Here is a 61,498-nt window from a genome sequence, read left to right on the forward strand (position 1 = left end):
ATTGATTTTGCAGCTGCGAATTTGTGTCAGTGTTTACAGTGTGACGAGCTTAACACTGTGTGTGTGCGTGTGCGTGTGTGTGTGTGTGTGTGTGTGTGTGTGTGCGCTTCCTGCAGCCACAGCGAGCGTGAGGAGTTTGAGACTGAGTCCAAGCAGAAGTACGAGAGGGAGAGAGTCCTGCTCACTGAGGAGAATAAGAAGCTGTCCAGTGAACTGGATAAGGTCAGATATCAGTACATGCATGCAAAATACACCCACGAGCGTATTAGTATCTGTTTATCTCTACCACACACACACACACACACACACACACAACCCTGCAGGCCCAAACCCTTTCAGCATCCCGCCCTCTCCCCGCTATGCCAAAGAAATCACTGCTCGATACCCCCATGAATGCCCCATGCAGGCCCATGCAAGCCCCCTGCAGCCCCTTGAAAGCCCCCTGCAGGCCCATGCAAGCCCCCTGCAGCCCCTTGCAGCCCCTTGCAGCCCCATGAAAGCCCCCTGCAGCCCCTTGCAGCCCCATGAAAGCCCCTTGCAGCCCCATGAAAGCCCCCTGCAGGCCCATGAAAGCCCCCTGCAGGCCCATGCAGGCCCCCTGCAGCCCTCTGCACGTTCAGATGGAATCACTCTATTGACTTTGGAAGTTCAGGAATGGCTCCCTATTGAAACAATGTCTCGGAGCGGAAGGCATTCTGACATTTGCAATAAAATGTTGTTTTTAAAGTCTGCGACTGATAAAGTGTCTGGAGGAAATTGATAAAATATGAATGTGGCGTTAAATATGTCCCTCAACACATTTAACGCTTTATTCGGTTTCACAATCTGAAAAATAATATTTCTCCAAGCTGAAGTTGTGCACAGATTAAATCTGTTTGTATGATGTGATCCCCTGATGTGACTGTACAAAACAGTCCTTGAGTACAGAGTTTGAGAATATTATTATTTTATTATTATCTTTTGTTTGCTGAGTATAAAAATCAGGTATTAATTCAGTCTTAATTGTGTTTTCAGAGCAGACAAACCAGCGGTTTAACTTTCACTGTTAGATCCAGATTGAGGGTGAACAGCTGGCTTGTTGTACAGCACACCGCTAAATGCTTTAACCTTTTTATCTGAGCTGCCGTTACATATTTACCCGGTGAATTAAGGACATAGTTTTTTATTAAGTGCCATCGTGCTAACAGAGCTAGCCGAGGAGGCCACGCTAACCGCTGCCGCTCACTTCCAAACCTCAGCACATCCGTGTGAGCATGACAGCCTCCCTGTGAACAACTACCCACGTTCTGATAAAAGTCCAACTCCAAAACCAACAGACCAAATACGTCGGATCTGCTTGGATGGTGTTCGTATGTCAGGCGATATGAATCCAATGCAAGTCGCCCCCCCAACGTTGGGATTGATGGACGGCTCAAGAGCTGCCCCATGAAATCAATAATGAAACCTTTAGGATGAAACTATCTGCACGTGACGTGTGGTCACAACTCTGATACCAAGGAGGTGATGATAGGAAGAACCCGGCCCGCTGTGTGTCTGATTGGGTTTTAGTATAATCTTTATAACATTATATATATAATAACAACTGTCATAACCTTCAACAATACCGCGATTCGTCCTCCGTATTGAAGCAGTCTTTACCTGTAGGCAGCTATGACACCTGCTGCCCTCATTACACAGGAGCACGGGTCTGTGCTGTAGGGTTAGCGGGTACATTTAGCCGTTGAAGTTTACCAACGTGCCTCTCAGTCTGATGTTTAATGGATGACTTTCACTGCGTTTTCCCCTCAGCTGACCAGCATGTTTGAGAAGGTGAACGGCTCCAACAGGCAGCTGGAGGACGAGATGAGGGAGCTGGCGGACAAAAAAGAAAGTGTGGCTCACTGGGAGGCCCAGATCACGGAAATAATCCAATGGTGAGACGCACACACAAACACACACACATGCAGGGACTCACTCCAACATCCACAACACTCGCCGAGGCGCATACCTCCATGAACGCGTTCACACAAGCCGAAGGACACATAGTCACTGTGCTGTTGAGTGGTGTGTTGGGTGCCTCTATTCAGAATAGCTGCAGCATTTCTCACATGCCTCTAAATATCTTTGTGCTATTTGACCCTCCCTTCATGTGACTCCTCAGCAGCTGCTCGGCTTCGCTCTGTTGGACGAGCCCTGCAGTCCTCACACACACACACACACACACACACACACACACACACACACACACACACACACACACACACACACACACACACGGTGCATCCATTCAAAGGCCGATAGACACATACAACACATTCCAAACGTGCACATACAAATGCTCAGTCTGGAATGCATTTAGAAGAATCTAGTGATTCATGTTGCCCTCTAGTGGAAAAGCTGTGGTACTTCAGACAAACCACGAAACAACATCGTTTAGTGGGTGGAATATTATACGTTGACAAAGCTTGTCATTGAAGTTCTTTGGCTGCAGATTAAAGCAAATATGAACGTTTGTTTCCTGCAGGGTGAGTGACGAGAAGGATGCCCGGGGATACCTGCAGGCTCTGGCCACTAAGATGACCGAGGAGCTGGAGGGACTGAGAAACACCAGCCTGGGAGCGAGATCCACAGTGAGACACACACACACACACAGTCTTAAACTACGATAGATGCTGTTAAGTCCAATAAACAATCCTCGTATTATTCAAATGCAGGCTGGAGATGCGATAAGGATGATGAATGAGTCGGATTGTGTTGTGTTTGGCCTTGTTTCACTTTAACGATTGCTATTATATTGACAGACTAGTAGTGGTAATAAGTAACGGTAATAGATCAGCTTTATCACAGCTTGCCTAATAAGTAACTCCTCTCTCATTTGACCTCCATCTTTCTCTGTTCCAGGACATGCCGTGGAAGATGCGGCGCTTTGCCAAGCTGGACATGTCCGCCCGTCTGGAGCTGCAGTCGGCTTTAGATGCTGAGATTAGAGCCAAGCAGAGCATCCAAGACGAGTTGAACAAGGTCAAGGCCGACAACATGTCCACAGAATGGTACGGATACTTAGATATAGAATGTATAGAATAGAAGTGTTCATGAAGCTCAGGCTCGTATGCGACTCATTGTTGTCGGGGACCAACAGTAAACTGCAGGATGTGGAGGGTAGAAACCAGGAGCTGCTGGCCGAGATCGACCGGCTGAAGAGAGAGACGGAGGAGCTGCGGCTACGCAGAGGTACCACTGCCCCCGCATCCACCCGCATCCACCCGCATCCACCCACGCGTTCACCCGCATCCACCCACGCGTTCCCCCGCATCCACCCACACGTTCCCCCGCATCCACCCGCATCCACCCACGTTCACCCGCATCCACCCACACGTTCCCCCGCATCCACCCACACGTTCCCCCGCATCCACCCACGCGTTCCCCCGTGTTCACCCGCATCCACCCACGTGTTCACCTGCATCCACCCACACGTTCCCCCGCATCCACCCACGCGTTCCCCCGTCATCCACCCGCATCCACCCACGTGTTCACCCGCATCCACCCACGCGTTCCCCCGTCATCCACCCGCATCCACCCACACGTTCCCCCGCATCCACCCGCATCCACCAACGCGTTCACCCGCATCCACCCACACGTTCCCCCGCATCCACCCGCATCCACCAACGCGTTCACCCGCATCCACCCACACGTTCCCCCGCATCCACCCGCATCCACCCACGCGTTCCCCCGTCATCCACCCACGTGTTCACCCGCGTTCCCCCGCATCCACCCACGTGTCCCCCCGTCATCCACCCACGCGTTCCCCCGTCATCCACCCGCATCCACCCACGCGTTCCCCCGCATCCACCCACGCGTTCCCCCGCATCCACCCGCATCCACCCACGCGTTCCCCCGCATCCACCCGCATCCACCCACATCCACCCGCATCCACCCACGCGTTCCCCCGTCAGCCTCCAACACGCGGACTGCTAAATGCACCATTATAACAGGGGGGCGCCCCCACCCTCAAATTACCCCCCCACCCTAAAGAGTTCCATAGTTCCACCCTGACATGAAGCCGCGTGGCGACTCTTAATCCCCTGAAGTTTAAACCGACGGAAAACACTGAAATGTTTTCATGTACATTTTTCGATAGTGAGTTAAATAAACGTTTTTGTGATCAGCAGCCGTATGTCAGCTGAAGGCGCGTGCGATGTGCATGAGATGCATTGTTACTGAGGTCATATGAACACAGGTCCTGTGACTCACTTTGGTTAAGTCACCCTTTGATGTGTTAATATCACATACTTAACCACCGTTGTGTTATTTGTTCTGTGTCTGAAGGTGTCAAGCACCAGGATTCCCAGAATTCCTTCTTGGCTTTTCTCAACGCGCCCACATCAGCGCTGGACCAGTTTGATGTAAGTATTCAGTCCCAACATGCATGTGGGCCACCTGAAATCCTTCTGCAGCTACAGATGGAAATCTATGAGAATTAGAAACTTGAAATTATAAACTTGCATTAAAAGAAATGATATCTGTGCTTTTTCTTCATGCTTTCATGTTTTGTTCCGTTTTGTTTACATGAACGACTGTATTTGTGTCCTTTTGGTTGTTTCCTTGCTTCATTCTCGGGTCCATCAGGACTCTTATTCCTCGTCCTCATCTTCTTTAATTGAGTTTTGGGAAGACGTAAGTTTCTCTTGAGGAGCAGTGGTCCGTGTGTGTGTCGCAGTAGTTGTAGGAGTATTTTATTGTAGATCTGTGTATCCATATTGTGTCTTTTGAGTTTGTGTCCGTGCAGCAGTGTAAGCGAGAGCAGGACTCCTGCAGAAACACATTTGAACAAGATCAGAGAAGTATTTCCTTACTACAAATACATGCAATCAGATTAATTCTTCTAATGCACATGATTTGTTTCTAGTTTGTATATTGTTTTTTTCTTGCTAGTTCTTTTAGGCCATTGGGCTATTTGAATGGTTCTAACTCATCGGCGCTAGAACAGAACTACAAAGTTCATTTTTTAAATCCTTAAACCCGTCTTACCTTTTTTCAGTCATTTTTCCTTCACTTGAGTTGCCCCATGTTTCCTTTTCCTGCTCCCATCCGCCCATTCCAGTGACTTATTTTGATCTAAAGTACATTCAATATAACAATTGAGCTGCCAATCAATCTCGGCTGGTTGAAGCTTAAGGTGCATTTCACACGAGGGCCGTTTGTGCTGCGCTGGTTCCCCAGTGAATGAATGAAATAGACGAATAATGAATGAATGGCTGAAACAAACTGATACAATTGTTGAAATAGTTTCTGTAAATGGTGGGTGAATGTTTTAAATAGTTAACGTTAGTGAAAAAGTGCTGGTTTAAACCCGCTGAGGTGACAGACGCCCTCAGTCTGCGTAACGTTCTCTGATATTCACATCTGTGTTTCTGCTTCCTGCCGCTGAAGCGCTCGCCATCCGTTGGCCCGGCGAGCAAAGGCCGACGCGTAAGCACCATCACGTGGCTTCATTGAGCCCTTCTGAACGTGTTGTCCCGTCACATGGGTGCTTGTTGTGTGTGTGTGTGTCTGTGTGGCTGCATGCCATTGGTTCTGAGGAACACATGTTGTAGCCTTGTGGGGGCCGTGCATGCTGGGGGGTGTGTCTGCTTGGGGTCACTGGGGGGCAATACAATTGTGGTGGTTTTCCTTTGTGGCTTTTAAAGTCCACTGCATTTCATATGACGCATTTTAACCACAACGTGTGTGTTTTCCATGTGAGCAGACGGGACCCGCTTCTCATCACCGCCTTCCTCTCCATCTGCCTCATCACCGCCTTCCTCTCCATCTGCCTCATCACCACCTTCCTCTCCATCTGCCTCATCACCACCTTCCTCTCCATCTGCCTCATCACCACCTTCCTCTCCATCTGCCTCATCACCACCTTCCTCTCCATCTGCCTCATCACCACCTTCCTCTCCCTCTGCCTCATCACCACCTTCCTCTCCCTCTGCCTCATCACCACCTTCCTCTCCATCTGCCTCATCACCACCTTCCTCTCCATCTGCCTCATCACCACCTTCCTCTCCATCTGCCTCATCACCACCTTCCTCTCCATCTGCCTCATCACCACCTTCCTCTCCATCTGCCTCATCACCACCTTCCTCTCCCTCTGCCTCATCACCACCTTCCTCTCCCTCTGCCTCATCACCACCTTCCTCTCCATCTGCCTCATCACCACCTTCCTCTCCATCTGCCTCATCACCACCTTCCTCTCCATCTGCCTCATCACCGCCTTCCTCTCCATCTGCCTCATCACCGCCTTCCTCTCCATCCTCTCCATCACGCCTTCCTCTCCATCTGCCTCATCACCACCTTCCTCTCCCTCTGCCTCATCACCACCTTCCTCTCCATCTGCCTCATCACCGCCTTCCTCTCCATCTGCCTCATCACCGCCTTCCTCTCCATCTGCCTCATCACCGCCTTCCTCTCCATCTGCCTCATCACCACCTTCCTCTGCCTCATCACCACCTTCCTCTGCCTCATCACCACCTTCCTCTGCCTCATCACCACCTTCCTCTGCCTCATCACCACCTTCCTCTCCATCTGCCTCATCACCACCTTCCTCTCCATCTGCCTCATCACCACCTTCCTCTCCATCTGCCTCATCACCGCCTTCCTCTCCATCTGCCTCATCACCGCCTTCCTCTCCATCTGCCTCATCACCACCTTCCTCTCCATCTGCCTCATCACCACCTTCCTCTCCATCTGCCTCATCACCACCTTCCTCTGCCTCATCACCACCTTCCTCTGCCTCATCACCACCTTCCTCTGCCTCATCACCACCTTCCTCTGCCTCATCACCACCTTCCTCTGCCTCATCACCACCTTCCTCTGCCTCATCACCACCTTCCTCTGCCTCATCACCACCTCCCTCTGCCTCATCACCACCTTCCTCTCCATCTGCCTCATCACCGCCTTCCTCTCCATCTGCCTCATCACCGCCTTCCTCTCCATCTGCCTCATCACCACCTTCCTCTCCATCTGCCTCATCACCACCTTCCTCTGCCTCATCACCACCTTCCTCTCCATCTGCCTCATCACCACCTTCCTCTCCATCTGCCTCATCACCACCTTCCTCTGCCTCATCACCACCTCCCTCTGCCTCATCACCACCTTCCTCTCCCTCTGCCTCATCACCACCTTCCTCTCCATCTGCCTCATCACCACCTTCCTCTCCATCTGCCTCATCACCACCTTCCTCTCCATCTGCCTCATCACCACCTTCCTCTCCCTCTGCCTCATCACCACCTTCCTCTCCCTCTGCCTCATCACCACCTTCCTCTCCCTCTGCCTCATCACCACCTTCCTCTCCCTCTGCCTCATCACCACCTTCCTCTCCATCTGCCTCATCACCGCCTTCCTCTCCATCTGCCTCATCACCGCCTTCCTCTCCCTCTGCCTCATCACCACCTTCCTCTCCCTCTGCCTCATCACCACCTTCCTCTCCCTCTGCCTCATCACCACCTTCCTCTGCCTCATCACCACCTTCCTCTCCATCTGCCTCATCACCACCTTCCTCTGCCTCATCACCACCTTCCTCTCCATCTGCCTCATCACCACCTTCCTCTCCCTCTGCCTCATCACCACCTTCCTCTCCCTCTGCCTCATCACCACCTTCCTCTCCCTCTGCCTCATCACCGCCTTCCTCTCCATCTGCCTCATCACCGCCTTCCTCTCCATCTGCCTCATCACCGCCTTCCTCTCCATCTGCCTCATCACCGCCTTCCTCTCCATCTGCCTCATCACCACCTTCCTCTGCCTCATCACCACCTTCCTCTCCATCTGCCTCATCACCACCTTCCTCTGCCTCATCACCACCTTCCTCTGCCTCATCACCACCTTCCTCTCCCTCTGCCTCATCACCGCCTTCCTCTCCATCTGCCTCATCACCGCCTTCCTCTCCCTCTGCCTCATCACCACCTTCCTCTCCATCTGCCTCATCACCACCTTCCTCTCCCTCTGCCTCATCACCGCCTTCCTCTCCCTCTGCCTCATCACCGCCTTCCTCTCCATCTGCCTCATCACCGCCTTCCTCTCCATCTGCCTCATCACCACCTTCCTCTGCCTCATCACCACCTTCCTCTCCATCTGCCTCATCACCGCCTTCCTCTCCATCTGCCTCATCACCGCCTTCCTCTCCATCTGCCTCATCACCGCCTTCCTCTCCATCTGCCTCATCACCGCCTTCCTCTCCATCTGCCTCATCACCACCTTCCTCTGCCTCATCACCACCTTCCTCTCCATCTGCCTCATCACCGCCTTCCTCTCCATCTGCCTCATCACCGCCTTCCTCTCCATCTGCCTCATCACCGCCTTCCTCTGCCTCATCACCACCTTCCTCTCCATCTGCCTCGTCACCACCTTCCTCCATCTTATTTCATGTTTCCTGACTTATGTTTCCACACCACCCCCCCTCTCTCCCTTCAGATGGACTCCATGGAGAACTTCACCCCCTCCAACACTCCCTCCAGGGAAGATGACCCCAAGTCCCACCTCAAGTCCCGCTCGCGATCCCCCTCCATGGCCAGTGACGTGGAGCCCATAGAGGTCAGACTACATCTAAACAGCTCAGTGTCTCACTGCTGCTGTTTGGGGAGCCGATGGACATTAACAGGTGTTGTGTGTGTTCTGTGGTGCAGCTGGTAGACCACCCTCCTCGCGCCGTGCAGACCCCCACCATGCGCTCCGGAGGGTACGGCAGCATTGGACGCTCCTCTCCCAAGGTCAGACCTCCCCCCCGGGGGATCGCTCCACATGTTTGATGCGTCCGCTCTCTCTCCCTCGTTCACGCTCTTTCTCTTGATTCCCTCCACAGCCCAAAGCGCACCAGTTCGTGGTGAAGTCCTTCAGCACGCCCACTAAGTGCAACCAGTGCACCTCCCTCATGGTGGGCCTCATACGTCAAGGCTGCACCTGTGAAGGTGAGGACACGAATGTTAAAGTTGAACCAATTCACCATTTCAAGCTTCCTTCTGGTTTTAACGTTTTAACTTCCTGCGTCTCTCTGGTCCAGTGTGCAACTTCTCCTGCCATGTGACCTGTGCGGACAAAGCTCCGGCTGTGTGCCCCGTCCCCCAGGACCAGACCAAGGGCCCGCTGGGCATCGACCCCCAGAAGGGGATTGGTACTGCGTATGAAGGGCACGTCCGGGTGAGTCAGACGTTGATAACACTGGTTAACGTGTGAATGGGGCACACGCGAGTCTTACGCCGCCAGTTTAATCCCAATCGCCACCTTTGCTCCCGCGAGGCAGCGCGTCTTCTGTACTGGTCCGCGTAGTTTCACCCCCCACGTCTTGTGTCTTTTTCTAGGTGCCCAAACCGACCGGCGTTAAGAAGGGGTGGCAGAGAGCGATGGCGGTGGTCTGTGACTTCAAACTGTTCCTCTACGAACTGGGAGAAGGAAAAGTCACGCAGCCGAGTGTCGTGGTGAGCCAAGTGATCGACATGAGGTACGTGGAGAGGCGCCCGGGGGCTGTGGTGGTTTGGTTCAGCCGACACGTTTCACAAGCTGATGTTTGGCATTTTTCTAGAAGCATCCCTTGATCGATCTAACCTTCATCTCCTTCCTTTCAGGGATGAAGAGTTTTCGGTCAGTTCTGTCCTGGCCTCTGACGTCATCCACGCCAGCCGCAAAGACATCCCTTGTATATTCAGAGTAAGACCGACTTCTCTGGTGGCGAAGAAGAAAAAACCCAACGCTTCACGCCGCGCTCTGACGCGCTGCGATGCAACCCCCCTGTCTCCCCAGGTGACGGCGTCCCAGCTCTCCCACTCGAGCAACCACAAGCCCTCCATCCTGATCCTGGCCGACAGCGACCAGGAGAGGAACAAGTGGGTGGGTCTCCTCAACGAGCTCCACCGCATCCTCAAGAAGAACAAGCTGAAGGAGCGCTTCGTCTACGTGCCCAAGGAGGCTTACGACAGCACGCTGCCGCTCATCAAGACCACGCAGTCCGCTGCCATCATAGGTGGGCTTCGGCACTGTGTGTTTGCGTAGCAGAAACTGCTCTACTGGCACTGACCCGTCTGCTCTGCCTCAGATCACGAGCGCGTCGCCCTGGGCAACGAGGAAGGCCTTTTCGTCGTCCATGTCACCAAAGATGGTAACCCGCTCTCGAGGATGTGTGCGGTGTCCCTGATGCTTTGTGCCCCCCCCCCCCCCCGCCCCCCCTTATCTTCACTCCCTCTCCCTCTGTCCTCAGAAATAATCCGGGTGGGGGACAACAAGAAGGTGCACCACATCGACCTGATCCTGCAGGAGCAGCTGCTGGCGGTGATCTCCGGCAGGAACCGCCACGTCCGTCTCTTCCCCACGCAGGCCTTGGACGGCCGCGAGACCGACTCCTACAAGCTGGCCGAGACCCGAGGCTGCCAGAGCATCGTCTCCGGGCCCGTCCGCGGCGGCTCGCTCACCTGCCTGTGCGTGGCCATGAAGCGACAAGTCATATGCTACGAGGTGAGAGCGCGGGCCTGTTCGCTCGCAGCTGGCCGCCACGCTGCCCTTTGTTCATCGCATTCCTGTGAAACCTCCAGGTGAATAAGAGTAAAGGACGCCACCGGCGGCTGCGGGAGGTTCAGGCCCCGGGGCCGGTGCAGTGGATGGGGCTGCTCAGTGAGCGCCTCTACGTGGGCTACCAGTCCGGCTTCACCCGCTACAGGTAGGCTCCCTGTCAGCGGATTGACGTTACCTCAGTGCTTCCACGTTAACCGACTGAGCAGCACGATGATCTGAGTCAATCTGACTGTGACGACGTCCGCAGTGTCCACGGAGACGTGGCCCCCGTCAACCTGCTCCACCACGAGGACCACACGCTGGCCTTCATCCCCCAGCAGAGCCTGGAGGCCCTCTGCGCCGTGGAGATCTCCAGCAAAGAGCTGCTGCTGTGCTTCAGCTCCATCGGCGTGTACGTGGACTCGCAGGGCCGGCGGTCCCGTCAGCAGGAGCTGATGTGGCCAGCTGTTCCCAACTCCGCCTGTGAGTGCAGGACGCGCCGCTGTGTGACGAAACAAAGAGGCAGATGTCTGAGCTAAATGCCTCGTCCTTTTCGTCCAGGCTACAACGCCCCCTACCTGTCGGTGTACAGCGAGAACGCCGTGGACGTGTTCGACGTCAACACCATGGAGTGGATTCAGACCCTCCCCCTCAAGAAGGTCAGTGCCGTGAAGACCACACCACTCAGCAGGGTTCCCCCCAAACACAGACCACCGGGTTTAGAGGCGCCGGACGGATCGGTCAGATTCTTATGAAATCAAACCAGCCCTTTTTTATTTGTAACGAGAGGAGCTTCATTTATTCTTAGATCAACTATTATTTATAACATCCAGTTAAAATAGAAAACTTACAAACAGACAAATCGATTCCTCACTGGCTCCCCCTGCTGGAGCCTCTGTCACCATAGCAACCGCACCCTGCCGTGTCAATAGATGGATAGTCGTGGAGGCCTGATGATGGATTTGTCCCCCCCCCCTCAGGTGCGAGCCCTGAACGTTGACGGCTCTCTGAACCTGCTGGGACTGGAAACCGTCCGGCTCATCTACTTCAGAAACAAGATGGCCGGTAAGAGAACCACCTGCATCAAATTGTCCGAGTCGATTCCACTCCTCGTCCTACCAGCAGGACACGGCGCTTCAGGGCCTTTTCTTACTTCATCTGCTGCTTATACCACGTGATCTGTGACCGTAGAAGGTCGCGTCCCTCTAGTCGCTCTCATCAACATGCGCTCTTCCAGAGGGCGACGAGCTGGTGGTCCCGGAGACGTCGGACGCCAGCAGGAAGCAGATGGTGCGCAGCATGAACAACAAGAGGCGCTTCTCCTTCAGGGTGCCGGAGGAGGAGCGGCTCCAGCAGAGGAGGTCGGTACCTGCAGGAGGACTCGCTCTCTTCTTCTTGATCATCACTGTCGTCAGTGCAGAACGAGGAACGTGACCAGGCAGCGAAACATCAACACCTGAAGCTCCACTTGTGTTCCCAGGGAGATGCTGCGTGATCCAGAGATGAGGAACAAGCTCATCTCCAACCCCACCAACTTCAACCACGTGGCCCACATGGGACCAGGAGACGGCATCCAGATCCTTAAAGATCTGCCCATGGTACACGCACACGCACACGCACACACACACACACACACACACACACACTGAAACGGACACAACGTGTGTCTGCTGCCTTTGTTCTTCATCCAGATGTTCAGTGTATCACGTCAGCATCTGAGTCACAGCAGTAAAAAGCTCCTCTCCCTCACGCTCCTTCATCCTTTAAATGCCCCCCCCCCCCCCCCCCTCTCTCCCCCCCTCCCCCCCGGCTGTGCGGCAGCAGAGGTCGTGCCGTTCCGCTTAGACCTCAGTGGCCGATTGTGTTCATCTGTAGAGCATGTGCTCCATCCTCACTCCTCCATCCTCACTCCTCACTCCTGTCCCCCCCGGCACTGCACTCTGGCGTGCGTGCGTGTGCGTGTGCGTGTGCGCGTGTGTGTGTGCGTGTGCTCCATGCGTGTTTAAACCAGAACGTCCGTGTTCAGGAGAGCCGCGCGGGCTTCAGCGGCTCCGTCAGCATCCCCTCCATCACCAAGAACCGCGGCGAGCCGGGCCGCTCCATGAGCGCCAGCAGCGGACTGGGCATACGTGAGTAACCGCAGGACCCGTCGCTGCCCCTAGCAACCAGTCAGTAAGCCCCTCCCCCCCCCACCACCACCACTGGCCCTTTGCTCAAGCAGTCCTCCGTCCGTCCTCTCCGTCCAGGCTCGTCCTCCCAGAACGGCAGCGCGCTGCGCCGAGAGCTGTCCGGGGGGAGCTACGGATCCAAGCGGCAGGCCATGACCTCCCCCTCGGAGAGCTCCCTGTCCTCCGGCGGGGGGGTGGACTGCGGGGACGCTCCGCTGTCCCAGTTTGACAGAGAGGTCAGTAAATACGCCGCCGCCAGAGTCTCTGAGACAACATCAGCTTTGTCCACCTGCACGCCATGACTGTCTTAAATGCGACGTGAAGAAGCGATCCCATTGTTCCCCACTGAAAGACCCCCCCTGACACACCCCCCCCCCCCCTCATCCCACCGCTCTGACCGGCCCGTCAGCTCCCTGTGACGTCACCAGCGCTTCCTGCTGAGGGAAACTATTGTTGATCAATAGTTTGAAGCCATTGTTACCACCTGACCGGTGGGGGGGGGGCGCGTTCTGTCAGTCATCCTCCCGTTTGCTCCCTTCTCACATGTCGCCCCCCCCCCCCAACGTGTTTCAGACATTTCCTGTCAGATGAAATGGATCCAACGGTAAATGTACATTAGTTCCCCACCGCCGACGGACCGCCCGCCTTCCCTCCCGCGCCCCCCCATCCTCCTCCATCGCCCCCCCCCATCCCCATGCCGTGAGCCCGGACGCTGCCCGCTCCATTCCTCTGCCCCCCCCCCCCCCCCCCCCCCTCCCACCCAGCATGTTGTCTGTGGGTGCTGAGCTGTGAACTCTCCTCTGCAGTGGCAGGCGGTCTCACCGTCGGAGAAGACCCCCGATCTGAAAAGGGCTTTAAGGACCCTGCTTAGTAAGATGAAGGTAATGTCCCCAAACACACGCGGCGAGCACCGTGTCACGGAACACACGCATCACACACCGCGTCTCACTACCCGCCAGCCTCCACCCTGTGCCGCTCCGCCTCCACCCGTCACCGCAGCACCATGCGAAGGCTTTGTCACCTCCCCCCGGAGTCGGTCCGCCCCGTCATCCGTCCGCACCGCATGTCTGCTCCCGGCCCGCGTTGCTGCACGGAGCAGAACCACCGACCCCGCTCGCTGCAGGGCGCTCGCTGCAGGGCGCTCGCTGCAGGGCGCAGTGACGTCACGTCGCCGGTCCAGAAGACAAAGACTGATTGGTTGCACGATGTCACGTGTGTGTGTCTGTAAACGTGGCTGGGCAGTGCTTCTCCCAATACACAACCAATACACAACCTGTGCACTGAATGCAGAGAGTGTGTGTGTGTGTGTGTGTGTGTGTGTGTGTGTGTGTGTGTGTGTGTGTGTGTGTGTGTGTGTGTGTGTGTGTGTGTGTGTGTGTGTGTGTGTGTGTGTGTGTGTGTGTGTGTGTGTGTGTGTGTGTGTGTGTGTGTAAATCAGTGGTCACTGGAGACACTGGACCTCACGTGGGAGGAGTCTCACATCGCAGCCAGTCGTACTATGAAGCCGCCCCCCCCCCCCCCCCCAACTGTCCTGCATGTTTGTTTTCCTCCAGCTGGTCGTTTCTGGTCATTTGAGCTGGTGATGTGGAAGGTGGTGGTTCCACCTCCTTGTGTCCTCCAGTGGAGGAAAACGCCTTAGCTTAGCTTCATTTATCGCAGGCCGGACTGATACTAGAACGCTCTCCTCTGCTGTTCTAACCCCCCCCCCCCCCCCCCCCCTCTCTCTCCTCATTGGTCTCCGCCTGCAGGATTCAGACTCGCCTCGCCACTCCACGGCCTCCAACAGCTCCACCTTCAGCAGCCCTCCCAGTCCGGCCTCCCCCCACAAGGCCAAGTCCCTGTCCCTGGAGAGCACGGACCGCACGGGCTGGGACACATGAGCCTCCGTCAGCTACACGCCGTTGCGCCCCACCCCCCACCCAAACTCCACCGACAGCACAGGACTCCAAACAATCCCTCCTCTTCCTCCTCCGCCTATCGCTTTCTCTCTGAATATTCCCCCTCAGTGCCCAGAGAACTGCACCCACTTCTACACCCTCCATTTGTCCCGGTCGGAGGCTCCGCCGTCCCTCTGAGGGAGAAGCAGCGATATGAGAACGTGTGTGTGTTTATTCACAATGTGTCCTGCCCCCCCCCCCCCGTTTAGATTCACTCTGAATGCAACAGAGAGAAGAGGAGCATCTGGAGAGAACCTGATTTGTACTTGTACATATGGGACCCTTTGGGTTTTGGGGACAATACTTTAATTTATTTATCAATCTTAGAGAAGGAAAAGTAGGTTTGCTTCACGGTCGACTCGGGCGGGTGGAGCTTAACCCCCCCCTGCGCCCCCCCCCCCCCCCCCCCGCGCCGCTTCCTCTTTGGATGCTGCAAAAATTGAAAAAAAAAAAAAGTAGAAAGAAAGCAATGATCTATTTTTTATTTTGCGCTTGGTATTAACTGCAGTGACTTTATAACATTTTTTTTAATTTTGACAACAAGCAGCGTTGACAACGGCGGCTCGAATGACATCACCACATCTCCTGTGACCCCCCCCCATCGGAGTGACATCACCCAGCGTGCAGCTCGCAGGTTCCCATGACAACAATGTACATAGGTTCAAAGTAGAGAGTAATATATGAGACGGAAAACACTACAGAGACGGGAGATCCTTTTGTTTTCACACATTTAGGCCGTTTTAAACCACTTCCCAGTTTTCTTTTTTTACCGTGCGATTTTAAATTGGTTTGTTTTTTATTGTATGTTTGTTTTCCACACTCGGTTTGTGTGATGCCCGTCAGGTAAACATGTGAACGCACACGTGTGTGTGTGTTTCTGGTGGAAGTCCTCCCACTGAGCGGGAAAAGGACAACGAGAGACACTTTGAACCCTCGTGGTCTTTGGTTGATCTGTTCACTACTAAACACTAAAATGAGAATGTCTCCACTTAAACACTCGCACCATCACCGGGCTGCATCTCCACCGTGTGAACACACACGCAGTACTCCGTCTGTAGGAGCGGACGCCTCCACTTTATTCCTCCTGTCTTTGTCAGAAAGTGTCATTCCTGCCGATTCCCGTTTGAAACAAAGCGGCGCGTTAAAGCCCATTCCAAGTATTTTATTTTGAAGTATTCCGTTTCTTCTGCAGAGCCGGAATACGTTTCATTCCAAGAAACCACCTCTTTTAAAGCTGACCAGTCTGCGGTCCTCCTGCAGAATGTATTAGATGGGGGGTTTAGCCCGGTGTTTTATTATGGCCATTGTACAGAAAACTGACCGTAGACAGATGAAGAGGGGGAGAAACTCAGGAAATGTCAGAACCAATGAATTCTTTTCATGTGGATGGATGAAGGAGGTGAATGTGGCTCCAGCAGTAGATGAGATGGGGGGGGGGGGGTGATGGCTGTGGAAGAAAATAATACAGAATGAATCAAACGCCTTTGCATTTCAGTGAGGTTTTATCTACAATACCTTCTATATTATTTTGCTCTTTCATATCATTACGTTGTTTTCTTTCTAGGATTGCTTTGTAATAATTTGTACAGTTTTGCATGTTTTAGATGTAATCATTTTTTGGTTTGTTTTACTTGGACTTGCTCCCTTTTGAACGGTTTGGGCGTTTTACTGAGGATAACCCACTACAGGTGATGTAGATTCTTTTTTGCACAAAAAAAAATATTTAAGGTGTAAGGTCAAACAAAAATAATGTATGGAACTGGCTGCCACACCTCTGGAGAACTCATTATATTAACCTGACTCCGATGTATTTCAATAAAGCGGAGGGCTGTTACGAATATAAACCAGTGTTGCTGTGGTCATTACTTCTGATAAACGTCCGTCCATTCTTTAAAAGAAGCTTTATTACAAAGTTTTTACAAGTAAGGAAACATTTCTAAACAGGACAAACTACCCAACGTGGTTCTAATTTACCTATTTAAAGAAAGCACGTGCGAGCTAACGGCTAACACCGGGTGCGAGCTAGCGGCTAACACCGGGTGCGAGCTAGCGGCTAACACCGGGTGCGAGCTAGCGGCTAACACCGGGTGCGAGCTAGCGGCTAACACCGGGTGCGAGCTAGCGGCTAACACCGGGTGCGAGCTAGCGGCTAACACCGGGTGCGAGCTAGCGGCTAACACCGGGTGCGAGCTAGCGGCTAACACCGGGTGCGAGCTAGCGGCTAACACCGGGTGCGAGCTAGCGGCTAACACCGGGTGCGAGCTAGCGGCCAACACCGGGGCAGATTTGATGGTAGAATCCTTCCACTGAACGAACACGCAGTCATAAGGCAGCAGTTTGGTTTCAGCTTGTTTTGCTGTTCAGGCTCTTGCATTCTGGGAAATGTAGTCGTCTCTTGTTCCAGCCGTCACAGCAAAGCAATGAAGTACCTCAATGTAAAAATAAAAAGTTTTAAAATGAGATGAGTCACATTTTTGGTTGTTCTCTAAAGGAATTCAGCCCTCAGGTGTGAATGAACAGCCTTTATAAAAATGTCTCCAGCAGGTAACGTTACCACAGTTATTAAGAGGTGCAACAAACTGTCACATGTAGCCAGTAAATCTTAAGAAGAACAAGGCGTCTGCAGTTTCTCACATCCGTCCTTTCTACAAACAAGTCGCATCAGTCCAGCAGAGATGGTCCCTTATGGTCCCAACCGGCTCAGTAAAGCAGGCCCAACAGTCGGGAGCCTCGTAGACTTTTTCCAGTGTCGGGGACCCGTCAGGACCACTGGACCCGTCTTGGTTTGGACAAAGATTGTTTTTGCCCCTCAGTTTTTGGAAAAGAGGGAAGAGTAAAGTTGAGAGGACATTTTAAGCCATCGATCCGTGCGCTTCACTCGGCTGCATGTAGCGCTATTGTAGCTAACGTCCTCAGAGGACACCGTCCTTTGCTTCCTGTCCCGCTCACTGTGGATCCTTCACGCATTCTCTCACTTCCTAAGAGAGAAATCCTTCTGAAGCCGAACACCGATCCTCCTCCAGGACTCGGTGAATCCCGTTTCCAGCGACACCATACACCGCTTGGGTGGTGCTGGTGAGGTCCCTGGCGCTGCCGTGCCGCGAGTCCAGCCGTTGGGTGGAGCCGTGCCGTGATTGGCTGTCCAGCCGGTTGGTGCTGCAGTGTCTGGACTGTTGGTCGTAGAGGCGCGACATGCTGCCGTAGGGCAGCCGCTCATCTGGGGCCCGGAAGCCGGAGGCCGCGTACCTGTGAGGACAAACGTCAGCGTGAGGAGCCCGGCCCTCTGTGCGCGGAGGACACACACACAAACACATCACACCTACCGGCCGTCCCGGGAGCGGTGCAGGCTGCCGTGGTAGCTGCTCATCTTGGAGCTGCGGACCGAGCCGGCCCGGCTGGTGCTGCCGCTGGGCGGCTCGTCCAACATGGCCAAGTGGGTGGAGGAGGCGTGGGTGGACGTCCCCTGGGTGGACGTGCCCTGCGACTTCCTCACGATGGCCGCGTTGGGGTCCCTGAGCAGCAGCTGGGCGAAGTCGGGCTCCTGGAGCACCTGCCGCCTCTCGTGGACCATCGCGCTGCAGCGGGTGGAGGAGGAGGACAGGGAGGGGGCGGAGCGATGGGAGGAAGAGGGAGGCAGGGCAGGGAGGGAGGGCAGGGAGAGATGCAGCAGGGTGGGGAGGGACAGGGGGAAGGCGGCCAGGCGGTGGGTGTGGTAGAAGAGGATGGAGGAGTGTGTGGAGCAGGCGGTGGGAGAGGAGGTTAATGCTCTGAGTTTGGAAGGGGGGGGGGGGGGGGGGGGGTGAGCGCAGAAAAGGGCCAGTGTTCACCACCAAGCCACATGACACGCGTGTGCACACGACATGACACGCGTGTGCACACGGCTGCTGAGCGGACACGACCCCTCATGTCTCACACGCTACGTGTGCAGTTTATCACCTGCAGTGAAGTACATAATACTTCATGTATATTATTGTATGTGGAGGACGCCTAAAAGACACCATCAAAAAGTATAACATGCATGTAAAGTAGTAATTATATATATAATATGTACGAGAGGACTCGAGTCATCAGATCAGATCTCACTGCTTCTCTTTAAATAAGAACTAACTCGGTATCAGATACAGCCCGACAGTAAGGCCCGCTTGTATACAAATGAATGTACAGTGTATTTGCATACGTGTATTTACATATATTTACATCATGTGTGTAGTTGTGTCCATCAGGACGGAGACCAGCGGATAAACATTGAAACCTTTCAAAAGACGTTGTTGTTGTCGTTGTTCTTTGCTTGCTGTGAGATACTTTATTATTACGATATGTCCCCCTGCCGGTATACCAGCCCCCCCCACTAGAAAAAGTGCATATATATTTTTTGTCTTATTTTCCTCACTGACATGTTAACGTGTGCGCGTGGCGTCAAGTTGTAAAGCCAGAGGTCCGTACGTACTCTTTGCGTCTCTTGCCGTGGAAGAAGCCGGCCCACTCGAAGCAGGTCTTCTTGCTGCCCACCCAGAACACGGAGGGGATCCCCACGATCAGCATCATCACGTACTTGATCAGGAACACGGCCAAGTCCGGGCGGCTGGTTCGCTCCACCTGAACGCACGCACACGCACACTTTTTATATTTCTGCTGTACATTTGTCGTCCTGCTCAATAATTCTTGTTATAATAATAAAAATAATTATTATTTTCTTCAGAATTCTTTCTACTGCGTGAACATCTGCACGGTTCTGCATCACTGCTGGATACACAGTTTGTAGACGTGTGACTGGAATCCAACACAAAGGTCAACCAACTGAGCTCAGACCTTTAACTAGTTCTTCTACCATTGACCTTTAACTAGTTACATTACATTTTTAACCCCATGCTTTTTACTGAGCCCCTTGCGTGTCTTTTCAACCCTCCTGCAGCAGCAGGCTGTGATTGGTCTCTGACTACGTCCTTTAGAGTCTCACGTCTCCGTTTTCACAGCACAATACGGCCGTTATTAAAAGGAAGAACGTTTACGAGAGAACGGATCAGATTGAAGAGCTTTTAAATATGAGCGCTTGTACAAGCCGTCATTGGCGGACGATGAGGACGCCGGATGGCCTCTGATTCATGGAGGGAGATCTCCACAAACGAGGGAACAAAGTCGTGGAGGAAAATACGGGACAAATGTGTCCTTGATGAAAAGCAGCAGTGTGGATGCACGGGGCAATAAAGTCTATGATAAATAAATAAACCCACCAACGACTTCCACACACAAAGACGTGACTCTCCAGGTCGTCTTCAACAAAACACGTGACTCCACCTGTTGTTCTGGAGGTGAATCGCTCTGCAACACACGCAAGACTTTACAACCAGGACGTGAGACCAGTGCGTCGACGCGTAAAGACGCAGACTTTAGATCCACTGTGGACACTCGGGCTCACAGGGACGTGATGCCGCTGAAAGGAACCGCCTGGATTATTAACAGCTCTGTCACAGTGATGCAGAGTGTGTGTGTGTGTGTGTGCGTGCGTGCATTGCCTTTAAAAGCGCTTGGCTGTTTTTAAGACATCTGGCTCTCTAACGTCCGTGTGTGTGCAAACATCTGGCGGCTGTCAGCCTCCTCCCAGCTGTGACCTCCTGCTCGGCCTTCCAGCTTCCTTTCAAAGCCCCAGTTTTATAAGTACTGTGTACAAACATCTGTGCAAACGGTGATAGACACATGTGAATCCATGCATCAGCATCTGGGCGCCTCCATCCGACTACTCATTGGTTTGTAAAGCTCCGTTGAGCCGGATTATGGGATGTTTCAGCTACGACATCATCACGCAGACAGTGCTGTTAGCTAATTACTATGTGAACATGTTCCAAATGAATATCGTCTTCTGTTGAATGTTTCTACGCTCAGAACTGATGATAGTCAGTGCGTGATAGATGATGCATTTATATGTGAAATCACTTATTAGACTACAACAAAGAAACTAGAAATACATTAATTCAACTTATAATACGGGTAGAAGAAATCCAGCGTTCTGATTGGTTGAGGTTATTTAAGCAATAAGGTACTTGAGGCTGTACTTTATCGTCCAATAATGTTACAGCTGTTACATTATTGAGGATAAAGTACCTTATTGCTTAAATAATATGTACATATATGTAGTTAGCAGCCGACAGGCCTCTGGCTGGGAGTCACCTGGTAGGGGCAGGGGATGTGGTAATCCCGACACTTCTCCTGGACCCAGGTGGTCTCCCAGACGGCGCGGCGGCTGCTCTCGTAGAGGAAGCAGCCCAGGACGGCCAGCAGGGGGACCAGGTACAGCACGGAGAACACGGCGATGCGGATCATGAACTTGACCAGTTTCTCCTGGTTCTCCTTCTCCAGCGGGATCTCCATGCGGACGCGGTTGAGTGCGGCTATGCCTGCCAGCAGCAGCGCCACGCCGACCTGGGGGGACGGGACAGGGGGGCGCTTAGCTCGCACGGATCACGTTCTGGGACACAGGACGTCCCTCCCACTTTGGCCATTACAAAATAAATCCATTTCAACATGACAGAACAAACAATGTCCTCCTGCGCTCGTCCTCACCACCACGTCCAATCCCAGCGGCGCCAGCAGGAACCAGCGCAGCGCCGTCAGGTTGTACAGCCCCACGAAGCAGACGCCGCTCACGCTGTCCCCCTCGATCTTGTTCATGGCGAGCAGGGCGACGGTGAGGACGCCGGGGACGCCCCAAGCGCAGGCGTGGAACAGGAGGGCCTTCTTCTCGATGGCCTCGCTGCCCCACTTGGGAACAGCCGCCAGGAACCAGGTGATGGTCAGAATGACCCACCAGACGCTGCCGGCCATGGTGAAGAAGTAGAGCACCATGAAGAGCAGCGTGCAGGCCTGGGACAGAGACACAGAGGACAGCCAGAGGGTCAATGTGCAGGCAGCGGGCGTACCGGACGCGGTCCGGGAGCCACGGCTCTTTACCTTGTTATGGGAGCCCTGGGTCACGGTGGAAGCCCTGAACCTCCCGGGACTCGCCGCGTTGCAGGACACTCTGTCCTCCAGCAGGAAGCCGAGGAAGAACGCCAGGGACACCATCATGTAGCACACGGCGTAGAAGATGATGGGACGCTCCGGGTAGCGGAAGCGCGACACGTCGATGAGGAACGTCAGGAAGGTGAAGAGGGTGGCGGACAGGCAGACGATGGACACCACGCCGATGAGGTAGCGGGCGAAGGTCAGCTCCTCGCGCGTGAAGTACATGTTGGCGCACGGGGGGGAGCAGTCGCGGACCCCCATGAAGGAGTAGCCCAGCTCGGGGTCGATCTTGAGTTCCCTGGGACACCAGAAGCCGTAGTCCCGCTGGATGGAGACGGGCGACTCCGTCGTGTCCGAGGCGGACAGCAGGTCCTCGGGGCGGGGGTACGGCTGGTCGCAGTCCGGGAACCTGAGGGACGAGACCACATGACCTCAGGCGAATAGAACTACATAAATACAACAGAGGGAAATGTGTGTTTGTGTGTCTGTAAAGCAGCCAACTCTCGCTCAATTCCTTCCCAATATCTTGTTCTGGCCCATTTACGCTGCGCGATTCACTCGCAGGTCCGGTGGACTTTAGTAGCCGGTTGTCACGGCGAGTCTGCCGCCGGTGTACCGACCTGCTGCAGTCCATTTCCTGCGGCCAGCTGACGCCAAACATGTCCATGAGCTTGTAGCAGTCGCTCCTGGCCTGCAGGCAGAGGCGGCGGCAGGGCAGCGTCATCCGGCCGTACTCGGTGCACACGGGGGCGTAGAGCGCGCACAGGAACATCCGCAGGCCCGGGGAGCAGTGGAGGTTCACCATGGGATGGAAGGGCTGCAGATCAAATCACAAAACTCTTTTATTGAAAGGACTCCCCCCCCACAGCGAGGGCCACAAAGAGATCAGTGGAGCAGGACTCGGACTCTTTCTGGAGAAGAGCCCACGAAAACAACGATAATCCCCCCGTGGTACCAGACACCCCCCCCCCCCCCCCTCTCCTTCAGACAGGAAGGGCACAACAAGTTGCCCCCCCCTCTCACACACACACACACACACACAACATAAAGGCCTGACGCATGCAAAGTGAGCCACGAGGTGCAGGAAGCATCCGTGGGGAAAGTGACGCCGCGGTGCCTCCAGCCCCCCCGGGTACTGCTGCGCCCTCCCCCACCAGTCAACGACTGAAGGACGAGGAGGGACGGGGACGGGCTCCTTGTCCCGGTGTTTGTTGGATGGTGGATTTTAACGAGGACGTCTGCTGAGGGACGTTTGTGAACGTGAGACACAGAGAGGCGTGTGTGTGTGTCAGATGGAGACCGATTGGACGAGCCGTAGTGTCAGTCAGTCATCTGAGGGGCGGGAGTCGGTGTCCCCAGTCAGTCACAGAGGACACGGAGACACGTCCATTCACTCCCACATGCACAGCTTTAGAGGCTGAACTTCCTTTAGCTCCCATTGCTGCCCCTAAAGAGCTGACGGAGGACTCTGCTCTGCTACACCTCCTCCGCCTGCTGGAAGCATGCAGCACGCCACCCACACGCATGTCTCCATGCAGGAGGGACAGTAAAGGCCCTCAGGGGACAAAGCAGCCACATCCGTGCAGCTTTTCTTCATAGCACAGTGAGCGGTGTGGAGAGGACGGTCATGAGACGGACATCTTCCACCGCGGGGGGACGGACTCGTTGCCCCACGATGAGTGTTCGTCCGCCCGCAGGCCATCGATGGCCCTTGTGATGACATCACCCTGCGAGGCGTTCAGTGACGCGGGTCGTTCCTCAGTGGTGGAGTCCCCCCCCCTCTAGGAGAAGTTCCTCGGCGTTGCCCCGTAGCGTCGGTTAGCCGCTCAAACATGATCTGATGCCTCTAAAGTGAGCTCATCTTTGTGCTGCGCTCGGCTTTGAGCCGGTGGTGACGTACGGCGTCATGAACACACATCTGGGCTACGGGGGGGGGGCGAACATCTAGACTCCTTCAGGTCATCACGCTTCCCTCTTTTCTATTTCTATACTCCGTCATGGTTCCCCTCCTCCACCTCTTCAGTGTCTCCAGTCAGGATGGGACACGTGACTCCGACCCCCCCGGACGCTCCACACTGTCCACGGGGAGTTGGGAGTTGATGGGCGCACTGGGAGCAGCCGGTGAACCACTGGTCGAAACGAGGGGGACTGGGGGGCCGGGGGGGGGGGGGGGGGGGGGTATGCTAATGTTTCAGCTTCAACCTCAGCGGCAGACATCACGTATTCATGAGTGTGTTGGGGGATTTTTGATGTGAGTGGAATAATATGAGGCCTGAGCAGGAGACCCTGGAGGCTGATTTATTAAAGACGGTTTGTTGGCGACAGACAGGCAGGCAGACAGACAGGCAGACAGACAGACAGACAGACAGACAGACAGACAGGCAGGCAGGCAGGCAGACAGACAGACGGTTTGGTTTTTTAACTGAACTTTACATATTTCAGCCGTTAGCTGCAAACTGCCTTTGAAGAAAAACAGGCGTGACCTCGGTCTCATGAATATCTGAGATTCTCAGCGTGTTTTGTCGTGTTATTAAATATGCCCGTGGTCTAGTGGGGGGGGGGGGGGGGGGGGTGTAGTTCCCTTTTAATGAAGGCTCAGTCTGCTGCTGAGACGGTGACGTTAGTGACAAAGAAGCCAACTGGTCCATGTTAAAAATACCACCCAGTCACCTCTTTCCTTCACCCCCCTGCCTTCTGCCTCCCCCTCTGCTCCTTTCTCCTCTGCTGCCATTTCAATTCTCCAAATTTTCAAGCTCAGCGCCATGGCAACGGGTGATGCATCACCAGGGAGGAGGAGGGTGGAGGAGGGAGGAGGAGGGTGGAGAGCGGGTTTGAGGAGGTCAGGGTGCGGGGCGGAGGGGACCACCTCCTGGGAGGCAAGAAAGCCTCGGCCCCCTTTGTTACAGCACAATCGGGACGGTTTCCTGGGCAACGGGAGAGCCCTGCGCAGGGGGGAGGGGGAGGACAAAAGACGTGGGAGGAGGAGGAGGGGTGAGAGAGAGAGAGACGGGAGGGACGGGTCCACTGAGTCAACCGTGTCATTCCCTGCTAAATGTTTGAAAACCTTGTGTCCATGTGTGTACACACACACACACACACACACACACACACACACACACACACACACACACACACACACCTCTCTCTGGATGAGCTTCTCTTTCAGTCCACTGCCAATAAACACAGTGTTGGACATTTAATAAAACAAGAGGCTCCTTTATAGCCCGGGTCACGCTGGGTAGGATTTATCAGACCGTGTGTGTGTGTGTGTGTGTGTGTGTGTGTGTGTGTGTGTGTGTGTGTGTGTGTGTGCGCTTAGCTGGGAAACATCTTCACTACTTTTTATTTCACTGCAGCCTGTTTTAACTTGAGCGAGCGTCCAATGAAACTCTGTCTCTCTCCTCAGCTCCCGTTTACTCCACTCACCGCTGCTTGTTGGTATCTGGGTCACTCCTCCCAGCAGCTGTAACGTGACACAGTTTATGTGGACGCGTCGTAAAGCCGAGACAAGAGGCGGATTTAAGGAGCTGCAAAGAGGAGGAAGTCAGTGGAAGTGGGACAGATCGGTCATGGTGTCCCTGCTCGCCCTTCACACAAAACGCCTCAAACAACGTGACATGATGACGACAAGAACATCATCTGGAGAAATAATCCCCCCGCAGGATTAATAAAGAAACTATCTACCAATGATGGTCCTTGTGCATCTAAATAGTTCGTCACTGAATTTCCAACATCCATCTCCTTTCTCTTTAGCTATTAAAATGATTTGGCGGTTCACACGCCGGTAATAGGAGACCTTCCCTCGGCCCATCTGGCCATGAAGAAACCCCTCAAATAATCCCTGTTCTCCATGGCTGAAAGAAAGGAAATGCGAGTGCTCGTCATCTGCCCCGATTACTGGGCGCCGTCCTGATATCAGTCGGGCAGCTCAGAGGACGGGACTTTGGTTCTCTTTGTGAGTCGCTCCCACTCGTGTCCCGCCAGCGGGGACGGAAGCATTGTGCCACAGGAAGACCAGATATTTCCCAGCCCTTAGGCCGCTGTCCCACTTTCGCTGGGAGGTCATTCAGCGGTCAGCGATGACGACGAGCGACCCGGAGGAGTCCTGTGCGTGCGGAGCACCTGTGGCGTTGCATATGGATGTTTGGTTAAAAAGGGTTTTACATTAAAAAGTAAATCCTTGGAAAGCTGCTCTGTTAATGTGGGTTGAAGCTTAATTCTCTGTGGGTCAAATGCCCACAGTGCAAACCGCACAGAACCTCAGAATAAAGATTATAACGATATTGTGACGAATTGCTTTCACTTTCCCCCAAAAACAAAAGCTTGAATAGACCTTGAGAGGCGAGACCGGAGAAAAAGGAAACGAGGAAGACACCACTTCAGGGGGTTCGGACAAAAAGTGCAAGAACGGCAGGCGTTGGTTCTCGTCCAACTCCCAGTTTCGCCACGGTGCCGGGCATTCATCATCATCATCCTCATCCTCATCACGGCCATTCAGCAGCCTAATTCCCTTCTAAATCAACTGTCAATTCTCATTTGGCTGCCCTCGACATCTTGCAGGCTTTCAATTCTCCCATGAACTGGATCTAGGGCGAGTTATCTGGGAAACAAGAGCCAAACAGAGGCAAGCTCGCTCCTTATTTGGAACCAATGGGGTTTGCATGTGTAACTACCATTTACGAGCTCTAAAAGAGACTTCATTATGGGTCCATGACCAATCAAAGTGAACACCGTCTAAACCAGAAGTGCCTCTCTGTTCACAGCGACCCACACACTGCGAATAGGCACAACAAGCAAACACAGCAGCGGGGTAGTAACAGCTCTGCCAATGAGGAAACACACGTTACACACTCTGAATTCGTTTTCTTTAAGAATCCAACAAAAACACAAACTAGAGGAGATGAGAGTGAATATTTCACCATCGACAAGGAAGGATACGTAGGATCCGAAATCAGATATCGTATCCGTAGGGCTGGAGAGGTGGCAGCAGTGGCATCTTTTCCAAAAGTGAGTGCAGTTGTGATGTGATGATGTGTTGTGATGATAAAATGTGATGTGACGAAAAAATGTGATATGAAGATGTGATGAAATGTGATATGAAGATAAAATGTGATGTGACGAAAAAATGTGATATGAAGATGTGATATGGTGAAATGTGATGATGTGATGATAAAATGTGATATGAAGATGTGATGATAAAATGTGATGAAATCTGATGATGTGATATGATGATAAAATGTGATGATAAAATGTGATATGAACATGTGATGATAAAATGTGATATGAACATGTGATGATAAAATGTGATGATGAAATGTGATGTGATGATAAAATGTGATGATGAAATGTGATGTGATGATGAAAAGTGATGATGTGATATGATGATAAAATGTGATGATGTGATATGATGATAAAATGTGATGATGTGATATGATGATAAAATGTGATGATGTGATCTCCCACAGCAGTGTTCAGGCTGCGTTACATAACCCAGGATTTTCCCTCCACCGTGTGTCTCTCACTCACTGAAAGCGACTACAGCGAAGTGCAGAACGCACAGATGGTCGCCACGGCTCGTGTACCCATCACCGCCAGGAGGGGCGGAGCGGGTGTCAAGTGGTAAAAGTGACGGAGCGGGTGGGAGCCGAAGGGAACCTGGTGCTGAGAATGCATAAAGTGAGATCAGTAAAGATGCGCACACACACACACACACACACACACACACTCATGTTTTGGCGCAGTTTGCTCGATAGACGGAGCTTCCAGGGGATCATCCGATGCAAAGGATGGGATTAAGTTAACGAGGTGATGCATCTGCTCCACGGTTGTGTGTAAATGCCTAAATCGCCATTTCACAGAGGATAACACAACAGTAGGGTACTTTGCTGGTAAATCCATAGATAATCTCAGGGGAGAACAATAAACATGGACTGCATGGACTAACTGCTCAGGTTATGTTAAATATGAAGAGTCCCTGATGTTGACAGTGGCCAGAAACCCTTTTAAGGACACCATAATAATGCGCTTAGCTCACAGCCTCCGGGGCAATTATTGAATTCACAGTGCTGAATTCACTCGTAATAATGACGCAGAGCTCAAAAGTGGGCTGTTTTCAATGAAATGCAACATGTCTGGAACCCTCTGAGACAAAAGTGAAATTTGAATATATTGGAAGAGAAAGGACATATAAAGCGGATCAGGTCAATAAAAAAAAAGACTCCTCTCGACTAAAGAAAACTCTTGGTGGAATTACAATCAAACCCAATCCGTATCCCCACTAGAAATCAATCACAACACCAAAGGAAAAACGGTAGAAAAGAGACCTCAGCGTTACAATTCGACACAACGTGATATGAATTCATTTCCACGTTTCACCATTTATGATTCAAATGCGTGTCCAAGTGCAAGAAAGCGTCATTTGCAGATGGTCCTCTACACAGGCAGTTACCTACTTAGAAGGCTCACGCGTGACTGAATGCACGTGCAGGTTCTTTATTTTAGTTGTTTTATAAACATTAAGACCTGATCTTCCAGTCGTCGGGTGTGCCGATGACTCAGCCAGTTGAAAAGGCTTTTCTACACGTGCTGATCAGTTCCACTTGTGACCACGAGCACAGAATATCAGCAGATGCCCGTGTCCTCCCTCACCACGGTGGAACCGTGGACCGTACGGGTCGGCGGGGTACGTACCTCCATGGCGAGGGCCGCGGTCTGCTGGTCGTAGTGGTTCAGTATGTTGGGCATGTAGGTGGAGTTGTAGGGAAGCCCCTGGCACATGCGAAGGGTTATGGGCTCACAAGTGAACAGACTGTGGCTCTCCTCCGCCGCGTCCATGGGGATGGCGACGCACGTCGTCACCATGGACACCGACAGCAGCCACAGGAGACGCATGGCGGGTCCGTACGGCAGGAGAGGGAACAGCCTGAGGCGGGTCGCCCGGCGGGGGAGACGGGGCTGGCCCGGTTAGCCACTGGCTGCATCCATCGGCGCGGGGAATCCGGTCAGCAGACCTCCATGGCCCGGCAGGACGCCGTGGTCCCTTAAGACGCCTCGCCTCCTTCTCCTGCCTCCACGTCAGCCAGGACGCATACGAGAGGACGTCGATGACCACGGCCGCCGAATGTTCAATCTGCATTGGACAACAGAAGCACAACATTTGTTAAACACATATGTTACTGTGTCACCAGTGCAGGATCATTCAACACATGAATTATCATTAAAATGTGAGAAACAATGGGCAGCGACTGCAGTGCACACAAGAGGCTGCAGCAGGAGGCGTAACGGAGGAGGAGAGAGATCACATTACCAGAATGAGTCAACAGCACAACAACTACACACAATATGAAGACACGACATCATCGGTTCGCTACGTCAGGATCTCTGCCACAACTACAACACAATGAAACGCGCTTAAAGGAGCTCATTCTACACGCGCCTCTGCGCTCCTCCTCACGGTAACGGCTCCTCTTCACGGTAACGGCTCCTCCTCTCGGTAACGGGCTCCTCCTCTCGGTAACGGGCTCCTCCTCTCGGTAACGGGCTCCTCCTCACGGTAACGGGCTGCCCCTCACGGTAACTGGCTCCTCCTCACGGTAACGGCTCCCCCTCACGGTAACGCGGTCCCCCTCACGGTAACGGGCTGCCCCTCACGGTAACGCGCTCCTCCTCACGGTAACGCGCTCCTCCTCTCGGTAACGGCTCCCCCTCACGGTAACGGGCTGCCCCTCACGGTAAAGCGCTCCTCCTCTCGGTAACGGCTCCCCCTCACGGTAACGGGCTGCCCCTCACGGTAACGCGCTCCCCCTCACGGTAACGGCTCCCCCTCACGGTAACGGGCTGCCCCTCACGGTAACGCGCTCCTCCTCACGGTAACGGCTCGTCCTCTCGGTAACGGCTCCCCCTCACGGTAACGGGCTGCCCCTCACGGTAACGCGCTCCTCCTCTCGGTAACGGCTCCCCCTCACGGTAACGGGCTGCCCCTCACGGTAACGCGCTCCTCCTCACGGTAACGCGCTCCTCCTCACGGTAACGGCTCGTCCTCTCGGTAACGGGCTCCTCCTCTCGGTAACGCGCTCCTCCTCTCGGTAACGGGCTCCCCCTCACGGTAACGGGCTCCCCCTCACGGTAACGGGCTGCCCCTCACGGTAACGCGCTCCTCCTCACGGTAACGGGCTGCCCCTCACGGTAACGAGCTCCTCCTCACGGTAACGCGCTCCTCTTCACGGTAACGGGCTGCCCCTCACGGTAACGGGCTCCTCCTCACGGTAACGGGCTGCCCCTCACGGTAACGGGCTGCCCCTCACGGTAACGGGCTGCCCCTCACGGTAACGGGCTCCTCCTCACGGTAACGCCCTCCTCCTCACGGTAACGCGCTCCTCTTCACGGTAACGGGCTGCCCCTCACGGTAACGCGCTCCTCCTAACGGTAACGGGCTCCTCCTCACGGTAACGGGCTCCTCCTCACGGTAACGCGCTCCTCCTCACGGTAACGGCTCGTCCTCACGGTAACGGGCTCCTCCTCACGGTAACGGGCTCCTCCTTACGGTAACGGGCTCCTCCTCACGGTAACGCGCTCCTCCTCACGGTAACGGCTCGTCCTCACGGTAACGGGCTCCTCCTCACGGTAACGGGCTCCTCCTCACGGTAACGCGCTCCTCCTCACGGTAACGGCTCGTCCTCACGGTAACGGGCTCCTCCTCACGGTAACGGGCTCCTCCTTACGGTAACGGGCTCCTCCTCACGGTAACGCGCTCCTCCTCACGGTAACGGCTCGTCCTCACGGTAACGGGCTCCTCCTCACGGTAACGGGCTCCTCCTTACGGTAACGGGCTGCCCCTCACGGTAACGCGCTCCCCCTCACGGTAACGGCTCCTCCTCACGGTAACGCGCTCCTCCTCACGGTAACGGGCTCCTCCTCACGGTAACGCGCTCCTCCTCGCGGTAACGGGCTCCTTCTCACGGTAACGCGCTCCTCCTCACGGTAACGGGCTCCTCCTCACGGTAACGGGCTCCTCCTCGCGGTAACGAGACGGCGGTCCGCTCCGGTTAACGGGAGACGCAGCGCGTGTACCGGCGTTGTGACGTGAACTCACCGGGCCGAGCGGCGCGCGGGGCGGGGGGAGGTTGAGGGGGAGAAACGGTGTGAATGTAAGCTAGCTGGAACCGGTTCCGTTAAACCCAAATTTACCTGAATGGCGAGAATTCACGTGCAGCGACGGGGTCTCCGGCGCTCCTCGTCGGGCTGGTAACAATGAGCGCTGCTCTCCTCCCCCCTCATCCTCTGTGCCCCCCCTCGTCCACCGAGAGATAAGCACGCGGCATTTAACAAACGGCTTCCGGACATGACCCTACACAATAAAAGCCTCCTTGACGAAAGACCAGACGGGACCCAGCGACGGGACACATGAACATGAAACAAACACACTACTTGTGGGTTTATTTCTTCATTTACAGGCACCTTAACAGGAGGATTTATTTCAAAAGCTATGAAATAGATTTAGCTTTCCATCAACACGATTGATGAGCAATGGTGGAAAATAACGAAGTAGATTTGGCACTGGACTTATATTTGAAGCTATAATACTCCTAATAGTACTAGTGGATTTCAAGCAGTTTCAAAATGTATTTTTACTCTACAGTTATAGTCACACATTATTCAACGTATCAACATAATTCATGAAACTAAAAAGTCTATAACACGTCGGACAAGATTACCAACCCCAAAAGTAAAATGATAATATGAGTTTAATATTTCCTGATGCATCAATACACAATTGACATGAAAGCAAATATCACTAACAGTGGGAATATTGTGAATCATAGTAGCTGGATGTAAGTGTGCATAACAACAAGCCAATGTCCTCTATGATCCATGCTTTTGGCCATCGACTCCTTTACTTTGAAGGCACGGTGGCTAGTTTCCGGTCAGCCCCGCGTGTGCTCGTCTACCTTCGATGCGAATCTCCGTCTTTCTTCGCAGCAGGTTTTGTCTCTTCGGTGCGCGCCACCGCCCTTTCGGGGACGAGCTTTCCGACAATGAATGGACACTTATTTGTCTGCGTGCGATGTTTGAACTGTTGAACTGACGATAAAACCACGTTTCATTTATTCATTTTGCTCTAAAATAGGCGCATTATGGGAGAAGTCCCACCATGTTGGATCCATTCACCAGAATTAATTTATTACGCATTATACAAATCTGTATTACCTCCACTACTACTACAAGTATTGTACTACTGATAATACAAACTATTGATCATTTAAATTGTTGCACTGACATGTCTTACGTATAACACACACGGGTTACAAGCCTGGTGAAGAAATGAGACATTCATCTTATAATGTCCAAGCAATTCAGTTTCACTCAATTCAGCAGAGCATTAAACAAGTGATATATTCCTTCCTCTGCGGGTTTCCCGGTCGGTGTGAACCGGCTGCGAGAGGCCTTTCTGCAGAGTGTCCGTGGCTGCAGCGTCGGGCCTTCTGCACTACCGCTGGCCCTCTGCGTGGGGCAGGCTGCGACCCCCGGCGTGCTCTCTGTCACTATGGCAACGGGTAAACTTTGCACAGGGACGTGGGACGGAGAAGAGAAGAAGACGAGTTGGGCGTACGGCGCGTTGGGTCGGATTCGTTCTGTCGGCAGAGGAGAACCGATGGTGAGCAGTGTGTTAACTCTCTGAACGCTGCGTCAGCTGGATTTCATCTTAACTCTGGAACGTTTTTTGGGTTTCAAAGACACAGAAGTACATTTGATGAATTGATGGATGTAAATGTTTCAGGTGTGGGTCGCTTACTGTCACTGTGCACGTAGCATATGTCGCACTGAGGGAGGACATGCATGTTAGTAACATAGTGCTCTGCGTACTTTACGTGCCGACAAATTTAACTGGCAAACATGTAAATAACGTGTTACCCTCCCCAGAGCTGCCGCGTGGCGCCGGCGTGCCAGACAGGCCCTTGGCTACGTCACGGAGCACCTGGACTCCTCTGCACCACCCTGCTTCCAACAGCAAGGTCAGCTCCACCCGGTCACACAAACACATCTGCTCCTATTCACAGTCGCACATGCTGCAAATACCCTGCAATCAAAATGTCACCCAGACGTCAGCAGCACAAGACACGTGAACGGCCTCCGTGACAGACGTGTTGTTTTATTATTGATAATGTAAAAGCTCACAGCTACATTGGACTACGTTCATGAGCAGGGGTCAGACCAGATGATTAAAAGGTTAATCTGATCATTAACCTTTTCCACTTTGCTCTTCTTTCTCAGGTGTTTGAAGAGAGGCGAACGCTTGTGGCAAAGTGGGTGAGTCAAAGGGACAGTTCACCCCACACTTACCCCGCTTGTAGCGTCAGCTGTAGATCCAGACACTTGTGGGGTGAGTTCCCGGGGGTTTGAGGTATCAGTCTGCCCCCTCTGCGATGTGATGGGCCGATACGACACTAAACTGTGGGTGAAAGGAAAGCAAGGAGACACTGCTGTCCCTTTAAAATGATGATGAGGATGAACAGGGAATGGTTGGCTGTGCAGTTAGAAACCCCTCTGTGGGCCACCGTCTGTCCACCTCATCTCAGTTTCCTCTGCCTGCGTCAGATGGACGGGTGGTCCGGCGGCCAGAGGAAGGCCGTCCTGCAGGACTTGGTGCTGAGCTGCTCGGTGGAGCAGCCGAGGTTCCTGAGCAGCAGTGTGAGCAGACGGCTCCCCCTGCAGGCCGCAGACTTCTCCTGCCTGCTGCCCAGAGCCATCTGCCTCTACGTCTTCTCGTTCCTGGACCCCCGCAGCCTCTGTCGATGTGCCCGGGTACTGCAGATGTTGTTTGACTCGACTCCTCATTGAGCCGGCTGAGAAGCACCGACTCTGAGAGGCTTTTCTTCTGCTCCTGTGAGCAGGTGAGCTGGCACTGGAGGAGCATGGTGGACCTGGACCAGCTGTGGATGCCCGAGTGTGTGAGGCGGGGGTGGTGCATCAGCTTCTCCCCCTCCCCTCTGGAGCAGGGCGTGTGGAAGAGACGGCGCTGGAGCTGCAGGTTGGGAGATCAGATCCAGAACCAGCTCGGCGGTCACGCGTCCAGGACCACGGCTCAGCAGGAACCCTCCCACAGAGCAGACCCACGTTACAAGGTGACCCTGCTTTAAAATGCAGTGACGTATGACAAGTGCCACCTCCTCGTCCCGGCATGTTCTTCCCCTCGTTCCCCCAGGAAGGGCCCTCATCAGGCAGACAGCATCACCTACGAGCGTCTCCAGGTCGGCGCCAACAAGCGAGAGGCCGTGGAGAGACTCCGACAGGCGTCCCAGAGACACCCTGCGCTACCTGGACAACCCGCAGCCCGCTGACGGAGCTCCTAGAACGTGAGGCTGCTCTGGAGAACCCAAACTACCATGTGGTCAATGGGACGGGGGAGGCAACGACACTCAGAGTTGAATATTCTAAATGATTCCTTTAGCCAAAGAGAAGCTTCTGTAGAGAGACGGCGTCCACCCTGGTCCGGTCATTCTTCGGCCTCTTTGACCCCCTCCCCGTCCGCCCACAACGCGACTGATTGATTGGTCTGAATTATCAGACCGGCTGAGGCTCCACCCGCTCACTGCCTCCTCCGTCTCTCCACCCGCAGCCAGAGGACGCCGCCTGAGGCGCGTCACAAGCCGCGCAAAGCCAAATCGCTGGTAGGCCACGCTCCATCCGTCAGCACCAACACGGCCCCACTGCGACCCCCCCCCTGCCTGAGTTAGAAGGCGAGCGGGGGGTAAAACCAGCAGGCATAATGCATAATGGAGCAGCGTTCACACAGAAAGAGCCCGTTAATGAGCTGAAGCCTAATTATGCTGATGGGGTTTGAGGGAGGGGGTGAGATCGAGGACACTGTGGCGTTTCATGTTCAGGCTTTCATGAAGTTGTTTAGCCTCATTCTTTAGCGTCCACAAAAGGCCGATGTGAGAAGATCTCCACATGCACGATCACGTTGCATTCGCTTTATGAAAGTAACTCCAGTTCTCCGATCACGTTTCCTCAGATGTTCCTCAGCTCCAGCTGTGGACCCCAACCTCCTCCTCCTCCTCTTCCCCCTGAGACCCAAAGGCGACCACCCTGGGCGTCTGCCAATCACGACCCCCCCGTCACCAAGGAGACCGCCCACGGCCTGCTGCGCCTGACCCGGTGGAATGCCGGGGTCCGTCCGGGCCCGGTGAGGTCGGCGGTTCCCCGGCTGAGCGAGGAGGCGCTCACACCGCAGCGCCCCCAGTAAGTGATCCGGGGGGGGCTCCACGTCCTGTGGGCGGAGTGTGATGTAACCACACAGCAAGCGTATTCAGCAGCAAATATGGGTTCGAAGTGACTGCAGTTTGTGAGCCGATTAGGAAGGTTTCATGTCTCAGTTTGAGCTAAGTGGAGGTAAATTATTGAGTATTTTGGTTTATTTCTAAATCTGTATTCAAAGCAAAGCACTAGACGTGTTGTAGGCTGCATAGAATGCCAACCGGTACAAAAGCATCTCACATTTAATCTCTAAACACAAATCAGACAGTTTTAGAGTATAAAATGTGATGACAACAAATAGGGGCCAAAATGTAAAATCAGATATTGTATCGGAGAGTAAAGAGTCTCTCACAGGTAGAAATACTCATGATAACCGTTCTGATTACTCACGCTTAGGTAGACCACTGTTTGGGGTTCAGTTCTGGACCAGCTGTGGCCCACACACACATCTGGAGGACCACAGACCCACAGCGTCAGGACCAGATTCACTGCAGCTCTGCGGTCACAAGGTGTAGTTTGATATCCGTATTCTACAAATGCCCTTCACAATGCGCACGCTGCGCGGCCGGAGATAAGGAGCGACGTGAACCTTCTGAGGACATCTCAACGTTTAGCTCCATTAGTGTCTCATTGTGTGAAAAGAGCTGCTGCAGAATCAGCAGCCCCGAGATTATAATAGAAAGCCGTCGAATATTTGAACACATGTAAACACACAGTATACAAAAATGCCTTTCTGCAAATATTTCACATCAAAACCATCCACACTGCCGCTTTGCAAGGGTCGCATCCCCTTTTCAGTAACAGGTTTTAATCGAGGGCCGACGGTCTGCATATAGTGTAGTGTATAGCAATATAGTGTACGTTGTGAATGCGCCGGTTCTGGTCGATGACTTTATTCATGATGCAAAAGGTGAAATAAAAAATTCTGTTTAAGAAAAAGAGCCAGTAGTATGAGGAAACAAAACAATATGTAAACGTTGTTTTTGAAAGCTTTAGATCTCGTTCTTTAAAAATATACTAATTCAGCTACTTGCGTTTTCTTTTCATGCTTTGTACTTCGCCAAGTGAACCTTTTACTCCACATCTACACCTGAAAAAATGTAAACATACAAAGGCTTTATGGTCTGTTTTCTAGAAAATGTAATGGCAAAAAAGAATAATTGAAGAAAAGGAACACATTATCTTACCTTTGTTTGTAAAAATGAGATTTTTCCAGTTTTTCATATGAAAGGATCTATTGCCTCTTCCTCCAATTGTTTGAGTCTTTTTTTTTTGAATATTACAAAACTTGATTGACGTGATCATACAAGGCTGACCTTTACCTGTAGTGGAGTACTTTTACTGTAACATCTGGCTACTAGCTAGATATCACATGCTACAATCAGAAAACCAAAGGAAACCCATTCTGTATAAGAAATGTACCCATTTTATTACCCAATCCAAACGCCCCATACATACAAAAACAAAGCCAAAAGCCACTATTTATTATCCACATGGAGTCTCAACTCAAGAAATACGAAAACAATAAGCGTCAGTTTGAGATAAACAGCTGATTGTGTCTCAGTATTCGTAACATCTGGCCTTTAGCGCCCAGCAGCAACATGTGGGGAGAGTGAAGCTTTGTGCACTTCAGTCACCAGCATTTCTTTCATCAGCGTCAGTAACTGGACGGCGTGCACGGAGCACTGCCTGCGCGCTGATGGAGGAAACATGATGGCCGTCCAGGTTTCAGGGCGCAGGGCCGTGGTGACGTCATATTTATCGTCATAATACCAGGTTTCCGCAGCGGCGGCGGCGGCGGTGCACGGCGCTCACGGGTGTCGACCGGGGGAGCACGTGGAGGTGTGAGGAGCTGCTGGTCAGGCGGAGGAGCCCAGGACCGTCCACGTGCCGGTTCCCACGCCGGCTACCACCAGGGAACGCCTCTCACACAGTGAGAAGGAACCTTCAATTCTAGCAGTAGTTTGATGGACAAAACTGAAACATGGTTTAAAACAATGTCTGCGTTCGATATAAAAAGATGGAGCCGGTTCCACTGGTCTCACCAGAGGAGAGGAGTCAAACTAGCCGAACTTTAAATAACATTAAAAGAAGTAGTTCACTTAAGCTTATATAATTTATTGGGGATAACATTATTCTTTTTGGGGCTTTTCTTTGAGAGAGTTTTTCATACAAAAGTCACTTAAAACGTTGCCTGTTTGGCCACGTGGAGGAGCGGTTAAATAAAACGTCCGGTGGGAGATTTGACTTCCTGTTTCATCATCGCAGCCTTTTCAATACTGGATCTGACCGGGTGTGCAAAGTCACTTTCCTCTTCACAGTGGATGCAGATTTCAACAGAAGCGTGAAGAAAACGAAGCAAAGCAACGCAACAGCCGGCTATAAAAACAGGAAACAACCTGAGTGCTTTCAGCGCGGCGCACATCAAACCGACCGGCACGCGCTGGTATGAACCGTTACCGTTACACGCTTTGAAAAACTAATTCACTTCAGCTCCACAAACCAAGAGCTGCAGACTAAACTAATTCCATTGTCATAAAAAGATTGAGAAGATCCAGGGAGAAGCTCGGGTACGTGAGGCCGACAGGGATCCATCGTCTGTGATCAGTAGGCCATTCAGGTGGTCATTTCAGAGGGAAGATGCTCCGCAGCTCTCAATAGCTCCGCTATGCAAATACACGCCAGTATTAACATCCAGTCTTTTTAAATAATGTAAACATGTACATCTTCTTTGAGGTCAGAGCATTGAACCTCTTCATACGGATAAAAAAGGAGCAGATTCTACTGGAGCATGGCCCGGATGTTCTTGGGCGTGGACTCGTCGTTCAGGTGCTTCGTGGTGAATCTGAGGAGAAACAATGGCGAATGTTATCTGAGGATCCGCAGCAGCCATCAGCCCTGAGGGCCGGACCCCCATCTGGGAACCTGAAGGTTGTGTGGGGACGATGGGGCGGCATGGAGACAGGGAGAAGGTCTCCAGGTTCAGCTGCTTCTTCGGAAGCTAAAAGGGAGCATTTCCAAGCTGACAGGAGGAGGACACTCTACTATGACGACGGGGGAAATACTATGATCACACAGACTGAAGACCATCGCTCCTTCCGTCTTTAGATTACTGGTATTTAATAAAAGCGCGAGCATGAACCTACCTGAGGGCATTCAGGAGGCCTTCTACGATGTCTACTGGCTGCTCCTTCAGGACCTTTATGCAGCCTTTCATCTGAGGAGGAAAGAGCAGAGCGGCATCACCACACACACTACACAGTGATGCTGCTACACAGATGTGTGTGTGTGTGTGTGTGTGTGCGTGGTGGACAGCCTCTTACGTCTATCTTTGAGGACTTGTTGAAGGCACCGTTGGGGTGGACGTGGTCGTAAAGAATGATGACTCCCACCATGACCCTCATGCAAAACAGGAGCGTGTCCTCGCTGCTGAAGCGACTGGAATATTCCCTGAACACACGGGAGCAGAAGGTTGTACAGGGAATCAGACAGATGCAGGTCCAAGCCGCGGACATTCGTCTCCTCCGCGTTCAATGCTGCCGCTTCACGGCTGCGTGCGTGACCTCTCACCTCACTTAAAAGTGGGACAAAACAAAACTCAACTGGTCATGCTTTGGGTCAAAGTGCGTCTCATTTACAAACGAGTTCCTCTCCTCTGAAAGGGAACGAGGCGAAGGCGCGATCACTCACGGCGTCTCCAGCATGACTTTGCACACGCTGGCCATGGTGCTCAGACAGTCGGTCGTGTTCTCCAGGGGAAGACTCTTGTTCTACACAACACACACACACACACACACACACACAGGGGTCATTTCGTCTCCCTGGACTGGACAGTGGATGCGAGGTTTCCCTGAAGCTGTACAGAAGGTGACAGACTCTCACCTCCGTCACAAAGTTTGTGGTGGCGTTGCTGAGCGTCTTCAGCATGGGCGTGGCTTCTGCGTAGAACAGAGACATCCTGTTGGCCATCTCGTTGTTCACTTCCTTCTCAATGTCCAGCTGCAGGGACACACACACCACAAACAAACAGGGCATCATCGTTACTACACACACACACACACACACACTGTAGCGACCGCAGCAGACGCGAGTAGATCTCGTTGGACGACTCACGTTCATGTTGTTGATCCGGTTCCGGCTGATCGTTCTTCTGTAGTAGCTGAAGTCATTCTGGATGGCGGGAATTCTCATCTGAGGAGAAAGAGAGTCAGCGTGGGGACGGGGACACCTTCAGCGGGGACGGGGGACTTTTGCGCTGGCAGCAGACCTTGAGCTCGTCGAAGCGCAGCGTGAAGTGGAGGATCTCAGCGAACTGCTTGGCCAGGGCCTGCTCCCGCTCCAGGTGCTGGGTGGGCGTGAGGAGCGGACACGTCAGGCACTCCAGCAGGCTCTGCAGAGCCTCCTCTGAACACACACAACGCAAAAACCTTCAGAATTTAACAGATTCTACGGAAAAGCAGCAAATAAACCAAAACTTGCTTTCAAAGTCAACCGATTTTGTTTCATCAGGTCCACGTATCGGTCACTCGAGCAGGGGGACGTTTTACTACAGATGAAAGTAACAAAGCTTTGCTTCTCCGCTGTGAGCGTACCGAGTCGCAGAGAGAAACTGTAGAACCTCTTGAGCTTGATGACCAGCGGGCAGACGGAGTTCCAGGCTCGCTCCTGCAGCGTGAAGTTGTTGGGGTTTTGAATCGCCTGGAAACAAACAAATACAATCAACACCGGCTGCTTGTATCGCTCTGTCATGCAGCAGTTTACATGTCTGTCATTGACTCGATTCCCATGATAGACATTCTGGAGTTATGCTCAAAAACATTAGTGACCTTTAACCACCAACAACATTTGGCGAGCAGAAGGCATCAGAAACATTCTGCACCGCCACCTTGTACCGGACTGAGACCGCCTGTCCTCTACAGTCAGATCGGACACGTCGTCACATTTTGAAGAGAAAGAACACAGTGTTTCGTGTGTGTTTGCGCGCCTCACATCTCTGATCTCCTGGCCGGCTCCTTTGTACGCCTGCAGGCCCAACAGGATGTTCTCCGAGTCCTGGAGGACGGCGTTCACCTGGTTCCACACCTCACGCTCTCCTTCTGTCGGCTGGGCGTCTGACACACAGAAGGTGCAAATGTGTGTCTGATACAGAAGCTCGTGGCCAGCAGGACAACGGTTGGCTAAGCTACCGCAGCGGTCACAAGCGATCATCGCCTTTTCACGTCAAGTCGAGTCAGCATTCTGAATTCACCCTTTCCAGGTTGAAAAGTGACATGATTAGAAAAGGCGTCGATCCGACTCGTCACACTGGGTTGAAAGCTGAAAGCATTGTTTGACTTCATCTACCAGCTTCAGTGTTCGCGATGGAAGTGAATCCGCCGCAGCAGGATGAACTCACAGCGTCCGCTGTAATAACGCCGCATCAATGAAAGCAGATCTAACTGTGCGTGTCTGCAGCCTGCGCGGAGACCGCAGTCGTCTCCATGACTCCCGTCTGCCGAGCACAGGGCCGGTGCCTCGGGGAGTTGGTCGGTTTGCTTCAGTGTTGAGCACACGCGCATAGATATTGTGGCAATCCGAGCGAGGGCGTAAATACGAGAAACGGATTTTAAGGGTAACGAGCTCCGCCCGCCACGAGCACACAGAGAGGAGCTCGGCCACATTGTGAGAGGCGCTTCAGAAAGAGGCGACTCAGTGGTGCATTGTGGGGGATGTTGTCCACCCCGTACGTGTGGAAGCTGATTACATAATGAAGCTGGCAGGAAGGGAAACAATGCTTAACAGAGACCAAACACTGCGTACTGGACCCAATGACGGCGACACGTATGCAGAAGGTCCTACTAACGGCGCACATACAGGGACACGCATGCAGGCGGCTTAGTGAACGCGGACGGCAAAGGTCAAGGGTCAGCTCCATTCTTCATTATGAAGTGAGGGATTAATCAAGACGTACAATACATGCATGCAGAGGCAGTTCAATAGTGGAATCGGCTGACCCCTGACCTGTCAGGATTAGGGGGGGGGGGGGCAGGACAGGTAGAAGCTGTGCTCACTTTCAAAGTCAAGGAAAAAGTTTGGCCCCTGCTCGAGCTCTGTGCAAGTCAGCACTTTTAACAGATTCCCCATTTGGCTTCTGCAAGAGAGGAAAATCAGAAGGAAAGAAGGAAGGAAGGAAGGAAGCATACGTGGTGTTAAACTCATCTGAACAAAGACTGCAGATCAGAGGTCAGGAGGTCGTGGCCGAGTGAGAGCAGACGAGGGAGGGGGGGCAGGGAGAAAAAAAGAGGAGCAGAAGCCGACTCCTTCGAGGTCATCAGGAGCAGAACCCTGCTGACAGAAAGGAAACGGCTGAGCTGGTTACCCCCCCACCCGCTCCACCCTCTCCACCCCCCCACCCTCTCCACCCATCGCTCTCCCACTTTCACAGACTTACTTTCAAAGTCCAGGAAAAAGTGGGGATAGTTCTCTATATCCCTTGTTAGGACTTTTAGCAGGTTACCCATCCCAGCAAACCTGGTGGTAGAATAGAGCAGTGAAAAACAAGGCAGCAGGAAAAGGACATTCAATACGTGTGTGTGTGTGTGTGTGTGTGTGTCATCCTGGAGCACTCGCACAAGTTGTTCCTAGTGGGGAAAAAAGACTTCTAGTTAAAGAGCTTCAATCCCTGCAGTGTTTAGTGCCGCAGACCTCGTCATTTAATACTCCGGGGCTTTTGAGATTCCTACAAAAGCCAAACTCAAGAACAAGCAGCAGCAGCAGCAGCAGCAGCAGCATTCAGCCGCTGTGAAGCTTTTTGCTCCAGAACAAACAAACGTTGTGACTGACCAGGAAGCTCCAGTAGCTGTCAGAAGCAGCATGTCTGCTGAGGAGGATTTAGTGAACAATAATTGTTTCATAGTCAGTGAAGACAAAGCACGACCTCCTCCCACCGTCGCTGCACAAAGCTCCTGAGGTTCTGATCCAAGTTCCCTGCTCCTTTGTACTTGTGAAAAGTGGCCGGTAGGCCCCGTGAAGCGTTAGGTAGCAGTTTGAGAGGGAACGGTGTCCCTGTGATGACAGCAGGCCGCAGGCTCCTCGTGGCATCATCTCTTTAACGGGTTCAAACGGTTTGAGAAAAGAAAAAAGCATCAACATTGGACCTTTTGTCTGTAAAAGTTTCAGTTGTTAGCCCATAAAAGCCCCTGACGGTACCGATCATAGTGTATGAAGAAGCCATAAGGGGGGGCGTCCTCTTCGCACCCTCACGAGTGGCAGCGTGAAGCGGGAACAGAGGAGACTGTGTGCTGCAGCGTGCACATGATGATCACACCGCCGCCGCGCTGCAGCCCTTCATTCCTCATCTACCGCCGCTCATGGATGCATGCGAGCCGCGTTCCCACGGTAACAGAGATCTGCCTCATGGCGTTGATACTGACCTGAATCCGGGGGGCTGGAAGGCAACGTTGCACCAGAAGGGGGCAGCGCTGCTGCACCTTCCACTCCGAGCTGCGCTGAAATGACTCGCGTCGGCCCACACTTCTCTCTGGGGAAGAAGGGCGGCCTGCGGCTACAACAAGTTCCTCTGCAGAACTCCTTGAGGGTTTGGGTCATAAGAGTAGCGCAGCTAGCGGAGTGCACGTGATGCACGCATGTCACTCAAACTGGTACACAAAGTCTACCAGAAATCATCAACGACTGAACCTTCCACTACAGATGCACAGTGAACAAACCAGCTCCACCAGCAGCATTCCTTCTTCCTCATCAGCTGGAGAGGAAACAAAACCAGGCTGCGCTCTATATTCACACTACGTGACGTCTGAGAAACGTACAGTAGAAGAAAGTCGTCCTCATCCTCCTCCTGGTCATCGTGGAACCATCAGTAGAATTGTGTCTGTGTGACGCACTGTACTTGGAGTAGATATTCATTTTATATATACTTATATATACACAAAAGAACATCAAGCACATCTTGATTGTGATTTTTTTCTCAAAAGGATCATCAAGTTACTTTTCCTCGTCAAATTCAAATAAGGAAATCAAATGAATATTTTAGGGTTGAAAATACCGTGCCTGCTTACAGCTAAACAGCTAATAATAATTCATTCAATAATTCTGAAATATAGATTTGTTGTTGTGAAAACATCGTGGGTACAATGTTTTCTGGGCGATAACGGCACAACCTGCAGTAATGTGTGACTGAATGAACACGGCCTCTGGGCAGCTCCGGATCGGCGGGTCAGGTGACCACAGCGACGGGTCAGGTGACCACAGCCCCCTGTGGCGGTGCACAGGTCAGGAGATGGAATGGATGCTTCGTTGAATTCTTTTAGGGGACTCAAACACTGACTCAACAGGAAAAGAGCGCACACACAAAATGAAGGTTGTTAATTCTAGCAGCGATGTGAGCCTGAGGACAACGCGCTCGGTCACATGACTCCGGCCGGTCTTCACTCTTCAAACCACACCGAGCGGTAAAGCGCTCTGGGAATTTCCTTGCCTGCTCGCTTCCTCTTTCACTAGATGTCCTGGACTGGAGGGGAGGGAACTTTCCTCTTAATGCACCGCGGCGTGCGTTAAATCGACCCGTGTTCCCGGTCCAGAGGGGCCGTGCTGCATGGGCATCACAGCACATCTTTCTCTTTGTGGCCTTATTTACAAGAAGGTTCTCGTCCTCACAGAGAAGACAAGAAGGACCAAAGGGTGTCCATCAGTGCTCCTCGTACTGCAGTGCCACGAGCGTCCTCCGTCAACCTCACTGGAGCAGCTCAAACCGTTTAAAGCGCGTGGAATCCACTCTGTCCTCACCCGGCAGCGAGGACAGAGAGCAGCGTGGACAGAGAGTTGGACAAACACTTATCTGATGTGAACAGCAGTCTCTCGTCTAATAACTTCATGAAGCGTTTTAGAAATTCACCATTATTTCCCTTTGGCACAAGTTTTTCTATTGTCATTTGTACGGCTTAACTTTTATGCAGCTTTAGCAGCGTGTGGAGGAAACCAGAGTACAAACAGACCCACAGGGGGAAGTTGCTCTTACACGACGAGTCCAGGCTGATCCCCATCGTGTAAACCACTGTGACTATGTGGTCTCTCTCCAACATGACTACACTAGTCCAACAAACTCTCTGTACAGTGTGTGTGTGTGTGTGTGTGTGTGTGTGGTATCACCTTCTCTGGTGGAGGAGCTCAGGTCGCCGTCTATATCATCCGCTTTCTCTTCACTGAAATGAGGGAGAAGAATTTGTGTTAAATCGGTTTGGACGGAGCCAAAATAAACGGAAACCATCTGTTTTTCTGACAGCCCGTTAAAATGTCACCTGTCGGACAGGTACACAGCACCGACTTCAAGCCCCTTCCTCTCCACACGTGCATCCAGCAGGCGCACACACCGGCCTCCACACAACCGAACTCAACGGTTAGACCGGGACATGGACCGTCACCAGCAGGTCACGTCTGCTGCGTGTTCAGTGGAGGTCAGCGGGACTAAACGGCGTGATGCGTGACGAGCAGGCGGGATCAGGCCCCTCTGCTCTTGAGGGCCCGCTGGCGTGTGCCGAGTCCCCGTGGCCTGAAACATGGGCGGACTCAGACACGTCACGTCACACATGCCGAAACGCCATGTAGACCGACAGACTCCGCCGCCACACAGCCAACTTCTCCCTTTCTTTGCACAGAAACTTCCTCACCGGCTTTCCCTTCTCTGGCTTCCTCTTTCAGTGACACGCGACTCATCGTCTGGGGGGGTTTGTGTCCCTGTGACAGCAAGACAAAGGCTGTCAGCGACGCTCGACTCGATGCATTTAGACCGTCCGTCAGGCAGACGGTCGACTTTCCCTTCAGCCTCAGCGAGCCATGGGAGTCACCCGGGGGAGGGGCTATGCACGCACGCCACTAAAGAAATAAACATGTTTTTTCCGGAAACGTCAATCAAAAGCCAGAAAGGAATTTTCCACAGACGTCACACAAAAACGCATAACAACATAATAGAATATTAGAATAATAGAATAATAGCATCGGGCCCTTCTGAACAACAGGGTAGATTTATCCTCAACCGTCCACTGTGGAGATTGTGATGCAGCTGCCCAGACTAAGCGCTCGTGGGTGACACCATGACGCATCATCCCCTCACACATCAGGGCCGCCGGCTCTCTACTGGTTGTTGGTGTTAGGGATTTAAGCCAGAAGTGCTCCTAGTCATAGAATTTATAGTATGTGTAATAATGTTTAGTGTTTGTGTTGTGAATTATAGTTTGTGTGTTATTAGATATTAGTTATTACATTAACATGTTAGATGATGGGAATGCAATTTCAATCAAACACAATTCATAGTCATTTAAATCATATAAACACTGTACACATTAACATTCTGTCACAATGTGATGTAATGAAGACAAAGGAACTGTTAGAATTCTCCTGCAGCCGCTTTGATAAGTCGCTTTAGACTTGCTCAGAGGATTCTCTATTTCGCGAAATATTTTACTGTTCGTTTTGTATTTCACTTTGTAATTGCGTTCCTTATAACGTTGTTTAGTTATTAAATACTTTTTGATTTTTTGAATCTACGCAAGCTGACTCTTTTGATTCTTCGTTTCCGGCCGGGACGAGAACGAAGGAGTGAGGCCTCCCTCGAGAGCTTTCCGAAACCCGAACATTGGGAAGGAGACACTTGACTTCCTGCTCCGGATCGCTGTGTTCATTCCGTCATTGGGCAGCCAGGGTCACCAGGGTTTTACCTTTGTTATAATTAAATTACATTTGTTCTCTAGCACCATCATACGGGGGGGGGCAGGTCGCTGCGGAAGGCCAGAAAAACGCTTCGGTGACGAGATTGTCGTGAGCGGTCGTGTCCACTCAGTCGGTACCGGCTTCACAAAACAAAGGCGGAGGTGAAACCCTCATTCATCCGTGAAGGTGGCTGCTCACCCGGAGGTCCTTCACAACGCTCACAAACACAGCCAGAAGCTCAAGGACACCACGTCACGCCGAACGCCCGTGCTCTCCTCGTCCATGGTGACGCCAGAGAAAAAGACACACAATCAAGTGTCCACACAGACACACACACACACACACACACACACACACGCTTTGCCCTTTACAGAAAAGGGGGGGGTGTGTGATGGAAGCTGTCCCACCCGGCTCGGAGCCAAAGAAACCTGCATTCAGACGGACCATGACCTCCTCCTGAAGGGAAAAGGTCAAGGGTCGGCACCCCGCTTCGGCTCCCAGAGGCTCTGACAAGAGCAAACATGAGAATAAACTAAATTATTCATATTTTACACAATGGACGAGTTTTGAAAGGGAACACCTCTTACGCTTGATGCCAAACGGTTTCACTGAAAATAATAAATAATAAATGCTTTTACGTTTGTCAGGTAATATATGAGTCACATAGTACGCTGCTGTCAAGGCGCTTCACCTGCTGGGGGCCGTGATCCATTGTTCACTCCGTTTGAGATGTTAAATGTATTTCAGTTATTCTCTATGCAGACCTACACATGCCAGTGTGCTTTATATGCCCTTCAGAATAACAACGGGTGAGCGAGCAGTTAAATGTCAATGTTTGCCTATTTTCTTGTTCTATAATTTATTAAAAACAACCAACTAAAGTTGTTACATGAGCACATGTCATATTTTCTACGCCATGATGCCAAATGGCTTTTGCCCGGTGGCAGATATGGCAGAATGGGTCTGGCTGGTAGCGGTTGCAGACTGCAGACAGTAGAACAGAAGTAGGGGTCTTTGAGGAGCGTGATTTACATTTACAAGGACGCAGGCGAGACTCCGTGCCAGTGACCGTGTTCACACAACACCATATCCCAGAGTGCACTGCGTTCCACGGACCATCGCAGGGTTTCCATCACTCATTTCCTCACAAAGAATAGATGACATTATCTTGGCTAAATGTTCCTGCACGAGGCTCATGTTAACTATCACGCACTCAGCCAGAAGCTACTGACGTTACTGGTGACTCGGTACGGAGCGATGGTGCCGACGTAAAGGCAGCACAGGCCGCCACTGTTCACCAGACGCGTTCACAGCTGCTGCCACCGACCATACATTCACATGTCCATTCACATGGGAGCACAAGGGACTGCGTCTGCACCACTGGAATCCAAAAAACCGCCATCCAGAACATTTGCATCTGGAGATGAACCAAACCCAACCATGGCTCCTTTTAGACTTTTAGATGCATACAGCTCAACTAAAGTCTTTGGATCGCCGTCAAAACCGGCTTCTGGCCCAGAGGGGAAGAACAGCCCGTGACCCACTTATTTTGTCAACGCTACATTTGAGTTTCCGCAATTCAAATGAGCCGTAATTCAGATTAATGTGCCTGTGCTACAAATAAGAGAAGCATCGCATAGACAGGAAGCAGGGCCTTTGGTGAAGTGAGGACCACATCTGTGTTTGAGCTCATGACACGTTGCCTTTGTTCTCTTTACCAGTGCTCTCTAATCTTCATCCACCATCAGGTAGGCCACCCTCTTCTCTCCACACTGTACGACTCCTTCAAAAATAGACGTACTAAAAACGGTTTAAGACTATAAACATTTTCCTCCGTGAGGCTGCAGACGGGAGACGTGGACACAAACCCGGGATGGCGTGACAGACATCCAGGACTCGACCCGCAGTCAATTATTTACATGGGTGAGCATCATCTGCACCACCAGAAAACACACATTTACACACTGGGGGCGGGGGGGGGGGGGGGGGTCTGTGAGCCTATGCCTCCATGAGGTATAAGAGGAGTCTTAACAGACTGCTCCAGATTTCATCAAAAGAAAGTAAAGGATGGGAGCGACATGCGTAGGAGGGGACACATCTGGCTCCCGCAGACCCCCTCCAGGGTTCAAACAGGGGTTACCACTCAATGGAGGTTCAATGGGCTGGAAGCCCACCGACATCCTGGGAGTAAACGAACGCACAACTCTCCAATGTGACAGCTCTCTTTCTTCCATTGTGCACGGCAACCGCTGACGAATGGATGACGGATCCAGAGCCCACCAGTGAGCTCTGGGGGGGGGGTGAACGTAAGATTAATTCTTTCGACAGGTGACCTCCTTCACTTAGGATTTCAACATGCTCCTACAATGTGAGATAGATTCATACAACCCTTAAAAGAATAACAAATGAGAAACGGAGGAAGCTACAACTCACCACACTCGAACCTTTAATCACAACTGATGCTCAGGTGAACTGGAAAGTGCAGGTGGAGCTTTGTGAGACCCCCATGACAAGGCTCTTGTCCCTCTCCACGCAATATTTCTGCACAGCATTCTGCATATAGAATGATGAAAGTTGAGGTATTTTGTCCCCACAATTACAAAATAATCCTGAGTAATACTTCAACTCCATATCGAGCAACTCACCTGCCACTAGAAGCCTAACGGACGAGACTTTCAGAGGCTGGGCGCTGAACCGGTTGAGAGCGGTATAACACCTCCGTTCGGTATGAAGTTCTCACGTACCGTTCATACCGGTGTTGCGCCGTGACAACTGACGCGGCTCTTCGGCAGGCGGCACAATTTATTTATTTATTTGTCCACGTCATGAAGGAGCGCCCAGCGGTCGGAGCTACTTGTCTCACGTGTGTTGAGATTGAGTCGTGTCACAACAACAAACTCTCTTTAACACCACGACACAACGGATACCGGCAGAATCTTTATAAATTCCGTGTTATGGATTTTTGGCCATACCGCACTGCCCTAATTCACCGGTTTTGTTTTGTGACTCTTTTACATGAAATCTCAACATAAACAGCTTTTGGGCAGAAAGTTTCCTTCATGTCAAAGTGAAAACCCATTTTTTTTTTTTTACAAACTAATTCTAAAACACTGTATACAAATATACAGAGTAAAATAAGTGTCTGCATAAAAGCCACCTCCTTAAAAAGGCATCAGCCTAATTCAACAGAAGTCCAGCACGCCCACTATAGAGACACCTGTGCCTGGGACGTCCGGTCTGTGGTTCATCGGTGTCCATGCTACAATGACAACATGAAGACAAACCAAAGATCATCTAAGGGAGATGGCTACACAAAGTGTCTAAGAAAACGACAACGAGTGCATGAATTATTGAACAAGAAAGAACAACGTATGACAGTATTTTATCCATCCAGCCTTTATTCAGGCTGAGGATCACATGGTTCATGATCACCTTCTACGAGAGCGTTTTTACAAAAGGATGTTTACTACAAAAGAGTAACCAATGAATCCAACTAAAAGTAAGATGAAGTGACTGCAGATTTCTGCCAGTCGTGAAGACCTACGATAGACGGCGAGGAGCAGCGAGTCATTGTGATCACTGGGAGCAGAATGGGAATCATTTACACTGAACAAATAGCTTAATAGTCTTAACGCTGATCCCAATCACGTATGATTAAGTCACAGTTACACCGGTGAATCTGCTCTCGGCCTAAAATGTTCGTGTACTAAAGCCGCACTCCAAAGTCAACCCGTTTCCTCTGGGAGGGACTTTGTATAAACCAAAGGAAACCAAGATCAACACCAACGACCCAAAATAACTTGTGTTTGGGAACCTCTAGGAAAATGAGTGGCAAGAACAAAGTGATTGTTTATCTGGCGCGCTACAGGCTGCTGTCACTATAGTTCATGAGCGCCAACACACTCAGATAGAGTGGCCATTGAATATCTACACACATGACCTGGCTTTCATCAATCTGGATAAAAAATATTAGTTTAATTTAACTACAGTTGTTCTATATTTTTTTTATTGCAAACCGCTGAAAAAAAATATACATTTTGCTAATAAACCTAATATGCAATGAGGGTTGAATCATTTTGTTTATTTATTTATTCACTTATTTATAAAATAACTTTATTTATAAATTCATTTATTTATAACACCATTATAAATGACAAAGTTACCAAATACCTTAATATCCACAAAAAAAAATAAAATATGTGCAATGCAAAATAGGGCTTTCAATAGATTTTTAAAAATAAAGTAATTAATCGCAGTCTAGAGTTTGTTATTCTTTTGAGTAATAACTTTAGAAAGCGTGTATTTTAGACACCGTTGAGATGGAAGTAGCCTAGCAGCTAGCGTAGCCTAGCTTAGCCTTGCGGTGCATGAAGTGGTCCGTTTGCCACACGTCCCCCTTCTGTTTGACACGCAGAGGAATTCTGTTTGTTTTACGTCCAATGCAAAAGTTCTCTTCACTACCGTCTCGCTCTTTCCTGTCTGACTGCAGCGGTTTTGTTTCCGGGGTCAACTTCTGGAGTAGTTGTGTTAAAATATTTTATCGCATTAATCTTGGCCATATTAATCGCATGCTAACGGTTATTGCACAGCCTGTATATAATAGCTGTCTTTATACATAATATTTAAAGAGATTGTGGATTCTTGTTTTTTATTACACCTTATTTATAAAAACAGTTTTTGATGTCATTTCTTGTCTTTTGCACCTTAAGCTTTGCTGCTGTAATCCTGTGAATTTCCCTGCTGCCAGACTAATAAAGAATACTCTTATTTTATCTCAACTTCAATATTGGCAAGATACTGCAGGGCTACTGGTGCTTGTACAATAAACTGTGAATCTGAAGGGACGTATGCACACCTGAGTGATCAGCAGTCAAACACACCAGGCAGCCGCTTTCAAAGAAAACAACGTCGGCCTCGGCCTTCTGCCTCCATTTGTAAAACCCACGAGCCGTTTGGACTGGCCAGGAAAACAGGCCTTCAAATGGGGTCACGGGGGCGGCTTCTCCCTCCGGCTGCTCCGCTGGAGCAAATGGGTCAGCAGGGCGTGTTGGGGGGGTTGAGCTCAGCTCCAGGGGAGGTTGGCGGAGTTCCGCCCTAATATGGACACGCGGTTGGGGGGGCTGGGCGGGGGCTGAGCCCTGCACACCACCACCACCACCCCAATGGCCGCCCGCGGCATCGTTGGCGCCCTTTACCCGTCCCTCTTACGGTCCACTTCACATACCAGCACAGGGGTCCACAGCTCGTTTCCAAGTAGTCTCGCTGCTGTCTGAGACGCTGAACCCGGAGCAGATCACAGTCCCAGCTGCTGGCCCCCGGGGGCCCTCTGGGCCCGTCAGCTGGGCCTGCTGAGTTTTACACTTGCTCATTTACAGACTCCCCACTATCCCCGAGCCACATCTGGCCTCTGCTGGAGGGAGGCAGAGCGAGACTGCTGATAATGGCAACAAGGGGAGGGGTCAGGGGACGTAGTAAACAACCCGGAGAGCCTCTGCCGGGGCCGGGAAAGAGGGTGGGACAGCCGAGAACAATACAAGGGGAAAAGAAAGGCAACAGGGATGTAGGAAAGTTAAGGAGGGCGTTTGGTATTTGAGAAGGAGGCAGAGTGGCGGTCTTGTTGCGAGCAGCCGCGGCTCCGTAGTGGGGCCGCGGGTGGAGGAATTCCTCCTACGCCTCCGCTCAATGCCACTTGTGTTCCACCGAGCCGTGTGCGTGCCCGTAGCGCAGCACATACAAAGGGCGCCATGTGTGCGTGGGCCCGAGTCTCGTGCGGGAGCATCAGGCGATCTCCACCACTGGCTGGGCAGAGCAGCCGGGCGGCGCTAACAGAAGCTCCCGTCACCCTGACTGCAAAGATGACGCCATTAATAATGAGCCATTAATAATGAGCACCAATCGTTTTCAGTAGCTTCATATCATCAATGTTGCAACTTTCACAGCTAGTAGGTCGAACTGAGAGCAGCTAAAAGTGTCACAGTGCGCTTTGTTTGAGGCGAGGAGGCAAACGAACTAACCACCACCTTTTCTGACCTAGTTATACCTGGACTAAAAGGTCAAAAGGTGGCTGCTGTCCGACAGTAAGAGCAGCAGCTTGTTGGGGCTGCAGAGTCTCAATGGTTCCATTCAGAATAAGACGCCTACGATGCCATTTAAAACTATTTTGATACATGGTTTTTCTCACTGTAACTAAACTACCTTGAACTCTGTAATTTAACATAAAAAGCTTCTCTTATTAACAAACAAATACCGCCGTCTCAAACCAATCCCCGTTTTTGGATGTGAGCATTCAGAGGTCTTTCAAAATGATCGGTTTCTGGGACACGTGTGGAAAGTGTACAGAGAGGAAGTGATGTTTATAGGTGGCACCATCTCCTGTAGTATCAGATGTCCACTGAAAGCAGGCTTCTGTAGTCATTCACCTGTCCATCACATGGTCCATTTACAGTTTATTATAGATCCATGACACCGTAGACCATAAAAATATACACCAGAAACAGCTGCATCAACATCTGTCGGCGGCTGGAATTTGATTTCTCTGCAATATGACAAGAGCCAAAAGGGTCCATTTCCCGAGTTCCCCGTCAGTGTGAAGACAACACATTATTTAAGTAATTTCTTCAAAAACGGGCAATACGACCACAGAGAGGGACGTGGGGTGTCCCTTGTCACGGTAACCTATTTATGGAGGGCAGGCTAAGAGCGATCAGTGCTAATCCCGTCACATTGGTCTAGTAGACGATACCGGACCTTTACGGGCCGAGCCTTTGGTTTCTGTCATCAGACGAGTCTGACCGACGGCAAGATCGAGTGCCCTCAGTCAGTGCTGCAGCCTACGAGGGCCTCCTTACGGGGCCTCCTTACGGGGCCTCGCAGTCCGCATGCCGGAGATCTTTGTGCCTGATGGTCTACTTCAGCTTGTTTTCATAGGAGGAACAAGCAGCACACAGAACGACAGAACAGGAACTCTGACAACTCTCAGTGCCACGTGAACCTTATCTCAGGAATAACCGAACACAAACACACACTTTCTATTTTGCTCGCAGCACCTCCAGGTTTCAGGACCAGTAACCAGCATTAATGATCCCAATGCCAACACGCAGGCTTCAGGATCAGAGTTGAGGGACCTGCTTTGCAGCCCAGCCAGCCCGGTTGGTATTGTTGACAGTTCTGCCCGCGTTATGAACAACAAACCGCTGTGAATCGGAGGGCTGCGGATCCGTCTAAAGGCAGAGCAACAGGTGGCGCGGGAGCAGTCGGCTCTCTCGTCTTTGTCGAGGTTAAATGTCGGGTTTCTACACATGCAGCTCGACGTCAGTCCAGTTGAAACAAGGAGCGCGTCGTGTCCCATCATTAATTGTCGTGCTGGACAAAATTAGTTTGCGGCAGCACAACGTTCTTCTTACATCCAGCGTCTTCAGTGTGCGCTCTACTTTCACCAGGTGATGAATTTCATTTAAAATGAGTCTAAACTTCTAAACGCTTGATGTATAACGGTCATTGTTATCTAAATATTAATCTAAATACTTCAGGTGGAACTTTTTGGTCCTAATTGAACTCCCCTAGTGGTCTTTCTGATGTACATTTTGATCAAAGGTTTTTACATTTGTGACATTTACCGTTTGGTGGAAGGCAGCCGGCGCTGTAAACAGCATAGATACGATCACTAGTTTTACAACTTTCAACTGTAACACGTTTCCCAATAAAAGCCCGGTCTGGTGCCTGAATAAACCAGAGCAAAGAAGGAGCTCCACCCAGCTGCTTCAGGTTACTTATCTGAAATGATGAGACATTACAAAATTAATAAGGGACTGTGAAGTGAATCAATCCTTAAAGAAAAAGCCCCTCTTATTGAGAAACTGAAACGGGTCTCTTATGGTAAAACTACCTTACATGATGTTACAGGAGCAAAGAACAGCTTAGTGAGGACAGGAACACTTGAGGGGAAATGAAGTGAACAGGACAGTAGCCACACACACACACACACACACACACACACACACACACACGGTTGACTACACAACTAATCTAATAAAAACAGGAGGGGATCGCGCCGGACCACAATGAAGACAAATAATGGACATTTTTCCTGGTGGACGTTGAATGCCGGAGGCTTACGTGTTAATACACTTTAAGCCTTTTGGAGATAAGCTGTTCTAACAGCTGAGGTTTAATGAAAAGGCTCCTTGTGTAAGTGGGCACACTATTACAGCCCAAATGATGCCCTGAGTCATAGGCCTCCTCCTTAGTATTCAAATGTGCCATCAGGTCACAACAACTGACGTATTCAACCATCGATTGTTTACGTACTGTGAAATGTCCTTTTATTGACAGTGATTACCAATCATGAAGCCCCTGGACACCCTGCGGTGTTTCTCCCACCATTGGACAAAAGGTGCCCCCCTCCCCAAGAAAATCTGGATTTATTTATTTTTGCCCCCCCCCCACGTGCGCACGCTCGCACCGCAGCGACTACCGGAAGAACCTGAGGCACATAAACACATCGAACCTCAGCTGGCAACAAAGGGAAGTAACGGTACACGACGGATTCAAACTGCTTGTTCAGCCAAAGCCTCAAATCAGATATTAGACTTGGCACAACGTGCAGCGGCGCTGGAAGGAAATCCTCTGGAAATTCTCAGTGTCACAAAACAACTTGTGATTCATTCTTGGCCTCCAACAAACCTAAAACTGCTGCTGCAGGCTTTGAGTTTCAAACTGTGAGTATCATGAACCTTTATGGGGCCTGCGAGACTGGAGACCTCTTTAAAATATGACTAACGCCCGTTTCCATCACCACAGGGAAGCACGAAGCTGGTCTCAGGCAACCTGCAGTGCAACGACAGGTTGAAAACCACAAGGTGAAAAAAAAGGGGGGGGGGGGGGGGCAGCGCCTGAGAAGCCACATCCTGTTTTCCGGTCCCGCACGCAAACACCAAACTGAGAGCAGAGCTTTAACGTGTGACATGCCCCTTTGCGTCCGATACCTGCACATGGTTCCCACACGCCACGCACAACCCAACATGAACCGATCAGTCGGTTCTGTATTAGCCGCAAACGTTTAACACCAGGCGAGTACAGTAATCACTGCCACCACGGCCAGTCTGCTGCAACATCCTCAGGATACGTTCAGAAAGCTCCACGTGCCCTGACCTGCCCCCGCTGGGGTTTGAGGGAACCCTAAGGCGCTCAGCTAGAACAGGCGGCGCAAAGGACATGCACAACATTTTACATTCCCCCACGAGAGATCGGGTTCTGCCACTACAGCAATTTGTTCTGTATGTTCAAGTCACAATAATTCAAGCAGCGTTCCAGAAATGCAGCAATCCGGGCTGGCATGCAGGCCGACACAAAACACACATGTGCACACACACACACACACACACACACACACACACACACCCTGTTGAGGAGGAGTGCAGCTGTTGCTGTATGTTCCCTCTTGACAAAAGAGCCATTTCAGTGCATCGAGCACATTCCTCAGAAACAGACATGTGGGATCTCCAGCTGGCAACCAGTACGTTCCTCACTGTGAGCTAACTGGTTCCAACACAACGGCTCGATGTTCGTTGGACCCACGTGGACTCGCTTTTGAGAAAATCTGACTGAGTTCTTAAAAGGTCAATGCCAACCATGTTGGTTCCACCAACATCATCATCATCATTCCACCGGTTACTTCCTCACTTTCACGCATCACTTTCTATTCGCTGATGCACTTTAGTTTTAAACCATTTAATTTAAACCATAGCCTTATACTACTAACCCATAGCATTATATTTTATTGTATTCCTCGTGTCTTGTCGTCTGCTGTTACGCAGCAAGTCAAGTTCCTTGTGTGTTTGACACATTATGGTAATAAATGTTTCCTGATTCCTGACCCCGGGTCGCTGTATCCTTCCATCACACAACGTTACACCTCACACCTGCAGTGACTCACAACAGACACGGATGTATTGCTGTTATTGCTGATAGAATAACGATCTGTCAGCAACATTAAAAAAAATAAATCACACCCATGACTCACGTAAAGAAAAGAGAAAGGAACAGCTGCTGCGTGGGACGTTTACAACCGAGAGCAAAACGTTGAATCAAATATCTCATTATTAAATGGTTATAACTTGATGCACAGCGAGGTCTCGGAGTATTTCACACACCACCACCGATATAATGAATGGATATTCATTCAAGCGACCGGGGGCCGAACTCATAATCAAATAATTCGCGAAAGTGAGAAGGGAAGAAGCTCAAGCGAGCCGTGGGTCAAAGCGTGCCGCTACGGGACAAGCTAAGCCCGCCGGCTAGCCCGCGTTAGCCGGGGGGGCAACGCGCCCACCGACCCGGCAGAGAACGCGTCCCCGCCGAAACGGCCAGAGAGGCTTACCGGGGGCCACAGGCAGCGCCGCATTACAGCCTCCGCGCGCCCGCACAACGTTTAACGCCACCACGCAACCGAAGCCGCGGGGCCGGCGCCCGGAGGCTGCTAACGCTAGCTAGCAGCGCTAGCACGCCGACCACCGGCATCCGCTCGCGTGCGGGGCGCGTCTGACAGTCACCGAACCGCCGGCGACACACAACTTGCCAACGGCGCCGGGGGGGGGACGAACAACTCGGCGCCCGCGAGGCGCGAAGCAAAGTTGGTTTCACGCGAGCTCGTACCTGCGTGTCCGTGGGTGGCGCCTCCGAGGGTGAAACGCTGGGCTCTGATGTACCTTCACCGACCGTGGCAGCTCTGAGTCCCCCGCAGCGACGCAGCACAGCACGCGCGCGCTCCCCCCTCTGCCGCCATGCAAATGACCCACCTCCAGGCCCCGCCCACCGCCACGCCCCGCCCACTCGCATCTGTAATTGGTGAATGCGATTAAATCAACAATTGTTCAGCTTTTCTTCTTCTGAATCTGCAGTGAGTTGCAAATTTTTTTGAACCTCAACGTCAAGCCGATATTAGAGTTTAAGAAAAATGCATCTGTTAAAATTCCTGTGCTGTCTCCGTAAGATAGGTCCTTATAGTTATAATACTGTACTACCTCCAACGCTATTTAAAAATTGTACTTGCCCCTACTAGTGTTCCATGTATCAAGCATGTACAGGATGATATTATATAGTGAAATGATTAGTCTATTAGATCATTTCCACCCATCATTTTTTTTACTTTTATTTGTTATACATGATAGTAAGATATTCATGTTATCCAACTAAATGCTAATATTTTAAACTCATAACATTCATAACTAGGTCAGGGTTTCAGATAGCAAACTGGAGCACCTCTCAGTAAACTTTCTGCTCGTCCCTGCTGGGTTAGTCAGCTTTAGGATTGGGCATGTTTGAACATTAGTTGGGAGCTTTTATACTGGGCCCCCAGGCGCTGCAATGCAAAGCAACCAGAGCGCGAGCACACACACACACCCACACACGCACACACACACACACACACACACACACACACACACACACACACACACACACACACACACACACAAAGGAAAGGCTCGGATCTCTTTGTCATCAGCAGTGCGGTTGAAGGTATGTGCAGAGTAAACACACCTCTGCGGGACCATAGGGGCCAGTTAGCTTAGAGAAACGGGGGTCAGAGGACACCCACGTCTTCCACTGCCACGGCCGTTGGTTGTCATGGCGTTGAGTTTCCGCTACAAACACCCACACAGCAAGACACTGTCGCTGTGTTTATTACTCCAGCAGTTATGCTACACATCGTGAGTCAGTTATGAAACACTATATTAGATCCAAGGCTGGAAACAGGTCAGTGAAAGTGTCACAGGGTGTTTCACTGATGTAGTTCCCCATGGGGGGAACCTTACAGTTGCAGCCCTTTGGAATACTCCAAGAGAGTGGTAGAAAAGCGGAATGACGTGAAGGACGTGGAAGACATTTTTACCATCCTGTCTGTCCAATGGGTCAGCTGAGGACATGACAGACCTACATGCATTGGGTACTAAAGCCTTATGGTGCAGTTGTTGGGACACGGTTGGTGCTTTGGACACTGCTGAAGAGCTGAGGGCTGATCTGCCCGTTGCCAGACTGAACACCACGATTGGGAATTATTCGTTCGCCTTGCAGATTGTACTAAAGGGTCAAATTGGACTAAAGGGACACCTGGTGGTGACGACTTGTAGTGTTTGCTTGGAGTGTTGCAGAATGATTAACCTTCCAAAACTCGCTCGCTGGGTTCACAGTGTGCAGCAAATGGTTCTTTTGCTTAACAGGAATTATGAAACAAAACATGAAGCGAGTGACCTGGGGTCTCTTAATCAGGACGAGCACTACAGCCCATTATTCACCGTTCTGCTGGAACATCAGTGGCGCGATAACACAAAGTCGACCCTCGTGGCAGCAAAGTCAAAAGCAGCATTTTGTTAATGTCCCTTTTGCCTCCATGTTACAGTTAAATGATTTGGCAACACAACACTATCTGTCCATTGTTTTACCGGTGCGTAGTTTTGGCCACATAGCGATGAGGTTGAATATTAGAGAGAACTGTGGAGGTTTCACACGAAGCGCTGCTGACACTTTGTACACCAGTGTTCCTTTTGTCCTTTCTGTCCTGCAGCACAGAGCTCTGACACAAACGCCTTATTTTCATCTCATAAAGTCGCACCTTCAGGTGAAAATGAAAAAATAAAACACACTTCTTAATATTTGAATTATGTTGCTGTCAGTGTACCCAACAACCTCAAACAAATTGTGAATCATTTTAAAGTTCCATTATTTATGTGAATGTCACAGTAAAACATGGCTCGTGAACCAGCCGGTTGTCTCGTGCAGAGAACCACTGCTGAACCACCCCTGGGGGGCAGTAGCTCCCTTTAGCTCCTCTAGCTGTTTCTGACTGGATGCCCATTGCATTCGTTGTTTAAACATCTTTACTTCTCGCCCGATGGTTTAGTAAGTGCATCGCCCGTGGGCGGAGTTCGTGAGCAGCCACAGCTGCGTTTGTTAGCCGTCTAGTAACGTAAAAAATAGATGTATCTTTGCACAAGCGTCGGGTAGAACCTGCAACTGTCATATCGCAAATGCATGTTACGTCGTTGTGTGCAGTGCAACGTCTCCTTAAAGGCCACGCCCGAGACCACATGGAGCGTCCCGGTCCCCTGGAGGCCGTCTCTTCAGGCTGTTTGGCGTATAATACGGCCAAACGACTTTTGAGGGATTTTACTGCCTATGACTGTCATGCTATGGGGTATTAGTGGGTGGATTATAAAGTCCAGAGGTCAAAGGTTCATAGGAGCCAGTATGTGGCCTTGAGCAAGGACACTTGTTTTTGCACTATTCTACTTCCACAACAAGGGGCCCAGTAGGAGATTAAAATCGTGACATAATGTAATTGCCGGCTGTTTTCCGAGAGGTGACTTTGGATGCGTACGGAGAATAAAATAATATTAACATGCAGGTCCCCGGAGGAAGAAACAGAGATTAAAAAGACGAGTACTCGGGCTGCTTTCTCTGCTGGCCCTTGGTGCCGAGCAGCTCCACAGCTTCCCCTCCCTCTTCTCTGAAGGTCCACACTTGGCAGGAGACCGGCGCTCTGTCGCCATCGGCGCCATGGACTGTTCAACGCCACATGAGAATGATGTTTGATGTCTAGTCCCTCGTCCTAAAACTGTTCAAGCTTAATTGGTTTAAATTCCCAATTTCTAATGCTTTGGTTTGAAACAAAGGTAGGAAAGTGTTAAGTGATTTTCACGTACTCTAGATGCTCCCGACGCTGTTTGGCGACCAGGCTACTCACAGCTGCCCTGCAGCGTCACTGTTCACGAAAGAACACCACAAACATGCTTCTCAAAGCATCGCCAAGCTCACAGCTATTCAAGGGCTCACAGGGAGAAAATAGAATTGCCCCCCCCCCCCCCCCACCGCTCTGCAGCACCACAACCTCGCAGCGTTGTCATGCTAACTGTTCTGTGAGTGCAGACGGTGCACAGCCTTTCTCAGATGTGCCAGACGTTGGGGCACTTGTTGGATATTTCTGAGCATTTGGATCTAATTAGCTTGGTCACGACTCCCGTCCGCTCCCTTCTGCTTCTGTCTTTCTTCTTTCTGCCTGTTTCCCTGCAGCTCGGTATCAAAGCGGGGGCCTCCAGACCTCTGCTGCGCTGACAGCGTCGCATGCCGCTCGCTGTCCGTCTTGTTCCCATCTTTCTCCTTTTTTTGTACCTGTCTTCTCTCTCCTTTCTAGAGTGATCCGCAGGAGAAAGACGTACGCCAGGAGCTCTGCAAAGGATTGCAGGGTTATTGATGGCCACCACCCCTCCTTTTGTGTCACAATCGATGGACGGAGGTCCAGGGTGGAATTAATGGCGCAGAGAAATGCCCAGAAAAAAGCAGCAGAAGCCGCGATGGGCGGCCTCTGAGGTCCGTGTGAGGGACACAGACGTAATGAACTGAATCATTCATTAGAGAAGGGAGGACAGGTAGACAGGCATTGGTTGATCGCTTTCCTAATGAAAAAGAGTCTGTGTTCATCATCAAGTCTGAGTGCACCTGCAAAGAAAGTTCTGGAATTATTCTGATCTGGTTAAGAGAGTCCTTGGCTTGAATAGGTAGGGAATGTGTCTTTACCCCAGGTGAAGGAGTTCAAGTACCTCGGGGTCTTGTTCACGAGTGAGGGGAAGATGGAGTGTGAGTTTGGGCGGAGAAGCGGAGCAGCGGGGGCGGTGTTGCACTCGCTTTACCGCACCGTGGTGACAAAAAGAGAGCTGAGCCAGAAGACAAAGCTCTCGATCTACCGGTCAATCTTGGTTCCTACCCTCACCTATGGTCATGAAGGACGGGTCATGACCGAAAGAACTAGGTGACGGGTACAAGCGGACAAAATGGGTTTCCTCAGGAGAGTGGCTGGCGTCTCCCTTAGAGAAGCTCAGCCATTCGCGAGGAGCTCGGAGTAGAGCCGCTGCTCCTTTGCTTTGAAAGGAGCCAGTTGAGGTGGTTCGGGCATCTGGTGAGGATGCCCCCTGGGCGCCTCCCTAGGGAGGTGTCCCAGGCACGGCCAGCTGGGAAGAGGCCCCGGGGAAGACCCAGGACCAAGTGGAGGGATTATATCTCTGCACTGGCCTGGGAACGCCTTGGATCCCCCAGTCAGAGCTGGTAGATGTGGGAAAGGGAGGTTTGGGGTCCCCTGCTGGAGCTGTTGCCCCCACGACCCGACCCCGGATAAGCGGCTGAAGATGACTGGATGGTCGATGGTGGTCAGATGCCATAAGGTTTGGGTGGAAATGAGGAGGGGTATTTTGGACTATTTCTTCCCCTCTCTTCCCATCTCTCACATCAATGAACTCAAAAATACCAAAATGAATCCAGATGAACTGCCATTATGGAGAGAACACAACAAGCCTGAACTTGCGTCACAAAGTCATTGTAGTAACGTTGATACGACCGTGGACCGGATACAGGAAGTGGACGCAGTCATTGTGGCGTTGGTTTGTGGAATGGTATTTTAAACCGTTGGCAGTCTTACTGTCTCCCGTCTTGGATTACATCTGGAAGCCAGCGTCTTTTACTGCAGCCAATGGACGGTTACCAGATTTGGTGTGTGTGTACGGTCGGGTAAGCAGCCCCTCCCTGTTCAAGTCGGAGGCTGCTGCCTGTGCAGAGACTCTCTGAGAGTTGGGACACTGCGGCACTCACTCCTGTCTTCATCCTTCTCTAATCTGTCCAGCAACACAGCTCTGATTCACACAGTTGCTAGGAGCCTACATAATGACAGTGAGAAGCCCGGCCCGATTCATCTACTTACCCCAGCGTTAAGAGCCAAGTAGCAGCAGAACGTTGGAAAACCCTTCTGCTGCAAAACCCTTCCATGCTCACAGCCTCTGAATTCTCCTGAATGTTCTTCTGCAGGCTGGAGAAGCCTCAGTACTCAGGAGTAGTGAAGCCAGTGATGGATTATGACCAGACACGGGCTCTGCTCACTTCCTCTGGCAGATTAGT

The 61,498-nt window shown here is 51.6% G+C and overlaps 4 protein-coding genes across 26 annotated transcripts in view; 2 read left to right on the forward strand and 2 right to left on the reverse strand.

Moving 5' to 3' along the window:
• cdc42bpab (CDC42 binding protein kinase alpha (DMPK-like) b) overlaps positions 1 to 16,446 on the forward strand; it is a 52,601-nt gene extending 36,155 nt beyond the window's left edge. Inside the window, exons 18-44 of one of the 12 annotated variants that reach the window (XM_040161212.2) lie at positions 117 to 222; positions 1,789 to 1,913; positions 2,504 to 2,609; positions 2,881 to 3,029; positions 3,119 to 3,210; positions 4,306 to 4,382; positions 4,606 to 4,653; positions 5,410 to 5,448; positions 8,431 to 8,550; positions 8,643 to 8,726; positions 8,819 to 8,924; positions 9,017 to 9,153; positions 9,315 to 9,454; positions 9,579 to 9,660; positions 9,754 to 9,973; positions 10,046 to 10,108; positions 10,208 to 10,461; positions 10,539 to 10,663; positions 10,766 to 10,980; positions 11,059 to 11,156; positions 11,478 to 11,562; positions 11,735 to 11,858; positions 11,978 to 12,095; positions 12,509 to 12,626; positions 12,744 to 12,901; positions 13,472 to 13,546; positions 14,414 to 16,446. In XM_040161212.2, coding sequence (XP_040017146.2) covers positions 117 to 222; positions 1,789 to 1,913; positions 2,504 to 2,609; positions 2,881 to 3,029; positions 3,119 to 3,210; positions 4,306 to 4,382; positions 4,606 to 4,653; positions 5,410 to 5,448; positions 8,431 to 8,550; positions 8,643 to 8,726; positions 8,819 to 8,924; positions 9,017 to 9,153; positions 9,315 to 9,454; positions 9,579 to 9,660; positions 9,754 to 9,973; positions 10,046 to 10,108; positions 10,208 to 10,461; positions 10,539 to 10,663; positions 10,766 to 10,980; positions 11,059 to 11,156; positions 11,478 to 11,562; positions 11,735 to 11,858; positions 11,978 to 12,095; positions 12,509 to 12,626; positions 12,744 to 12,901; positions 13,472 to 13,546; positions 14,414 to 14,545 — 3,196 coding nt within the window. In that variant the 3' untranslated portion in view covers positions 14,546 to 16,446. The remainder of the gene's footprint in view (positions 1 to 116; positions 223 to 1,788; positions 1,914 to 2,503; positions 2,610 to 2,880; positions 3,030 to 3,118; positions 3,211 to 4,305; positions 4,383 to 4,605; positions 4,654 to 5,409; positions 5,449 to 8,430; positions 8,551 to 8,642; positions 8,727 to 8,818; positions 8,925 to 9,016; positions 9,154 to 9,314; positions 9,455 to 9,578; positions 9,661 to 9,753; positions 9,974 to 10,045; positions 10,109 to 10,207; positions 10,462 to 10,538; positions 10,664 to 10,765; positions 10,981 to 11,058; positions 11,157 to 11,477; positions 11,563 to 11,734; positions 11,859 to 11,977; positions 12,096 to 12,508; positions 12,627 to 12,743; positions 12,902 to 13,471; positions 13,547 to 14,413) is intronic. The other 11 variants (XM_040161213.2, XM_040161215.2, XM_078093939.1 and 8 more) reach the window with 11 other exon arrangements.
• A 42-nt stretch (positions 16,447 to 16,488) lies between these two features.
• fzd3a (frizzled class receptor 3a) lies at positions 16,489 to 30,976 on the reverse strand. 4 transcript variants are annotated; one of them, XM_040161219.2, is made up of 9 exons: positions 30,788 to 30,976; positions 28,292 to 28,730; positions 22,222 to 22,418; positions 21,548 to 22,010; positions 21,161 to 21,460; positions 20,768 to 21,019; positions 19,050 to 19,198; positions 17,926 to 18,177; positions 16,489 to 17,848 (listed from the first exon to the last, which is right to left on the reverse strand). In XM_040161219.2, the coding sequence occupies exons 2-9, from the start codon at positions 28,490 to 28,492 to the stop codon at positions 17,581 to 17,583; spliced, it is 2,082 nt and encodes a 693-aa protein (XP_040017153.2). In that variant the 5' UTR covers positions 28,493 to 28,730; positions 30,788 to 30,976; the 3' UTR covers positions 16,489 to 17,580. The 4 variants fall into 4 exon arrangements, with proteins under 4 accessions (XP_040017153.2, XP_077950071.1, XP_077950072.1 ...); XM_078093945.1 differs by having other exon boundaries at positions 17,926 to 18,369; XM_078093946.1 differs by having other exon boundaries at positions 17,926 to 18,369; positions 30,693 to 30,884.
• A 1,193-nt stretch (positions 30,977 to 32,169) lies between these two features.
• On the forward strand, positions 32,170 to 36,108 carry fbxo16 (F-box protein 16). Its single transcript, XM_078093953.1, has 9 exons — positions 32,170 to 32,255; positions 32,522 to 32,613; positions 32,873 to 32,908; positions 33,197 to 33,403; positions 33,493 to 33,723; positions 33,804 to 33,954; positions 34,050 to 34,269; positions 34,617 to 34,843; positions 35,255 to 36,108. Exons 4-7 carry the CDS (start codon positions 33,197 to 33,199, stop codon positions 34,067 to 34,069), a joined length of 609 nt encoding a protein of 202 aa, XP_077950079.1. The 5' UTR covers positions 32,170 to 32,255; positions 32,522 to 32,613; positions 32,873 to 32,908; the 3' UTR covers positions 34,070 to 34,269; positions 34,617 to 34,843; positions 35,255 to 36,108.
• A 153-nt stretch (positions 36,109 to 36,261) lies between these two features.
• Positions 36,262 to 56,383, reverse strand: fam49a (family with sequence similarity 49 member A). 9 transcript variants are annotated; one of them, XM_078093949.1, is made up of 14 exons: positions 44,521 to 44,727; positions 44,152 to 44,402; positions 44,003 to 44,055; positions 41,289 to 41,368; positions 40,909 to 41,182; positions 39,848 to 39,969; positions 39,451 to 39,556; positions 39,126 to 39,262; positions 38,972 to 39,049; positions 38,741 to 38,857; positions 38,549 to 38,628; positions 38,182 to 38,308; positions 38,005 to 38,075; positions 36,262 to 37,703 (listed from the first exon to the last, which is right to left on the reverse strand). In XM_078093949.1, the coding sequence occupies exons 5-14, from the start codon at positions 41,054 to 41,056 to the stop codon at positions 37,640 to 37,642; spliced, it is 1,050 nt and encodes a 349-aa protein (XP_077950075.1). In that variant the 5' UTR covers positions 41,057 to 41,182; positions 41,289 to 41,368; positions 44,003 to 44,055; positions 44,152 to 44,402; positions 44,521 to 44,727; the 3' UTR covers positions 36,262 to 37,639. The 9 variants fall into 9 exon arrangements, with proteins under 9 accessions (XP_077950075.1, XP_077950077.1, XP_077950074.1 ...); XM_078093951.1 differs by having other exon boundaries at positions 40,909 to 41,185; positions 44,521 to 44,725; XM_078093948.1 differs by lacking the exons at positions 44,152 to 44,402; positions 44,521 to 44,727 and adding an exon at positions 56,213 to 56,376.
• Between the last annotated feature and the right edge of the window lie 5,115 nt (positions 56,384 to 61,498).

The sequence above is a fragment of the Gasterosteus aculeatus genome, chromosome 18 (genome assembly GCF_964276395.1).
Source record: "Gasterosteus aculeatus chromosome 18, fGasAcu3.hap1.1, whole genome shotgun sequence".
NCBI classification, from domain to species: Eukaryota; Metazoa; Chordata; class Actinopteri; order Perciformes; family Gasterosteidae; genus Gasterosteus; species Gasterosteus aculeatus.

Excerpts from the sequence above, each read along its gene's own strand:
- fzd3a (XM_078093945.1), bottom strand. The coding sequence starts at position 28,492 with ATGCGTCTCCTGTGGCTGCTGTCGGTGTCCATGGTGACGACGTGCGTC. Across the intron at positions 22,011-22,221 it reads CAGGAAATGGACTGCAGCAG|GTTCCCGGACTGCGACCAGC; the intron begins GTCGGTACACCG and ends CTCGTCCCTCAG. Across the intron at positions 21,461-21,547 it reads CCCAGGGCTCCCATAACAAG|GCCTGCACGCTGCTCTTCAT; the intron begins GTAAAGAGCCGT and ends TCTCTGTCCCAG.
- fbxo16 (XM_078093953.1), top strand. The coding sequence starts at position 33,197 with ATGGACGGGTGGTCCGGCGGCCAGAGGAAGGCCGTCCTGCAGGACTTG. Across the intron at positions 33,724-33,803 it reads GAGCAGACCCACGTTACAAG|GAAGGGCCCTCATCAGGCAG; the intron begins GTGACCCTGCTT and ends TCGTTCCCCCAG. Across the intron at positions 33,955-34,049 it reads GCTGACGGAGCTCCTAGAAC|CCAAAGAGAAGCTTCTGTAG; the intron begins GTGAGGCTGCTC and ends TGATTCCTTTAG.
- fam49a (XM_078093948.1), bottom strand. The coding sequence starts at position 41,056 with ATGAGTTTAACACCACGTATGCTTCCTTCCTTCCTTCCTTCTTTCCTT. Across the intron at positions 39,050-39,125 it reads TGCGCTTCGACGAGCTCAAG|ATGAGAATTCCCGCCATCCA; the intron begins GTCTGCTGCCAG and ends CTTTCTCCTCAG. Across the intron at positions 38,309-38,548 it reads AAAGTCATGCTGGAGACGCC|GGAATATTCCAGTCGCTTCA; the intron begins GTGAGTGATCGC and ends CCGTGTGTTCAG.